This window comes from Lytechinus variegatus, chromosome 16 (genome assembly GCF_018143015.1).
Source record: "Lytechinus variegatus isolate NC3 chromosome 16, Lvar_3.0, whole genome shotgun sequence".
In the NCBI taxonomy this organism is placed as follows: Eukaryota; Metazoa; Echinodermata; class Echinoidea; order Temnopleuroida; family Toxopneustidae; genus Lytechinus; species Lytechinus variegatus.
In genome coordinates, this window is record NC_054755.1 from 19,554,773 (window position 1) to 19,615,720 (window position 60,948).

General features: G+C 36.3%; 2 protein-coding genes across 5 annotated transcripts; both read left to right on the forward strand.

The window, feature by feature from the left end:
* Positions 1-17,817: 17,817 nt before the first annotated feature.
* On the forward strand, positions 17,818-41,890 carry LOC121429566 (beta carbonic anhydrase 1-like). 4 transcript variants are annotated; one of them, XM_041626651.1, is made up of 5 exons: positions 17,818-17,910; positions 30,051-30,209; positions 36,807-37,052; positions 38,478-38,729; positions 40,993-41,890. In XM_041626651.1, exons 2-5 carry the CDS (start codon positions 30,093-30,095, stop codon positions 41,203-41,205), a joined length of 828 nt encoding a protein of 275 aa, XP_041482585.1. In that variant the 5' UTR covers positions 17,818-17,910; positions 30,051-30,092; the 3' UTR covers positions 41,206-41,890. The 4 variants fall into 4 exon arrangements, with proteins under 4 accessions (XP_041482585.1, XP_041482587.1, XP_041482586.1 ...); XM_041626653.1 differs by lacking the exons at positions 17,818-17,910; positions 30,051-30,209 and adding an exon at positions 32,053-32,237; XM_041626652.1 differs by lacking the exons at positions 17,818-17,910; positions 30,051-30,209 and adding an exon at positions 32,208-32,261.
* A 6,025-nt stretch (positions 41,891-47,915) lies between these two features.
* On the forward strand, positions 47,916-55,012 carry LOC121429955 (retinol dehydrogenase 11-like). The gene is made up of 6 exons (XM_041627222.1): positions 47,916-48,024; positions 48,676-48,822; positions 51,156-51,347; positions 52,242-52,520; positions 52,971-53,172; positions 54,829-55,012. The coding sequence occupies exons 1-6, from the start codon at positions 47,988-47,990 to the stop codon at positions 54,926-54,928; spliced, it is 957 nt and encodes a 318-aa protein (XP_041483156.1). The 5' UTR covers positions 47,916-47,987; the 3' UTR covers positions 54,929-55,012.
* Positions 55,013-60,948: the final 5,936 nt, after the last annotated feature.

The following is a 60,948-nucleotide window of genomic DNA, read 5'->3' on the forward strand; positions in this document are numbered from 1 at the left end:
AAACTCTCTTTCTTCTTTATAATGTCTTGGTACTCCCTCACTTATCATATTGCAACATAGTTTGGGGTAACTGCGGTAATACAAAACTTAATTCTATTTTCTTGTTACAAAAAGAGTTCGTATTTGTACAGGATCACAATATCTCGCTAGATCCAGTCCTTCATTTTTTACATTAAGAACTTTGAAAATTCCAGATATAAATACATATCAAGCTGCTATCTTCATGTTCAAATACAAAAAGGGAATACTTCCCCCTTCCTTTCAAAATATGTTCACAATCAACAACACCATCCACTCTTATCCAACACTAAACTCTGACAAATTTCATCTCAGAAATCCAAAACTAATAATGGCACACAAATCAATTAGACATTACGGTGCAGGTTCATGGAATAATTTATCACCTGACACTAAGTTATGCTCTACACTTTATTCATTTAAGGCTGTTTTGAAGAGAAATACATTGTTAAAATATGATACCTAAAATCTCTGTGTGTTACGTACCTACCGATATTGCAACCTCCCCCCCGCACTTGCACTCTCGCACACTTGCACTTTAACTATTATCAACATGATTATAACTTCCTCGTTTTTTTCTTTGCCTATCTACTTTTTTTTTGCAATATTCCTATTATTTTGTGCAATAAAAGATAAGTCTCTTTTATTGCACTGTTTGTCTGATTTTCCGTCCCCTTTCCTTTTGAGGAAATACATTTCAATTAGGTTGTATATATGCATATGTTATTAATTATATCATTTGCTATCATTATTTTGTGCAATAAAAGATAAGTCTCTTTTATTGCACTGTTTGTCTGATTTTCCGTCCCCTTTCCTATTGAGGCCTTTATCAATTTCAAAGCTTAAGATGAAGGTCTCCAACATTTGAAAATGAATTATATATATATATATATATATATATATATATATACATATAATTCCTTTTCTGCTATCTTTTTAACAATAAAAAAATCAGGTATAAATACATTTCAATTAGGTTGTATATATGCATATGTTATTAATTATATCACTTGCATATTATGTTATGCTGAGAAAAAATGATTACATTTGTATATGCTTTTGTTATTGGAACGTGGAGATAATTAAATCAAATGAAATTTATGACTAACACTGTATTTTCCTTCATTTATTGCTATGATAAAGTATATAACTCCTACTGCTGCTGCTGCTGCTACTACTACTACTTCTACTAGGCGCGGATCCAGGAGGGGGCGAAACCGGCCCCGCTCCCCCCCCCCCTATTTTTTGACAACCTGTAGAAAAAAGTGTACTCTTTAACTTGATAGAAACTACGAAAAACAGAAAGAAAAGGTATATAAGAAAGAGGTATTATACCCCGGATGTGTAATTTACAGCCTCGTGACGGCCGGCCCGACCCCGAAAGGAAACAAGAGAAGGGTGAGGGGGATTATAACTTCCTCGTTTTTTTCTTTGCCTATCTACTTTTTTTTGGAATATTCCTATTATTTTGTGCAATAAAAGATAAGTTTCTTTTATTGCACTGTTTGTCTGATTTTCCGTCCCCTTTCCTTTTAAAGAAATACATTTCAATTAGGTTGTATATATGCATATGTTATTAATTATATCATTTGCTATCATTATTTTGTGCAATAAAAGATAAGTCTCTTTTATTGCACTGTTCGTCAGATTTTCCGTCCCCTTTCCTATTGAGGCCTTTATCAATTTCAAAGCTTAAGATGAAGGTCTCCAACATTTGAAAATGAATTATATTGATATATATAAATATATATATATATTAATATATATATATATATATATATATATATATATATATATATATATATATACAAACATATATCTTTTTTAACAATAAAAAAAATCAGGTCTAAATATATTTCAATTAGGTTGTATATATGCATATGTTATTAATTATATCATTTGCTTGTTATGTTATGCTAGGAAAATTAGTACACTTGTATATGTTTTTGTTATTCGAATGTGGAGATAATTAAATCAAATGAAATTTATGACTAACCCTGTATTTTCCTTCATTTATTGCTATGATAAAGTATATAACTACTACTGCTGCTACTACTACTACTACTACCAGGCGCGGATCCAGGAGGATCCCCCTATTTTTTGACAACCTGTAGAAAAAAGTGTACTCTTTAACTTGATAGAAACTACGAAAAACAGAAAGAAAAGGTATATAAGAAAGAGGTATTATACCCCGGATGTGTAATTTACAGCCTCGTGACGGCCGGCCCGACCCCGAAAGGAAACAAGAGAAGGATGAGGGGAAGAATTGGAAAATAGACTTTATATAAAAAATTTCGCTCGCGCTTCGCGCTAGCATTGCCTGTGTAGTGAATCCCATTCAATATAGGATTAAAAGACACTTTATATATCCAGTTCTGAAATCAACTTGCACACAATATTTTAGCTCACACATGAAGCTTTCATTATTTTGTTTGATTTACAAATTGTTATATCAAATGTGCGCTCGCATTGTTTGATTTGTGAAATACCTATCCTCTTTGGAAATTCTTTCCAAAATTTGTCAAAATGCTCCTTTATCATTTCAGTATATCAACAAATTAAGTTTGCATTTAATTGTTTGAGATACACAGCTAGTTTTTTATTTAAATAAAAACGCGCTTAGACTGTCCAGTTTTCAGGTCGGAATATCAAAAATTTTGATCTCTCGCTTCGCACTCTCATTAATTAATTAATACCTATCCTCTTCATCAAGTACTAAAAGCAGTCCTAATTGAGTCCCTTTTCACGTTACTATAATGAAATTTCGGCTCGCGCTTTGCGCTCGTATTGTTTAGTTTGATACTTATCTTTGTTCACGATTATAAAAAATTATCAGAATCTTCAGTTCTCAGGACATATAATATAAAAGAATTTAGCTCGCGCTTCGCGCTCGCATTATATATTAAGACCACATGAGATACCTTATATTGTTTATATATAAAATCTAACATATACTTAAAACTTCAGTCTTTTGTTAGGACTACTCCCTGAAAATATCCCAAAAGTTATATCATAGTGGCCAATCGAGGAAAATGTTGATGGAAATATTTTTCGCCCCCCATTGGCGAAAGCTGGATCCGCCCCTGACTACTACTACTACTACTACTACTACTACTACTACTACTACTACTACTACTACTACTACTACTACTACTACTACTACTACTACTACTTCTTCTACTATACTACTACAGTCTAAAAAAAATATTGGGTAAAAGTGCTCCATGAGGGTAATTATGTGTCCAACCAACATTAGGCGTTTCTTTTGGGCATTTTTATTTATCCAGTGTGATGAAAATTTTGCCCATTCTAAAGTAATTGCTGCTTATTTTTTCAACCTTACCGGACAATATGTACAATTTGTATGGGGCAAAACTTCTATAATTCTGCGAGCGAATAAAACGACAGAGCCAAAATATTGGTATTTGATTTTTTTTAAATCGAAATTTGTAAAAGATTTTGACATAATATTGATCATATCATAATTGCAGATGACACGAATATGTTTTTCTTCACACACTAGCTTGGAAACTTAAGTAGATACAATCAATCATGCATTGCCAAAAATATCTTTGTGGTTTAAATGCAATAAGCTTACACTTACTATGAATGAACAACTTCATATTATATTTAAACAATTCACATGTTGCTGAATTTCCTTTACCTTATGTAGGCCTATCGTATTGCAATATAGTTTGGACATTTTGTGGAAAAAGGGCATTCGAATTTAGACTGATTCGCAATATCTGTCACACATTCTAAACTAAGGACTCTAACAGTATCAAACATTAAATTCACTTCAAATTTTACTGTTTTATGTTCAAGTACGTTAATAACAATGGTCCTACCTTCATTCCACAATTTATTTCTACCAGAAGAACACACCAATTGATTCATACCATACACGTAATTCTTCAATTTTTCAACCCAAATTGCTTAAAGATCTGCAAGACACCATGGTCCCGATTTATGAATCTCTCTACCAGAGTCTATAGAAATGCTCGTCTCTCGATCTACTCATTTATTGAATGGAAACTGATGTTAAATCCATGTTATTAATATTTGAACTAAATTGTCTGTGTCAATGTTTTAGTTTATAACGAAGTCATTCTTCATTCTACTTAATCATCACCATAACTCGATCCACCATCACCATCATAATCTCCTTGGTCTTCATCTTCACTTCATCCTCACCAATGTCACCATCATCACCACCACCACCAACACCATTATCACCATCATCATCATCATCGTCATCATCATCATTATCACCATCATCATTATCATCATCATAATCATCATCATCATCATCATCATCATCATCATCATCATCATCATCATCATCATCATCATCATCATCATTATTATCACCATCATCATTATCATCATCATCACCATCATCATTATCATCATCATCATCACCATCATCACCATCATCATCATCTTCATCATCATCGTCATCACCATCATCATCACCATCATCATCACCACCACCACCATCACTACCACCACCATCATCATCATCATTATCACCATCATCATTATCATCATCATCATTATCACCATCATCATTATCATCATCATCATCATCCTCATCATCTCCATCTTCATTATCAAAATTATGATCTGATATTACCATATTCTGCTGTATTATTGATTTTAAATAATTTAAATCTTGGGTTGTCACATTTCTTTCAAGCAATGGCTGCTTATGATAACAATCCTTCTCCTGCAAATCGTGTTTGTTATGATTTGGTAGTTGATCATATTTGTTTACAATTATATTAACTTGTCCCATTTTCTGTATGTGATACACTCTAAAAAATGAAGTGCTAATTCAGCTCTTAAAGAGCGTGTACAGTGACTGCACTTCGGAGTGCTGATTTGTCTAGTTCAAATTTGAACGAGAAAAATCATATCTATCTAAAAATCTATAAGAGCTGAATTAGCACTTCCTTTTTTTAGAATGTACAGGCAAAAAAAAGTTTTTGATGTATTATATTTGTTGTATGGAAAATGTATTATGATATGAATGCCGAAGAAAACAATAAGATAAAAATCAGATCAAATCAAATATTTCATCCTTTCGCATTTTTTCCTGCTATGCATATGAGTAACATTGTAAGCTACAATGACTTTCAAATCCTATACGCGTTTTTGTTTCGTCAATACTTCTGCATCCGACGCGAGAGGGCAGGGAGAATGACGATATAACAGGCTTTATTTAGTCAGACTCCGTCTCTTGAGTATTCATGAGGAGTTAGGATAATTATATCATAATTTACGACCCATTGAATAGCTTGGTTTTTGTGGCTCAATCAGTAAGCCACTCTTGCACTCGAGTACATGGACGCAGATTCGAGTGTCGCCTTGAACGATTTTAAGTATTTTTCTTTTAAATTAAAAGGTAAGTATTGACTCCGAAAAAGAGTCGAAGATTTGCAATATGATTCAAAGCCTCCAAAAAGCGTTATTCTACCGCCCTCTCGCGTCGGGTGCACAAGTACTGACAAGTACCTATTAATAAGCAGATTAACTCCTTAAAGGGAAATGAAACCTTTGGAACAATTAGGCTTGTATCAAAACAGACAAATCAACGAATAAGAACAAAGAAACTTTGAGAAAAATCGGACAAATAATGAGAAAGTTATGAGCATTTGAATATTGCAATCACTAATGCTATGGATATCCTCCCATCGGCAATGCGACAAGGATGTGTAATGTCACATGTGAACAAATTTCCCTTTGATGGACTATAAAATACCACAAAACTGTTTCTTTTTGCTTTTTCTTATGGTGATACAAAGCCTTTATCCAGGATGTATTCTTTAAAAGTCTGTATTACATGCCCTCCTATAGATAGAACACATGATCTTCTATATGTGATAAAAGAGGCAGTTTAAGCATGGACCTAGGTCCATGGTTTAAGTGAAATATATACTAATTTAGTATATATTTCACTTAAACCAAAGTAAATGGGGAGAGTTGTTCACAAGTGACATCACACATCTTTGTCGCATTGCCAATGCGAGGATCTCCATAGTATCTTTCTTGATAGACCTAATTAATTGAAATTTTTTTATATTCTGGCCCGAAAGTTTGGACATTCTATGCAATATTGGTGGGCCTATCATGCACAGGATGCGTATCTATACAAATCATTTTGCGCAAGCGCAAAGCCCGAGCTTAAAATTTTGATATTCCGACCCAAAACTTGACATATTTTGTAACCATGAACAGGATCACTAGCGTACCTAAGGGGGGGGGGGGAGGGGGCATACTGCCCCCCTGACGAGTCACCACTGATCCCTGACGAGCCACAAGTGGCCCCCTCTTTTGAACTTGAAGACCTTTTTTTGCTTATTTTTCCCTCTAACTAAGCAATTGAAGCGCGAGCTGAAAATCTTTATATTCTGCTTTGAAATTTGGATGTTTTAATACCATGAACAGGATCGTCACCTGACTATACAATCGGATGCGAGCGCGAAAAGCGAGATGATTTTTTAAAAATATATATTCTGACTAAACTTTGGACCTTCTAAGCACTTCTTGTAATCATACATGGACAGGATGGGCTTGTAATTATGCATTTGATGCGAGCGCAAACGCCCAACTCGTGTGCAACATGAATTTGGCGGCCCCGGTCAAACATCAGTTTGGCACCCACTCTGCCCCCCCCCCCCGAAATTAAGGTCATTTTGGTGCTCCTTTATTTCAGGTCATTTGGGCGCCCCAAGTCGAACATCGATTTGACACCCTTTTTTTCAAATCAATTTAGCGCCCCCTGTCAAACATAAATTTTGAGCCCCCGCCCACATGTGAAACATAAATATGGCACCCCAGGTCAAACATGGCGCCCCAAAGGTCGATTATGAATTTAGCGCCTTCCTCCTCAGGGTGCTCCTATGTCGAACTTTAATTCGGCGCCTGAAGGACAGAACTTCAATTCGGCGCCCCTAGGTCGAACATCAATTCTGCGCACCCCTCCCCCCAGGTGAACATCAATTCGGTGCCCCAAGGAACAACATCAATTCGGTGCCCCAAGGAACAACATCAATTCGGCGCTCATATGTCAATCTTCAATTCGGCACCCCTATAGGTAGAACATCAATTTGGTGCCCCCCCCCGGTTAAAAACTGATTCGGCGCCCCCATGTCGAAATTCAATTCGGCGCCCATGAATAAAACTTCAATTCGGTGCCCCAAGGAAGAACATAGATTCGGCGCTCCTATATGTCGATCTTCAATTCGGCACCCCTATAGGTAGAACATCAATTTGGTCCCCCCCCCGGTTGGAAACCGATTCGGCTCCCCTATATATATGTCGACTTCAATTCGGCGACCATGAGTAAAACATCAATTCGGTCCCCCTCCCCTCTTCTTTTTTTCCTTCTATCTTTTCCCCGGGCCCTGGCACTTGATACGTCGATTTATTTAATGAGTAACTTTTCATCTCTGTGAAAAATTTTCTATTCAAACTATATTCCTTTTCCAGGTCTGACATGATATCAATAATTTTCCGCTCGCATGCACTTCACGTTCGCATTCTTCGTTTCGTTAGATAAGCATCAGGGGTGGTATTCTCAGGTCATTTTATCTTTAAAATATTTTATTTTATCTCCTAAAATGAAATTGGTATTCTGAGATGAGATTTTATCTCTCAGATAAAATTTTAGATTTTATCTTGCGTATAAATTTTATCTTGCGTATCTACAGATGATACGCAACAGAACAATGCCTGCGTACACCTACCCATCGCGTATCTGGCCGTTGCAACGCAGATGATGTGCTTGCGCCCATGTTACTTTGAAGAAAAAATAAAATAAACTTAAAAGAGGGTAGAGGCTATTTTATCTCTGCGACGTTTATTTCACCAATATTTCTAGGTGAATTAACACCAAAAGGTGACATAAAAATGAAGAAAAATTATATTTTTATTGAGAATAACACCTTAACGTTGTTCCTGTACAATCAGAGAGTATTTCATAAAACTTTTCTTGACTAATATTGTCTTTGAAATGATGCTTGAAAAGATGCGATAAAGACTTCGAAAAAAGATGAGAGTATTGTCCTTTTTGTTAAAATGAAATCTCGGTAAAGACGCGTAAGCGTATAGTGCAAGCGTATTTGAAGTCAATAAATTGACGCAATCTCACCCCTTTGCCACACCTCCTGGCGGAATGGATTTTAATTGGTTGAGTGATATGAGAGAGCTATAAAAGCGTGTTTCTAATTGGATATTGATTAAAAAATAGGTGTGTCTTACAGAGATAAAATGAAAATAAAATGGTTCTCAGAATACCAATTCGGAGAGATTTTAAGGGTATTTTATCTTACTGATTTTAACAGAGATAAAATATTTTATTTTATCTGAGATAAAATGGATCTCAGAATTTGTTTGTAATAACCCCATACATCCTCCTTGTTAATACAGAGCCAAGGCGGTTTAAGGGATGTAGTGACAACGAAATGCAAATGATTACTTTGATTCTGAATCAGTGGCGTACCGTGGGTCATGGCATTGGGGGGGCACCAGCAAAAATTCTGAGTCATTTAGAGAGCGCGCGAAGCGCGCTCAGTTGCCAGGTATACTGACCTAATAGAGACATTTTAAGGACATGCAGTGTCATTAAACGGATATGTATTTATAATGCGAAGCGCGAGCTAAATTTTTTTTGTTATTCAGACCTAAAAAGGGACAATATAAGCAATTTTTCTATAATCATCATACGTACGTGCCTCGCTAAACAAACAATGCGAGCGCGAAGCGCGAGATGAAATTTTTGTATATATTGACCCAAACAGGAAATATAATTTAGGAATCCATTAAGAGTATACACATCTCAGCATAGTCATCTAATGCTAGTATCCTTTGCTGATTTTGTTATAATTACATCTAAACACAATTAGCACTTTTTGTAGACATGGTAATCATGATTATCATAAGCATCTCACTAATCAAATACTGCGAGCGCGAAGCGCGAGCTGAAAATTTTGGAAATTCAGACCTGAAGAGGGGCATTCTAAGGCTTATTTGCAGGAATTCACTACGACCGTATGTATTTCACTAACTAAATGATGCGAGCGCGAAGCGCGAGCTGAAAATTTTTTATTTGAGATCAGAAAAATTGACATTTTAAGGACTGATTTTAGGAACTAATGCGAACGTTAGCACGGACAGGAAATGTTTTAAGGCATGGTCACACCGCCTGAGCGTTGTTGGAGCGGTCGTGGAGCGGAGAGAAAAAAAAATCATCACCGCTCGCTTCCGTTCACCATTTTCGATTGCGATTGGGGTGTTTTTTATTTCGATTTATGTTTTCGATTTTTTCCCCAATTTTGTGAGCGAAATTCGGCCCTCTTTCCCTACCGCTCCACGATCGCTCCAACAACGCTCGGGCAGTGTGACCATGCCTTTATATCAAGACCTCAAATAGGGCAATCACTCCAAGTAGTCATGAAAAAGAATGTCACTACATGAAATAATAATAACTCGAATTGCGAGGAAATTAATATATTTGGTGTACAGTATATTGATTTGAAAACGGGAGGTTTTAGTACAACAGGTTTATATATCTCGTTAAACAGTCTATGCGAGCACCAGGAACAATGAAGACATAGTCCCTGAGAAAATAATGTTTCATAAAGTTATGAAAAAATGCTTCTTATGTAATATAGCATAATTATTACATAACATTTATAATGAACATAATTTCTTCTTTCTCCACAACGTTTGTCTTCCCTTTTCCCTCTTTTTCTCCTTTTCCTCGTTTTTTTTTTTGGCCAGCCGATGGGGGGGGGGGGGCACGTGCCCCCCATGCCCCCGTAGTTACGCCACTGTTCTGACATGTCTGAGGACTTTATAGCGAATTGTGTTGATATTTCTTCTTTTATCAGAAAATATGGATATGAACAGGGGCCGCGGAACGGTTTTCAAAGTGGGGGGGGGGGCTGACCATGCACAAAATCACAATCATATGGTCATTTTTACGTTTCTGTACGTGGTTTTGGAAAAAAAAGGTGTGTGTGTGGGGGGGGGGTGAAGTCCCCCCGCTTCCACGGCCTCCGATGAATACATCAGAAGTAATATATCTTAAAGATTGTTTTCTCCTGAAATTGGGCATTGGATCGGAAAATAATAGTTTCATAACGTGAAAAGTCCTCAGAATTTTTGACGTTTTTTTACTCAAAATTTTACACACTTCCACATAAAAATAAAGATTATTTGTCGATCACTACGAATTTGTCTACCATGATGTAATCCCGGGGATGTAATGTGTCACGGTTGCGGTCATTTAAAAAAAAACAACAAATGTACACCTTTTTACCAAGGATGCGTATTTCCATTTATGTGAATGCAGGATAAAAGAGCTTTGTTGATTAAATGCCTTGCTCACGGGCATAAGTGCCACGGCCGGGGATCGAACCCCGGACTTTCTGAAACAGTCAGACGCGAGACGAATCGAGCAGCTCTGGAGCAGCCATAGAGATATATACTCTATGGGAGCAGCCTAGCGCAGAGTTATCAATAGACAGAGTGGCGACACGCGCACTGAAAACATGATACGCGCGGTCAAAGGTCAGCCATGGGGGGCTGATTAGTTCCCTCTGCGCACATGCAATTATTTGGCAATCATCGCTATTTTTATTCCCGTTTTTATTATTCCTTTAATTGATTTTCGGCAAACTAGCCTAGGTCCGGAAGAAATAATATTAATCGAGTCTAAAAGTAATTTCTCCTCTTTGATTTAGAGCTTGATGATGGATCCCCTTTAACATTTTTGTTTAATTGTCTGGCAATATTTAATTTTATTAAAGCTCAATTCCGTTTTTTTTATCAAAAATTAATTTGAAGAATTATACAAGTTTGATCCACTCAATTCATGAATAAAAAATGGACAATATTGGAATACAACAAATTAACAAGGTGATGCCGAAGACATAATGGAGTGGCAAAATATATAGGAAAAGCATATATTTTGACGATATATGTATTTTATTTTATATTTTATTTATAAATTCTAACTATATTAAGTGATAATTTAATATAGTTCCCTGAAAAATGTGGGCTATATAATTATTTGCGCTGATTTAGGGGTCGGGCCCATACAGGTGGCAACTCCTAGCTACAATATTTTCACTGACTGTCAATCAATTAGAAATAGGAGCATTGTACTCATATCGAATTTCATGTGTTAAAATGAACTCGAATAATTTCGACAGTATGAATATTAGAATTTAATCAAGATGTCAAAGGCTTTGTAATCGGATCGGCCTGCAAACTTGTCCTTTTTTTATGTCACTTAAAAATTAACCATTTATCTTTCTGTTTTGTATAACGAAAAGGGGAGTCTTAGGGATGAATTATTTCTTAATTTAGTGTTGTTTTCTTTATTATTTTCATTATTATGACTCATTATTATTATTATTATCATTGTCACTATAAATAATTATCATTGAAATCATTATTTTTATTATGATCATCATTATCATCAGGACGGCGAACATACTTTCTCTTTTCTTTTTTAACTAAAAAAGTTGAGGCGGTTTTTGCCCCCCCCCCCCCTCCTGGCGATGCCCTTGATAAGCACTATCATCTTTTTAATAGGGGGGGCAAAGGATCTAAGCGTTATATAAACTTTTTTATCAAACGAAAAATAGGGGGTATAATGAAAGTGCCAATACCCATACAATCGTACAAATTTCCTTCGATTTTCTCTTTTTTGTTTGAACTATTTAAAAAAAAAATGTAGAGGGTGATCGCCTTTCAACCCGTTGCGCCTGATCATCATTATCATAATATCTTGTACATATCTGAAGAAATGTGATTTATAGTTGTTTCCATCTTAACTTTCATCAGCGGCCGCAATGTCATTATTCTAAGTGAAATGATGTAGGCTTATTCTGAAATGATCATCTATTTAAATGCTGATTATTTTCCTCTTATTTTCGGAACTTTTCGATCTTCTTGGTAAAAACAATTTCACTTGATTTTAAATTTGCGGATTGACAATAATTGTCACATTAAAAAAATATTTACCTCCATTTCCCCCTCATTGGTTTAATCTGACAATTATCCTGGCAAATGGTGGAAATTGTCAATAATCTTTTAGTTGTAAATGTACATGTTTATCAGTACTACCCCTCCCTTTATCACTCTCTTTGCCTCTCTCATCTCTGGGTCTCTCTCTCTCCCTCTCAATCTCTCTTTCATTCTCCGATGTATACCTTCTAAACTTTTATAAAGACGCCTGTCATGCATGTTTAAGATGGAGAGCCTATAGCTATAGCAAGATCAAGGACAAATATTGAAAATGAGGGAGAAAACAACCAGACTGCTAAGTGGATCTCATTGGCGGAGCAAAAAAAAGGGGGAGAGAAGAAAAAAGAAGGAAAAGGGAAAAGAGAGGAATGAGGGGGGGGGGGGGGGGGCGAGTGAATAAAATAATGTGAGTGGAAGAGGTAGAAAATACCCCAAAAAGTATCGTTCATATCACATTATATTGCATGTTTGATGTTTGTGATACATATCTTGTTCAATATGCTGATACGGAGCTTAAAATATCAAGTTTTTAAAATTAATATAATACAAAACATATTTCAGCTCAGACATCGAGCTTTCATTATTTTCTTTGATTTAAAATTTGATTTCTGGGAAATCAATGAAAAATTGAAGTCATCTCTTTGATACTTACTCCAAAAATGTATTTAAAACAACAAGAGCTTAAATCATACTGTATAGTTTAATTGATTTACATAAAATTGCATAATTGGTAGGAAAAACTTTACAAACGATTTAAAACGTTTTAAAACAATTTTTTTATAAAAACCGTTTTTTATTACAACCCTTGATGAATTGTTAATAAAATATTAACTCATGCATCCTATTCATAATCACAAAAGTGCTTTATATGTCAAGTTTTCAAGCCTTGACATCAACAAATTTCGCACTCTCATAGGGCTTATTAATCAATAAATAAAAGATAAAATTTTCGAGAATTCTTGATAATTCAATATTTTTTTATAATGGAATATTGACACATTTCATTTGGCGTTTAGGAAGAGGAATAGAAAGATGACCATTTTCATATGATGACAAAATGTCCTTAGAATGTCCCAGTCCTAGGTTAAAATAATTCAAGAAATATCAGCTCTCGCTTCATTTTCGCATCATCTGTTACATGCATTCCATATCCACTTCAGGGGCGGATCCAGCTTTCGACAATAGGGGGGGGCGAAAAATATTTTCAGCAACATTTTTCTCGATTGGCCGCCATAATTCTATTTTTGTTGGTTTTCAGGGGGTAGTCCTAACTAAAGACTGAAGTTTTAAGTATATGTTAGTTTTTATTGTTATAAACAAGATAAGGTATCTCATGTGGTCTTAATATATAATGCGAGCGCGAAGCGCGAGCAAAAAATTCTTTGATATTTTATGTCCTTAGAACTGAAGATTCTGAGCAGTTTTTATAATCATGAACAAAGATAAGTATCCAACTAAACAATGCGAGCGCGAAGCGCGAGCCGAAATTTTATTACAGTAACGTGAAAATTAAGGGACTCAATTAGGACTGTTTTTAGTGATTAATGAAGAGGATACAAGTATCACCAATTAAATAATGAGAGTGATATTCCGACCTGAAAACTGGACGGTCTAAGCGCGTTTTTATTTAAAATTAAAGAACAAGCTTGTGTGTCTCAAACAATTAAATGCAAGTGCAAAGCACGAGCTTAATTTTTTGATATACTGACATGATACAGGAGCATTTTGACAAATTTTGGAAAGAATTTCCAAAGAGGATAGGTATCTCACAAATAAAACAATGCGAGCGCGCAGCGCGAGCTGAAAATTTTGATATAACAATTTGTGTAAATCAAACAAAATAATGAAAGCTTGATGTGTGAGCTAAAATATTGTGTGCAAATTGATTTCAGAACTGGATATATAAAGTGCCATTTAATCCTCTTGAATGGGATTCATTACACAGGCAATGCGAGCGCGATGCGCGAGCGATTTTTTTTTATATAAAGTCTATTTTCCAATTTTTTTCCCTCATCTTTTTCTTGTTTCCTTTCGGGGTCGGGCCGGCTGTTACGAGGCTGTAAATTACACATCATGGGTATAATAGCTCTACTTACCTTTCTTCCTTTATTTCGTAGTTTCTATCAAGATAAAGAGTACACTTTTTTCTGCAGGTTGTCAAAAAATAGGGGGGATCCGCGCCTGCACTTTACAATTTTAATTTTCAGTGCTTGTAATAGAGCTTCAATGAACATTTTTCAGATCAGAATATCAAAATTTTTAATGTAGGAAGATACCTAATTACCCATCTTCATGGTTTACAAAACATGAATAGAGAGTCCCGTTTTTAGGTCTACATGTAAGTCTCAATTTTTTTTTCCGCTCGCATTGTTTAATTATTCTGTTCATGACTACAAAATTAGAATTTCCTTGTTTAGGTCGGAATGTCAAAAATTTTCAGCACGCGCTTCTCGCTTGCATTATTTGATTGATCTAATATGTATCGTCGTCATGGCTAACTGCAAACAGTCCCTAACAGGTCCCTTTTCGATCAGGCCAGAACGAATATTAAAAAATTACTATTTATTCATGAATTATTTAGCTACATACGCATTTTGTTCAGGATCACAAATTACCCAAAAATGTTCATTTTTCAGGAAAATCTATATGAAATTTTTGAAAATTTTAGATCGAGCTTCGTGCTCGCAATAGTTTAAATAGGGCCTTTGTATATTCATGTTGTTTTGTAAGAATGAAGTGACTGTTAGGTCTAACCCTTCAAAGAAACAAACAAAATTAAACTTTGAGCAGTCGATTGGGGAAAATGTTGGTGAAAAAATTCTGCCCCACCCCATTTCCCCTCTTGGCAAAAGCTGGATCCTCTCCTGATAAACTGATACTTTTTTAAAAGAGAAACAATAAGATATCATAGGTGATTTCCATGTAAGAAATATATTTCTCTATGCACGATAAGATGGATTCAAACAATACTTTGTTTTTAATCTTGCGTTATGTCACTCAATCCTTCACATCCAATAAAGCTCATAAAAACTTTTAAATTGCGCATGCATATCCTATATATACATCGAGAATGACAATAAGAATGAAATAAATCTCAATCGGAAAATCATATCTTGGTAAAAAAAATAATGTGAACAATTTTTTTATTTTCCCATTACATAATCACATGCATAGGTAGATGTAATAATATATCTGTAAAGCGCTTAGAAACGTCGTTCCGATGGATTAAGCGCTATATAAAAGCGGATTATTATTATTATTAGATTAAAAAAAACAGACTGTTGAATCAGTTTTAATTAAACTAGCTTTTTTTAATAATGAATTTCAAATGTGAATAACAGACACTTCTTCTCCTTGTTGTTCTTCCTCTGCTTTTATCAGAGATCAGTATGTCGTAATCCATCCATCCATCAGGTACATTGCATTTGAAGGTTACATAATCAAATCATTGAGGACAGAAGATACGTTTCATATGAATCTTATATAAAAATAGCATATATCATGTATATGGAAAAGCATTTTGATATAAGATAAAAAGATAGGTATACATGGAAATATGAATGTACATCCTAGCACAAGGATAATGAGGGATTTTATTGAAAATGTAGTACAATAGTCCCAATGACATGATGCATTTGTAAACAAAAAAGAGGAAATACCCTAACAATACATTTATGAAAATAAAAAAAACAATCATACATAAAAATTATATCAATATATGTTGTTCATTCTTTCCAAATTGCACAATTATAAGGGGGAATGAAAATATATTTTACTTTCAATTTTGCATTATTTCCTGATTGTGTTAACTTTCATTCCCTGATAAACTATTTTTAAAACATTATCAGCTGAGATGTTTATTAGATTATGACTTACCAGAAACCACCTTTGAAATGAGTAAACTCTGTTCAGCTAGTTGTTTCCAAAGTTGATGCTTAAAACTTGTAGTCACTGAGGTCATTATCTTAATTGCATGATCTTTGAAAACACATGCAATTATGATAACAAAATTAGTGATCAAGTACAGTTACCAGCAGGTAATCCATAATGAAGATATGAGGTGCTAAAATGTGGCTACACATTAGACCTGTGCCATTTCCATCATCAATCCATGCAAGCATTGTTGTCACAGTCATATTAAGGTCAAAGCACATGTTAACACATTTTGAATACTACACGGACATACACTAGGAGTAAATAAAATTACAGTACTGTCAGGAGGCCCTGAACTTCTAACTAGATGAACGATCCCCATAAAACATACATAGCTGGGTTACATGTAGCAATAAATATGCAGTCACTGATAAATATATTATTATTATTTCCATTTATGCTCTATATTATACTGTTTTTTCTGTTTTAGGAAGTAAGAATGCCCTATAAAATTGTACTTGGTTTGCATTGCTTTATATTACTTTGTATTATGTTTTGAATGGAAATGAAATAAAAGAATTGAAATTGAAAAAATTGAAAATATATTTGTACATGTATGATGTAGATCTAGCACCATTACTGCTATCGAGGACATAGACCAAAGCACTTTGTGTCATCATTCCTTCTGTTTGTATTAACTAGAATCTAGATTGATTCACCTGCTGTCTTGAGAGGTAGATCTAAGCTCTTTTATTAGATTTTAGCCTCTAAATATCGATTAATTAGAATCAATCTTGGCCTAGACTAGGTCTACATCTACTGAAGATATTCACCAACATTAGACCCTAGTCCAGATTGAGTAAATAGACTTGTGTACTGTCTGCAGTTCAGTTGTTAGATTACAATTTTAATCTAACTTGAGCACTGCATGCAGTGCTCAAGTCTTATTACTAACCTGACTACTTAGGCCTAACGTTAGATCTATGTTTTCTATAAAAAAATCTAATTCTAAAATTGTTAACACATTTGCCTTATAAAATATAACAAAAACAGGGTCTACAGTATAATATAGGGATACTTTCCTCTCTGAAGAGATATTTCCATCTACATATTAGTAGATTTAAGATTAAGACTCACAACTTAGAACTAGGCTAGACTAAAGTCTAAAGTTAAAAAGTGCCTTCACCCTTTGGTGGCGCCATCCCTGCAATTAACCGCCTACGGCCTATAGGGTGGGCTAAGGTTTCCGCCGCCGAAAGCTCCGGCGGCACAGCTCCTTATCTTTGGCTAGGGTCTTATGAAGGGTAGTCCCATATGCTAAATTCTATGAACTGTTTTTGGTAGAAATTAAATGGATTTCCCCCAAAATAACATGAAATAATTTGTTAAAAGATCATTCAACCTTGACAATCACAGTAAAACACTATTTTCAGCACGTTGAGGTAATTTGTGCAAAACATGATTACACAAAAATTGAAAAAATGCAATTTTTCTCTCTAACCAAACACTTTATTCGACATTATTTTGGAAGCCGATTTATGCAAAATAACACGAGATGTATCTCCAAAAAGGCAACTTTATTTCTTAAAATACTCACATTGGCGTCTAGAAAATATATCCACGAGTGGAAAGTGTCGAGGTATTTAATCACTAAATATGAGAAAACGTGTAGTTTATTGATATTTCCGGGGGTATGCACCCAGCAGAAGATCACAAGCGCAGAAAATATGCCAGAGGGAACTAATTGGGGCTCCATGAAATATCGGACCAATCAGAACACACTTCCGGTTTCGCCACTCTGAGCTGTCTATTGATAACTCTGGCCTAGCGGTATTGCTGCCCTCTAGAGCTCTCTACGTTATATTATTTTGTGACCAAAGTGTCTCGCGCGGTGATGAGTCTGACGATTTACTGGCGGAATAAGCCCTAAATCTGTTGCTTGACATTTTTCGACAAATCAGTTTCGGCGGCTAACATGTGAGTATTATATATAGACTCATACTATATATATTTTAGATGTTGGCTATGCCGTTTATCCATGAAATGCTCTCATATACTTGCCTTCTGCTGCGCATCACCATTTTTGATACCCAACGCATTTGTCGGAAAATTGCCGCCAGAGCTTACGGGTAAAGAGGTCCTGAGTGAACCGTTGAACTGTTGAATGGGCCACCACCACCAGGCTCGGCCTTGCAGACCGAATCCAGCTGCAATTATCTTGTCTTTCCGTTGATGCCCCAAAAGTTAGAAAAAAGTTGACTTGACCTTGTCTGCTCTATCATGTTATGTCTTGTTGAAACATTCATTCAATTTCAACATTCAACAAATTATTTCAAACAAAGTCAAAGTTGCGCTAAATAAATGTCACAAAACTTTATTAAGCTCATGATTGGATCAAAACAATGTTGAATTAGATCTACGCTATTTTTAGAGCTAGAATTATCAGAAAATACTATTTCATTGCTGAAATGTAATGAAGCCATTCACGGATTTGTAAGTAGGAAGTGGCTTTGTGATTATGATTATGGAGTGTACGGTACATGTACAGTATCGCCCAAAATAAAGTTGACACCCTTAACGCACGTAACGCCGCACCGGCCCGCACTGCGTTTATTTTTTCATTAACGTTCACGCGCGTTATTGCCAGCGCGGAAGGATATCAAACAAAAACAAAAAAAAAGTACCTCGTAGACTTACGTCGCATTATTATTGCGATAACGAACGCGATAATAGCGCAATAATCATGAAGATTGTCATAATAAGATGAATCGGCGCGCCGATGTTTTACTAAAACCTCGTGTAAATATTTTGAAATTTACCACCCTCTTGGAGATCGAAATCCAGGAAATCCAAGGGTGTCGATTTGGGTTGATTAACGGTGCGCTAGTTGACAAGTCAACAAACTGAAGAAGTCTCGGAGGAGGTGACTTGGTTTGACCAGACCTCGGAGATGCCAGAACACTCGTCGTCTCGTGCCATCATGAGAATGCTAGATCCGTTCTGATTTGGAGTTCAGTTGTTTTCCCCATGATTCATTAATATACTCGTTTTAACTAGTGTCAGTTTTTAAGAATTCTCATTTGTCTTATCATGTTTCACTTTCTTTAAATGCGTGTAGTTTGTTTTCAACCTAAAAGACATTTTGTCCAAGAGCAAAAATAAATAAAAATAACATGATAAAAAAGGTTTTCAACCCAAAATTATGACATTTCGTCTAAGAAAAATTTTGACAAGCTGAAGCAGAAATAAAAAAAAAAATGAAATGTTCACTTTCAAAAGAGGCATTTTTGTTTTCACGGCATTTTTACATTACAAATTTTAATTGTGCTTCTCGAAAGTGGGGGGGCAAGGGTTGTCTGTGCCCCCTCCCCGGGATCCGCCAGTGCTAGTGGATACAAGATAATACGCGGGAGTTGTACCTCTGTGTTGTGATGTTATGTGATGTTGTAAGAGATTGGCAAAGCGAGGGGGAGACACGCATAAAAAGATAACAAATACACAGAAAGTAATACGACTTGAGAAACCACAAGAGCCAATTAAATAGCGAGATGCATAAAGATAGTCCTTTAATTTGTCCCCAGATCAGGATGAAAAAAAAATCAGCTCCCGCTTTGCGCTCGTTTAACTTATTGGAAAAGATTTCAATGTATCAGATCAGATCTATCATTTTCAGCTCGAGCTGAACTATGTCATCTTCATGAGTCACACTGTATATAACTTCAGCTAACACTTTGCGCTATATATTTTTTTTTGCTGAGATACAAACCGTGATACACAATCATCTTCGGCACAAACATTGCTCATTACAATGTTTAATTTCCAGGGCAAACGACATGTTATTTCCCCAATATTTTAGCTCACTCTTATTTGTGTGATATAATTTGTTAGTTAATTTCTTTGAGCTCTCTGACAGTTACTAAGCTTTATTCTTACATACAAAAAAGGTAAGGTTAGGGGAAGATGGGGCAAAGGACCCCAGGCTTTCGGGCAAAGGAATTTTGAAATTTGCATAATTTGATAATTTTGAAGCAGACGTTCGACATGGCGGCATAGTATCAACCATGAACTTGTAACATGTAAGAATAAAGCAATTAAAGTAACTATCTCGGCTACATCTTGAACTGTTCAAAGGAACCACAAAAAATCAGCTTTTACCTGCAGTTCAGCAGTTCAGGGAAATGGATGAAAATACCCCCCCCCCCTTATTGGCGGAAGCTGCATCCGCGGCCCCTGTTTCTGTCAAGTCTTCAAGATCCATTTGATGGTGTAGTACTATCGTAGCCGGGATTTATTGGGGGGGGGGGCGATGATTGCACGCGAAGTGTATAACACTTGCAGTCTTGCAGAGCGCGCAAATTTTAAATAATTTTTCTTCCCGCTCGAAGCGTGGATGTTAAATTGCATTAAAAAAAAATAACAAATGCCTACTTTGGTATAATCAGATTTGATAGAAAAAAAGATTCAGCAGCATTAAAAACAGAGTAGAAGACAAGTATGCTATGCAGTAAGGGAGAAGTAATCCTACCCGCGGATGACATAGATGCTCTGAAATTTCGAAGAGCAAAATTTCCAGGTCATATCATGGTAACACCAACAGGATTTGTTAATAATTGTGCTCTGGCATTATTAGCTCATTGCGTGATATTTAAACACAAAAGGAGGGGGAACATCACGGTGACTTCTCTTTTCATATCCTTTTCGCCGTTGTCAGAATGTTTTCTATTTCTATAGAGAGTAACAAAAGGTAAATCAAGTATCTTAACTCTTTAGCATCTCAAAACAATTTTGAAACATGTCCTGATCATTCGTTAATTAAATCTGAGATGTTTGTGACTTCTATTTCATTTCCTTTTGCCGTTGTCGGAATGTTTCTTTTATATTTCTTAGAGAGTTCATAACAAAAAGTATATAAAATATATGTTAACTCCTTAGCATCTCAAAGCAATTTTGAAACATATCCTGGTCATTCGTTCATTAATCTGAGATGTTCGTGAATAAAATCGTGAATTCTCTTTTATTTTGTTTCCTATTTGCCGTTCTCGGAATAGTGCTTCATTAATCTTTCTTTGAGAGTTCATATCGGAAGGTATTATTTTAACTCTTTAGCATCTCAAAACAATTTTGAAACATGTCCTGATCATTCGTTCATTAATCTGAGATGTTTATGACTTCTATTTTATATCCTTTTGCCGTTGTCGGAATAATGTTTCATATATATATTTCTTAGTGGGTGTTGCAAGAAAATATTTGCGATTCAATTGCAAATATTCTGTTACAATTTCACAACTGATTTTTACAACGTTAGCTGAGCAAACCAGATTAATACCTTGGTCACATTTACTCTACGACGGCGAGTTGAAAACAGCCGTTTTAACATTTTTTTTTTGGTACTAGCTATACATACATGACACAGGTGGCTTGAATAAAAATGAATAAAACGGCTGTTTTCGACTCGCCGTACGGCCGCCGTAGATCAAATGTGACCGTGGTATTAACTTCGTGTTTCAAGGCACAGATTAACAATCAATTACTAATTTGCAATTAATTACAAGACATAATAGTGATTGATTTAGGGACCAAGAATAGACTTGCAATTGATCGCAAGTTTCTTGCAACACACCAATAAAAAGCTCATAAAGAAAGGTATATAAAATATATTTTAACTCCTTGCACCTCAAATCAAATTTGAAACATGTCCTGATCATTCGTTCCTTAATCTAAGATGTTTGTGACTTCTCTTTTATTTTACTTTCTTTTCGCCGAGAGGTGTTGAGGAGTTAAAATATATTTTATACACCTTTCGTTATAAACTCTCTAGGAAATATAGAAGCATTCATATTCCGTCAACTGCGAAAAGGAAATACAATAAAAGAGAAGTCACAAACATCTCAGATTAATGAACGAATGATCAGGACATGTTTCAAAATTGTTTTGAGGTGCTAATTAAGGAGTTGAAGTAAATTTTATATACCTTGATCCTTAAAAACTAAGAAATATAGTCGCTGCATACTTGTAACTCATATTTGAGTGATTTCATGCAAGGGTCTAGAGTGGGCCATAATCGGGCCATAACATGCCTGCACGTCTATCATGTACTGTGTTATAGAAGTGTTGGTGTATTGTTGAAGTTTAATAATGACCCTACATGTATATAGCTAGCTACTTCGACCCGTTGAACCTGACTGGGATCAATATTCGTCAATTACGCCATCTAGCACGTTTTGAGAACAATGGACGAAGGTGTGAAAATCACAAAGCATCCAACAATAGGAAGAATCCTTTTCAAGAAGTTATGCTAAGATCTCTTGTGTAGCGGTTTGAATGTGAATTAACCCTGGACGCCTGAATGGTCTAAAGAAATTACGCCTATTTTGTCTTCAAGACAAAAAAGATAAATCAATGAAATAATGTGTGTGTTTTACTTTTTACAAACGTGTATCAATTAATCGAACATCTTATTTGCTGTATTGATGAAGAGTACCAGGTCGATAACATGATTTATTGATGACACCATGTGAGTTCTCAAATAATGGTACAAGATTTTAGAAAAAAAGTTTTGGGTGTCGTCTCGTTTATATCAAATCTCAGCAAATATTGAAAAGTTTCTGAAATGTCATTACTTTGAAAGTATGCACTTCATTAAACGTGCATATCAGGATGGTCTCCCATTCTGATGGGAATACATTTTGCCTTGTCATGGGGAAAGTCCCCATGTAAGGAGACAAAGGAGCTGCACTCCTTCCCTATCATTTCAGCGGAAAGGAAGTGATTACTCAGAGAATTCGGAGATGGAGGGGAGAAAGAGTAAGGTAAGGATCTGTCTATTCAAAAAACAAATGGAAGAAACATAAATAGAACGGGGGGGGGGGGGGGGGGCGGCGGAAGGAGAGGTTTGCCAAATAACAAATTATGAAAACATTCAGGTCACTGTATCAAAAGCAAGTTCAAGTTCAACTATTCAAAATTTAAAAAAATATATATCACATTATAGTAAAAATATAGGCCTACATGCGATGCAAGTGACTACAGTAATAGTATGATTTTTTTGTAAATGAAAAATATGCATGTCCTCTTCCTCCTCTCCTTTTTTTCTCTCACGTCATTATCCTGATCACTTCAATCTATCATAATTATGATTTATCATTAATCTTTAATTTATTTTGAACACTATCATGTTAAGGATTGGTATGTGATAATTTATTAATAAAACATAACTTGAAAAAACTATATAGCATAGACAAATATTGGTTAAAGCTCCCCCCCCCGTGGTGCAAATCTAGCTGGTCGAACAGTTGGGTAATAACAACGTATATTGGTATATTCCATATTTATTATTATTCTAAGGTTGCGTATATAGAACATGGTTTAATCCTGACAAAATGGCTTTTATTATATTTCATTTTACTTTATTTTCACCATTCGTTGTGCCCAATTTCGGCTCCAACTGCTCTCTTCCTTTCTATTCGTTTCAACGTTTCCTCTGCCTCTACATCAGGGGGGGGGGGGGGGGTACTTAGATTTGGACGGGTGTGCGGCTGAAGGTTCAAAACCAATAACCATTATGGGTCATTTTGGCTAAAAGGCACCCATTATTAGGATTTATTAAAATTTGACCCCCCCGCAAAAAAAAAAATGGAGAATATGGACCCACGTTTAATTCCAGTATCTAAAAATTAGGGCCATGTTTAGGGATTTTTCAGCATAAAATGTAAAATCAAACCCCATGTTTAGGGATTACTTTAAAAAAAAAAGCGACCCATTCCAGCGGCACATATGCCTTATTTCGTGAGTACCCCCCCCCCCCGGTGGTCTGAATGTATTCAAAATTTTCTGAACGCTAAAATATGACTTTATTGCTCATAATTAATTACCTCGTAATTTTTTCTATTTATGCCTCGACTGCACTGATTTTTGCTTTTTGCAATTTGCAGATACCATATTAAGACTCGTGAAACGAAAATTAAACGGCACGCACAAAATTTACAATTTGAAGCCAACACCGAGCTCTATCTAATGAAATTAGATCTAACTGTTGTCTTGTGGACGGAGAAAGGTCATTTGTTCGCGATTTGGTATATTTTTCCTTATCCTGGGGCTGGCTTCAAATTGTAAATTTTGTGCGTGCCGTGGAATTGTTTTATCACAACTTGACCAAGTCCGGACGGCTGCACACGCGTTGATCCTGTTGACTGTATCCACCGTCTTTTGACTTGTTAGCTCCATGGGCATGGTACAACTACAAAGTACAAGAACAAGTCCTGCATTTGCCTGGTCTTTGGCAGAGCCTCTCTTTTTCGAGGCTCAGGTTGTGGAGTAGGGATTTTCGTTTATTTGATTCTCTGGTTATTTTATTGTTATTCTTTTACTGGCATTTGATCTATTCATTACTTTCTAATACTGCCTGGCCAGGGTTAAACTTTGGGGAAATTGCAGAATTTTCTGTTTTTAGGGGGGGGGGGTCGAGTACAAAATTGAAAATCAAATTCTTCGCAAATGTGGATGCATACGTTATACCGGATGTGGTTTATGAAAATATATAGCCTTTAGGTCAATCGATATCTATTAGCATGATTAGGTAAATAAGAGTAGGTCTTATCATCATGTCGGCATCATGTTAAAGGTGTGCTAGCTCGGAAGGACAAGTGGAAAAAGTATATAGATCAACCAGTTGCCTAATTGTGAATGTGAAAACAGATCCCTTTTTAACCTTTTTTCAATCCTAAAATTCAATTTTTCTTTAAAATTTTGACAAATGTAGCTTACCAAAAACCTAATACAAGTTTTAAAATCATATTTCTTGGGGGAAATCCATGCAGTGCGTTTCCTTCCCCTTAAAAATTCCAAACTTAGGCAATTAACTCTTAAGTCACCATGTAATCAAATTTTTGCCCACGTAATGGCAACCATACGATAAAAAGACCAAAGGATAAAAATTTGTCCATTGACATCGTTTGCTATTATTATGTTACCTGGTTATTGTTCATTCGTTCACTGTTTGAGGTTCATGGGTGGAATCTCGAACCAATTGAAGAGTTGCAGCTCTGTAATTACTGATAGCTTGAAGTAGAAGTTCGCCTTGGTGAGAAACACGCGGTGAAACTGTTCAGTATAGGACCTACCTTTAATTTTTAAATGGAATCTCAACAAAAAACAACTGCATACATGCCCCCTCCCCACTGCCATGTCATCACCATCGCAATAATCATCATTGACATATAATCATCAAACTTTTAGGATTATTATCATAATCATTCTCGGCACCTTCATTATCATCACAACATCATAAAACATTAATTAATCATCAGAGGGGCCGAAGCAGGGGATATATCCTATTTTTATAGGGTGCATCAATAATTGTCCACCGCAAAATATCCTCTGATCCGCCGCCCACGATCACTGTTTGCTATTCTCGGGATTATTTCACATTGGCGGCGGGAGCAAAAACATTTAGGGGAGGTCCTAAATTTTTTGACACACAAAAAAGGTCATCAACCTAAATTTTAGGGGGAACAAAAACATTAAACATCTCAAGGGAGGGGGGGGGGGTCCACGTGAATTTAGAGTGGACGCAGGAAACAAAATTGACAAGCAAAAAAAAGTTATCAACAATAAAATTTAGGGGGGCACGCCCCCCGTCCTCTGCTTCCGCCGCCTATGTTATTTCATAATTCTAATGATCAATTATTAACATCATTGTTACCATCCCATCATCATTATCTCAACATAATTATCATCACCATTCTTGTCATTGCCACATCATTAGGATCACAATCACCGTCATTACCTTTCTTATCGATAATGATCATCACGATCATAAAAACCAGCACTGTCATCACATGTTACTCAGAAAACTGATTTAAAGACTTCCCAATTCGACGAATTATTCTCTTAATTGTTTCAAATGTAAAGCTCAAGTTATACCTCTTTAATAGAGAGGTACAATCAGTTGCATCGTACTGATAACTGCAAATAATAATAATTGCAATTATAGGGCTCGGGTCTCATTCGAAAAAAAACCCCCGCTATAGTGGTAAAATTAATAATAACATCGATGAGTATGATAATCATAATAGTAGTAGTAATAATGATGATGCAAAAAGCTATGTGACTCTAAATACGGCCCTTGAGATTTGGTTCAGCCAGCAAAGAGTCAGCATCAGGCAGATGAAGGGGATTTTCAAAGACGTATACTCGGACCCTAGCTAGAGCTGGAGAAGGAAGAAAGAATAAAAGGGATAATTATTGGTTGGGTCTGAGCATGTAATAGGTCCATGGTCTGAGGGACGATTGTGAGTAATCTTTTCATCATTACAATGTTAACAAGTGCTTTGCTTGGGACAGCTGCACTGGCAAACAAACTCGTAGTCAGCGTCTATCAACCCATTTCATTTCGCACGCGCGTACGGCGGAGAACTGAGGCTATAGTAACCAAGATCGTTTGCTAGTAGTCTGGACGGGCATGTAATGCGCGGCCGAGTAGATTCTAGGACTAGATTCGTATTCTAAAGCAGAGCGATTCTGCTGATCTCTACATGTGAGTTGTTTTCCAAGCCAATCAGTTATCGAAAATGTAATTGAAAGAAACAATCTATGCCCACAATCTTTGCGAATGGTATCGAAAAAGGCTCGCTGATTTGGAGTCCTAATCATATCGCGATAAATTATCGCAGCTCGAGAAAGTAGTTCGCGGCCGTGGCCGTGCGCCGAATCACCGGCCAGAACACGGCGATATCTGCCACAGACTAGCTTAACGTTCACGCACGTTAATATTGCGATAGTCAGACCCACATCGATTAGCGCGTTTCACGTGCGATATCTGTCAAGTTTATTTTGGGCGCTACTGTACTGTACTATCATGCAGCATGAATTCAGGAAAACTGCGAATATGTTTTGAAGCCGCCAAGCGCGAAAAATAAATCCTGCAAAAATAAATTTAAAGGTGTTTACAGTAAAATATTAGATCTAACATATGGGCACTCCAGTTTTCAGTCTATGTAAGGTAAGATATTTATTTTTCTTTCTCTCTGGTCTGCACTTAAGCAAACTAACTATATGGATTAGCTGGATTACCAAGAATTATATAGGTCTACTCGCCTTAATCCTGGGTCAGTCCTTACTTGAATACTCAGGTTAACTGTCTGTATAGGTTAGCTGTAACAGAACTTGGAGTACTTGGAGTATAAAAATAAACTTGGTCTCTTCAGGTCGTCGTGTGAACCTGACTGAATCAGCGGTGCGAGAGTAGTGAACTGGACGAGTGTTGAACGTTAGAATCGCGTCTCGTAGATTGTTACGGGTCGAGATCTGTGCGTGTGGAGGGTTTCTGGGGGGCATGGTCGCATGCACGGTCACGCATAGCTCTATAGCGAAATGTATATTAGGGCACTAGAGTGAGAGGTGTAATGGCGCACTTCACACGGCGACCAGGTTACCCATAGCACATACATTTTGGCGTACATGTACAAGTGTGATTTCACATTCTTCATCATGAACCATTGTTACAGTAGAAAAGGAAACACATTGAAATAACGAATTATATATTGAACGAAAGACAAGGAGAACCCCTGAAAAAAGCAGGGCTCGTAAGGCAAGGGTCTCCTTTGTTTCAAGTACATGACTAAATAGTATTCAGTGTATATATCTTTAAAATAAAAAAAAAATAACTAAAAAAAAATAAACAAACCAAACAGTGACAAAAAAAACACCAAAAAGAATAGAATACAATAGAATATTAAGTCTAATAAACTTACGATATAATTAAGTGATATACATGTATATTATGGAAGAATAAATAAGTTTGGATAACATGACTAAAATAAACGAAGAAGGTAAGAATCATTGATAATAGTATTAAAGTAAAGATCAAACAAGACAGAGGTAAAAGTAACACAAGAAAAGAAAACAAAAGGGAAAAAGATGGGCTGACCCTCTGCAAAAAAAAAAAGTCAGACAAGATACAAGATAAATAGATATTGATATATATCCTAACATTCTCTAGTCTACCATGTATGCACTTTTTATAGGCTCCAAAAGTAAAATAAAACAGTATATAAAAGCAGAAATTAACCTACATTGTAGAGCTACTTACAAATAATAATTGAGAAGATAACCTCTAAGTACACGGTGAAAATTATAAATGCTTACCTATTTTTTTCATTTGAATTGAGAGAGTTCCAAAACATGGGAACAGTACTTACATGTACAACTGTCCTTAAAGCAAAGCTTGCATGTAACTTGGGTTAAGTGGAATGCAGATCTAAGCATTTCGTGTATAATGGTTATGTATTTCACTATTTTTCATGAACATTGTAACAAGAGCTGGTGGCATGTTGCCTGCATTGTATGCACACATTAGATTTAGAGTACCAAGTTGAAAATCATAGATATATCTTGTAATTTTAGAATTCTATGCTCATAAAAAAGTGGGTGTAGCTGTGGCAGAGCCACAAGAGCTATAAATGAATACTAGGCACAGGTCTCAACTGAAGTTGTCTAGCGTTTAATTGTTTGCTTCCATGTCGTTCAACTCCGTGAAAACTGCATGACAAAGATATAAATTGCAAGAATAATAAGCACATGCAAATAAATCTAGTCTCAAACTGTGCTATCATGCTTCAAAACAGTTACCCAAATAAGCGATATCTACTATATGATGAATCGATCACAACCCTATAATCTTGGCTAATTAAACCCAACACACTGCATGCTTGGAAATAACCATATACTCATTTGTCATGCAAGTCATAAACCTCATGCGTTAAAGAAGAATCATATTAGAGCAATACATGTACCTTAAGGGTGATACAATAAGAAAATGATAACACATTGTCCCACCTATGCCCTTTCATGTAAGTCTGAGTTCCAATCACTGTGAGGTCATCTTTGGATTTGTCTAAATTGTCTTGAATCTACTCATTCTTCAAAATCCTTTCATATCTGTGGTCAGTAATAAACCTATCATTCTCACATAATTGTACGTCTCACATCATTGCTTGGAATACAAGTGCATTTTATCTTGTACATTTCATAACACAACTAGATGCATGACATTTCTACTCGTACATTACACTGTGTATTTGCGTACGTGTCATCTACAAATAGTGCAATCATTTGGTTTATATATCCTTCTTAATCTTTATAATCCTTTACACAACACTTATTTTATTGAAAGCAATTGTTAAATCATATATTATACTGACCTCTGTGCCCTTTCGTTGGCTCAAATCCCTTTATATCAGCGATTTCATCAAATTTAAGGCAATCAACAATTCAATCTTTCCGGTTTCAACGTATCGTTAATTATCTGCCGCATGAGGGCGACAAATCATTTAACAAGTCGAGGTCATCAACAGTGGGGTAGTATGTGAGCGATAGTTAAAATTACAAATAATTCTTAAAAACTCTTTTCTGAATCAAGTACACCCTTTCAAGATTGGTTTTAACTTAACTCTTTGCACGCTGAATTGATTTTTTTGTGATTATAATAACAATTGTTTCCATGTTATTTTCTTTAATTCAAGGTTTCCATTTTGCACTATTGATATTTATTGTTATTATTTAGATGTTGTCCAAGAACTATTGCCTAATTTTATTAGGTTATCTAATATGAAGGTAGGGGAGAAGACTAATTATTACGATAGATGAGTTTAATTGTAAGAATGTGCAAGATTGCAACATCAGCGCGGAAAGGGTTAAGAGAATTACCCCATGCAAGAACACTGTAATTGAGATACGGGAGAATTAGTGTTGAATACATCATACAAAGAATTAGTGAGTGGAGCCAAACGTAGTTCAACGGAACAGCCATTGTACAGAGACTGAAGCTTTTGAATGAGGACTGACTATTCTAAAATTCACAATCATATGGTAATTATTAGGTTTTTGTACACGGCTTTGGAAAAAAAAGTGGGAGCTCTTGATCTGGGCATTTGTCACAGAGAGCAGATGCTTGTTACTTGATGCCTTCTTCCCCAAAATGTTGTGCAAAGTCATCTGCCAATTACTCAGACAACCACATTACATGGTTCCAATTTTATGGCAAGCAAACAGCCCAACATTTGCACAATTGATAATTATAAAAGTTATGAGTTATATATATTTTTTCATATAACTGACAGATATTTTTGAGCCCCAAGACGCCCCAAGGAGGACGATAAACAATGCACATTGGACGCTTTCGACTCATGGGGAGGGTGCTTGTGCAAGTTTCCAAGAGATTTTCAAGCCAACAGAGTGTACCATCACAGTCGCGCCCATTCCAAGTGGGGCAAAAACCTGTAAGTTCAACATTAAATGCATTTAAATGGGAATAATTAAACCTTCGGAACGAGGGACCTTGTGTGGAAACAAATCAGACAAATAATGAGCATTCGATCACTAATTCTATGGAGATCCTCCTATTGGCAATGTGAGAAAGATGTGTGATGTCACACGTGAACAACTTTCCCTTTGATGGGCTATAAAATACCCCCAAAAGGTCTCTTTTTGCTCTTTGTTATGGTGACACAAACTCTTTATCAATAATGTATTCTTTCAAAATCTGTATTACATGCCCTTCTATAAAAAGAACACATGATCTACTGATAGATGTGATAAAAGAGGGTGTTTAAGGGAAATACATGTATATACTTAGTAATGGGAGAGTTGCTCACAAGTGACATCGCACATCTTTGTCTCATTGCCAATGGGAGGATCTCCATAGCATTAGTGATCGCAATAATCAAATGCTTGTAACTTTATCATTATTTGTCTAATTTTTCTCCAACTTTCATTTATCTGTTTTTTATTTTTTATTTTTTTGATTTTCACTCAAGCTTTCTTGTTCCAAAGTTTTCATTTTCCTTTAATGTCAATATTAAAACCTGCCTGTCTTTATCTTTGATAAATTCCCTGAATGAATTAATTACTGTTCCTCTTAAAGGTCAAGTCCACCCCAGAGAAATCTATTTAGAGAAAAATCAAACTAGCATAATGCTGAAAATTCCATGAAAATCGGATGTAAAATAAAGAGTAAAAGTTTGTAAAAGTTGCGCTCATTTTTCAGTAAACAGTGATATGCACAACTCAGTGACATGTCGATGATGTCCATCACTCACTATTTCTTTTGTTTTTTATTGTTTGAATTATACAGTATTTCATTTTTTACATATTTGACAATAAGGACCAACTTGACCGAACCATATGATATTAAGCAATGCTATTTCCATATGTTCAGGGAGGAATTAATCATTGTTTCCCTTGAAATTCGGAAAATCAGAATATTTCATATATATCATATAATAAAATACAATAGAAATAGTGAGTGGGTGACGTCATTGTTCTCATTTGCATACCGACCAGGATGTGCATATGACTGTTATGTGAAATTAAGCGAAATTTTAAAATGTCCTAACTTTCTTTTAATATTTTACATCTGATTTTGATGAAATTTTCAGTGTTATGCTTGTTGGATTTTCTCCTTTCATTCAAATCAACTTTTTGTTGGGGTGGACTTGTCCTTTAAAGGGGGATCGGCTGTATTCATGAGGAATTTGGCACCACAGGGATATATCACACATGACAGAACTCTAGTTATACATGTAACTAGCAGATGTTATGCAATGCCACTGGTGGAAGATGCCCCTTGGTAAAAGCAGGGTGCTACATAAGCACTTGCCTGATTGCCCGGGGCAAGTGAAAGTTAGAGTCGGGCAAATGTTTTGAAGTAAAGACCAAAACTACTTGCCCGGATTGGGCAAGCAAAATTCTCACAGTAGAATGACCGAACACCAATTTTCGATAAACCGACAAGATAATAAAGTAAACAATGAGGTTTAATAGACTGAATTCTGGAAGCAAAAGATTGATTTTTGGAGAGCCGAAACACCTGCGAAAAAGTCAACCTACGGTATACTTCCTGGGTCAAACTGCGCACTGTTCATCTTGATGTTGTGATTATTGGAAACGTGTGGGGGAGTTAAGGATTGTATTTTTTGTGGGCCGGAACCAGGATATTTGCTGGTACATGTATTAGTAACACGTTAAATGTTTTAATAATGTAATCGCTGGGTGAATGAATGTACTGGCAGTTATTAAGGAGTGTGTAATGCACTATGCAATGTGATGTTGAATTGAGCAGAGTACTTGATGTACCATGCACTAAATGTTCATATAGTCGACATTCATTAGTGTAGTAGAAGTAGCAGTAAGAGGGTTGCATAGGAAGTCGTCTTGCCCCATCAATATTTGCATAAAAAACGTTTACAATTTGATTTTGAAGTGTTATTATTAAAAGCAGTTTCAGATGCAAGATGAATTTTAGAAAGGTAAGTTCTGAGTGTCAAATAATGGTGAGTGCAACACCCAGGTGGTCACTTTGTGTATTTACCCGGGGGGAGTGTATTTTTTGATGGGGATGTGCCTCTTGAAACTCTGAAAGGGGGGCCAAAGAACTGACTAAAAAGGTAAAGTACATGTACGGAGTCTTGGGAACTGAATACATATTACACGGTGTGAAAAACAGTCTACGAAATGGGATCGCGGCAATGTACATGTAGGTACTGTGCATTATACAGTACAAGTAGCGCTGTGAATGCGCTAGCCAATTAGCCATGCATGGAGAGGCTACTAGTTGTTATGTAGGGATTTGCGAAACCCATGTACGTGCATTTCTCACATGTGGTGCTTACGCTCGACAATTTTGGCAGGGCTGCGGAACTGAGATGTCTCGTGACGGGGGTCTTGCGAGCGGGGCTGGGCGGCTTCTGAACTGAACGTTTGTCATTTGGAGTATCTAGACCAACTGAAAATAAGGTCTGAAAAAGGGCACGTCCCTGTACCACCAATATACATGTATGTGAGTGCCACCGCCCCCCCCCCCCCCGGGTATTTACCAAAGTTTTGTGGTTCAGTATGAATACAAATACAACCCAGGTGGTTCACAGATGATGACAGGTGTTTGCTCTCTGTGCTGTCAATTAAAGGGGAAGTTCACCCTGACAAAAAGTTTATTGTAAAAATAGCAGAAAAAATAATAAAAAATATTGCCGAAGGTTTGAGAAAAATTCATCAAATAATTAAAAAGTTATTAGAATTTCAATTATTTGATTTGTGACGTCATATGCGAGCAGCATTTCTACATAGCGAATGGTAAAAAATCAATGAAATGTCATTTTCTCAGAAAATTGAAAATGGTTTTCACTGTACCTTTTTTTTATATCAATAGACCAATCATTTCACACCCGATCATGAATAGAAAACAAAATTAAGTCATCAGGAACCATACAAAATTTGAAATTCATGCATTTTATATTACATAACACATGGGGCAGCTGCTCGTTTATGACGTCACAAATCCAAAACTTTGAACTCTAATAACTTTCTTACTCTTTAACGGATTTTCCTCAAACCTTCACCAATATTTTTTACTATTTTTTCTGCTATTTTTACAACAAAGTTTTCTTCAGGATGAACTTCCCCTTTAAAGATCAAGAGAAATAGAGAGTGGAAAGGGCATGAATACAATGTATACATTTAGAGTAAATCCAACATACATTATGAACCGTAATTCAAAATATTGTACCCTGTTTGTGTTACCAAAAAATGCATATTATTTTGAAGGGGTATTCAACCCAACAAAACTTCATTTGAAAAAATTAATGGAATTCAAGTTTTATTCATGAAGGAAGCATGACATCATATTAGGTAAATCTTATCAAAACAATAAATGCAGTGACATTTACAATGTAGAAATGTACATACAGTGTATGTACAAATGGGATCAAGAATAAGATCAAATTATTTGTGAACCTTTGTTACAATCTGTTATGATTTACAAAGCAGAATAAATATCAGAAGAGATACTTCATTTAGTAGGAAAACGATTGGTGTAGAAATGAAGTGCTGTGCAATAAAGATAATTACAGAGAATGTATTGCTTTTGAAAATGAAGGTGAGGGACTTAATATTAAAAGATGTAAGACATAAATTAGAATTATCTTAATCATTCAAGAAGAAAGGTAGCATAATTACTAATTTTTAATTTTTGATATGAAGGAGAGCAAACTGGAGTTTTAATTGAAAGAAGAATAGAAAAGAGAATAAAAAGCTGTGAGCACCTGAGTAGATAGCCTAGCTTTATACATGTAGCTGATGTAATAATAATAGCAGGACCCCATGGCAGAACAGTTTTTGGAACTGAAGTGGCTACCCTGGGTAAATATACATGTACAGTTGCTATTATTATTATTATAATAAAATCATTAAATAAGATCACAAAATCACAAAGAAAAGAATCGATTTGAGAGTCAGAATGTTATGGAAAGAAGTGGCTGTGAGCACTTGTATAGTACTGAGCAATATACAGTATACATTATTTATAAGGAAAACCAATCCACATGTGCTTTGTTCATTATTAGGAAAATGCTTTTAAGTCAAATTAAGTGTGCTTTATGCATGCATAGTTAGAGAAAACAAATGCATGTAACTTGTGAATTTTCATACCTAAATTCTGTGAACTTTGATAATCACGTGCGAATCACGTTAAACTGTTTGTTTTGAAACAACATAGAACCCTGGGAGTTGAACCTCTGTTGATAAAAACAGGAAGACCTCAATGGTCCTACAGACCTTATGGACATTGTTTATCAATTACTATTAAATCTGTTGGACATCTGTTTGTCATGTACTGTAAACCTCATGTTTCTTCCTATTTGAAAGAAAGGGAAAAACAAAACAAACCATTCCCTACACAATATATTTTCCTTTTTATTTTGCTCACAAATCCTATTTTTTCCTGAATTTTACTGTTTTGAAGAATGAGACAACTCTGTTTGATAAATTTGCTCAGGGTTGAATGGCACTGAACGTTCAAAATTGTCTTTAGGCTACTGAGCATTATACAGTATACATTATTTATAAGGAAAACCAATCCACATGTGCTGTGTTCATTATTAGGAAAATGATTTCAAGTCAAATTACATATAAGTGTGTTTTATGCATGTAAAGTTAGAGAAAACAGATGCATGTAACTTAGGAATTTTCATAACTAAATTCTGTGAACTTTGGTAATCACGTGTGAATCACGTTTTTAAACTGTTTGTTATGAAATAATGTTGAACCCTGGGAGTTGAACCTCTATTGACAAAAACAGGAAGACCTCAATGGTCCTACACACCTTTATGAACATCATCTATCAATTACCAAATCTGTTGGACATCTGTTTGTCATGTACTGTAAACCTCATGTTTCTTCCTATTTGAAAAAAAAGGAAAAACAAAACAAACCATTCCCTACACATACATTCTATTTTTTGTTTTGCTCACACAGTCACAAATCCTTTTTTTCCCTTGAATTTTACTTCATGTATTTCGAAGAAGGGGACGACTCTGGTTGATGAATTTGAATTAGGGTTGAATAACCCTGAAGTCCAAAATTGTCTTTATTTTTTCAGTGATAATAAATGATGGTTTTGTTATAAATGTGAGTGTTGGTTATGATTTTGTGAACGTTCTCTTATCCTCGTTTTCACTCGACTTTTTTTTGGGCAACTTCTGTTGGTTTATTACTAGCTTTAGTATCACCATCGGTAAATTGCCAATTCGTCTACTGCCAACTCGTCCACTCACCACGTAGATTAGTCATCCGTCCATCAACATTTCATCTAACAACCATTTGGTCTAATCATCACTTTGTTTAATTGCCATTTCGTCTATGACCGTTCCGTCTCATGACCAGTTGGTCTAATGTCTATTTTATTTTCATCCATTTTGCACACTTTAACACTTACTCCAATGGTATATGGACTAAATGGCTATTGGACCAACTGGTTATTAGATGGAATTGCATTAGACTAATGAAAGAAGACCTGGGGTCCGTTGCAGAAAGAGTTGCGTTTAAACGCAAGTCAAAAAATCAATCGCAAGTCCCAAATGCGCGCTGTTGATTGGTTGAAAATCATGTTGCGCATGATTTTTAGAGTTGCGATTGATTGCAACTCTTTCTGCAACGGGCCCCATGTGGAGAGTGGACAAACTGATGATAGACCAAATGATAGTAGACGAGTTGGCAATTGGACCAACTGGAATTAGACGAATGAGGATTAGACCTCACCATCATTCTGTACAATGAACCAGTTTGCTAAAATTTGGTTGCCTTGCAGAAAACGCAGAGGGCGGCAGGGCGCAAATTGCTCGTGGTGTGTGCGAAGTGAGAACTCAGAGCGCGATCATGAATGCAACTTTGCTGCATAGTATTTTCAGTGATGTCATCACTTCAAGGCTGGCTCTTGTCATGGCCCGGATCTGGCAGACTCCATTTTACTCCAGCTAAGCTAAAGCATGGTAAAGATTTGGAAAAGAGTAATAGAGTCCCCACTTATTGAGGAAATCATTGCTTTCTACTTCTTCAGAGATGATTCCAGATTATTGATGTCTGTATTAATTGTAACCTCTATGGGATGCTGAATTATTCTTTTTTAGTAATTAAAATAATTGTGATTCCCTAAAATCAATCATTGTCTCCAAATTTTGTAATTATTGGTATTTCGATTAACTTCTATTTAATAATTTTACAGCTCCAATAGAAATCAACTATTCTGTTTTCACATTACATCTCGTCCCTCCAGCCTATTTATTTTGGGAAAAACAGAACTTGCCCAAGCCTACATGTATACAATTATCAAAGCCATGATAAACATATAAAGATAACCATAGGATGGTTTATTCATCATTGGATGAATGTGACAGAGGCTAGGAACAGTCTGGCCCTCCAGCATCCAGGACCAATTCTAAGATGACTGGCTATCTTTATACCTAATTACCATTAATGATGTTGATAAAGAACTCTGTGTTCTAAATTGATAATCAATGGTTGTTTTATTTCTTTTTCTTTATCAGCCGCTAGCTGTACTGGTTACCTGTATGGACGGGCGTCTCCTCCCGTCCCGAATCTTCAAGGCCGAGTGTGGCGAGCTCCTCATCATTCGCAACCCTGGTAACTTTGTTCCCCACTCCTGTAAATGTGAGTCTTCAGCCGAGTCAACAGCTCCTGCCTTTCCCAGTGGTGAGATGGCTGGACTTCAACTGGCCATCCAGAAGATGGCTATACCCGATGTAATCGTCTGTGGCCATACAGACTGTAGGGTAAGTGGCTTTTAATAGACAAAGACACAACAATCGGAAGACGTGACACATGATGAAACGCCAACAGCGTTTGGTAACTTGTACAGTATATTCAGTCATATGGATTTGTGTATAAAACATATGGGGAGAAAGAAGAGGGGGTGGGGGGAGAGGCGAAGGAGATGTTTAAAAATGCCAGCAAAATGTGAAACAATCTTAGAGAAAGGAGATGTGAAATTATGCCCTTATACTGCCCCTATTCCCCTCCCTCATCCATTCTATCATTCCCCAGGCAATTACAATGTATGTTTTATGTATGAACCCACGCTGATATGAAAAGTTTACTATCCAATTCAATTCAATTCAAGGTTTATTAAAAACATGAGTCGCAGCCAAATGGCTGAATTGTTCATGTATACAAAGTAAAAACAAAAGGCTCATTACATATTTCAAACATTAAAAAACAGTAACCTAATCCTTCCCATTGTACAAAAAGAGCTTTTCAAACCAAAAATTGCAAAAGTATGCAGTCATCCCCTCGCAGTGTCTTTGCTACAGCCCTCTCAATCCTCAATGTCAGTATTTTTAATGCAAGACTATTTTTTACAGTACATAGTAAGTCACGTGTCTGTAATAGGGCTGTTATCGGTAAGAAAATTGTCTGTCGACATATCGCTAAAATATCTTACTGATATTGATAACTACATGTATCGACAAAAGAACATAATTGATGCGCATTTTCGATGCATTATAGTGATGTCACATACATGTACTTGCGTTGGTCAAAATTTGTATCTGTCACTGCACCAAGAGCGCTTTTAAGTCTGCGTTCATTGGTTATAAATATAAATGATTACTAATACCCCTAATATTCATAATAAATGTGGATGATGATAAAAGGTCTGTATACTGTTATAACAACCCCCACCCCCATCTTGCAAGAGAGGTGTATGAATGCTACAATATACATGTAGTCTCTAGTCATGCAGCTAAACCCTGACTGAATCAGTATACCAGTTGTTGTTTATACTGTATCTTGTTTTATATCTTGTCTCCAATAAGACTCATTCAGGATTATTATTGTCAATACTTCAACAAAAAATACCTCCCTAATTTTGTGTACACTTGCATTTCATTTAAATGTCTGTTTATAAACGGTGTGTTGGCTCAGTTGGTAGAGCGTCTTTTTTCTCACAACCGGGAGGTTGGAGTTTCAAACCCTCGCTGCGTCAGACTAAAAAAAGTTAAAAGATGGGAGTTGCTGCTAACCTGTTTGGCGTTCAACGATTAAAGGGATAGAGGCTCGTCGATCTGGCGCTGCACACCTGCTGCCGGGCCCAAGATCTATTGGGCAAAGCAAATTTTCAGAGTATTTCATGTCTATTTCGAATAATAAAATATGGATTTTCATCATTTCTTTCCATTTTTGAATAATCCACACCACAGGCAGGAGAAGCACTTCGGAACCTTCCTGTCTCCAGGCCCACGGGTCATGCCGGCTCTGGATCCCAACACTCGCTGGATCTCACAAACAACTGGCTCCATTCCTATGGATCCCCGGCCCTGGAGAAGTATGAGCAGCACATGGAGAAGCCAGGAGAAGAGGTGGAGTTCGAGGGAGGTGGGAGAAAAGGAGCAAAGTTTTCTGCCATCATAGACGATGAGAACAAGCTGAGTAAAACAGACAAACTAGCGCAGGTGAGTTATTAGTCTCTCAATAGATGAACCGTTGCCTTCTGGAACTGCTTGGTCCCTGTAAAAAGGGAATTGGGAAAAATGGAATAAAGGCTTCAAACATATGTGTATACACATAAGCCCTTAGAGATTTATTATTGCCCCTGTTTGGATTTATCAGCCAATCCTGCAACAGCATATGCGCATCCTCAACTCCCTGGGGATTATTCCAGCCAGTTGCCATGGAGGTGTGTTAGTCAATGGGTATTGACATTTTTGTGGGTGTGGTTTTGTCAACTTTAATTAGGCCTCATCCTTTATAGAGTGCAGAACCTTTGTGTGTATTAATTTATGACAGGTTTTTTTTTTCTTACTGGTCTAGACTTGTCCAATAGAGATATTTCAATGGTCTTTCAGAGATCTTTTATGCAACAAGTGATCTTTCAGATTCTTTCCATGGACTTTGCCTGGTCTTTCAATGATCTGTGGTTGATCTTTCAATGATCTGTCGTACAGTAATCTCTGCAAAAATCTTGAGAGACTGTCAAAAGATCATGGAAAGACTAATAAGAACTTTGAAAGTTCATTGAAAGACCACTGAAAGATCATCAAAAGACAGTTTTCCTGTAAGCCCGCTGAAAGACCGTTTTGAACCGTTTCAAAAAGTTTAGGGACTCACGAGGACCACGAAGATCAATGAAAGATCGATCAAGAATCGTGAAAGATCTCAGAGATCTTTGAAAGTTCGTTGAAAGACCCTTAAAAGATCAAGCAAGTTTCATGGTCTTACAGCAGTCTTTCACAGGTCTTGCTCTCTGTGAAATGGGGGTTTAACCCTATATAGCCCGGGCTATTTTGAAATTGCATAGCCCGGGGGGGGGGGGGGCCTATTAGGCCCCCCCCCCTCAAATCTCGGCCGTTTATCGACCGATTGCGACCAAATTTGGTGTGTGGGTGTCTCATTATGTATTTTACAAGAATGCGTTGTCAAATTTGTGATATTTATTATCATTTTTTATTTATCTAATTAATTATGCAAATATTCAAATTTTTTCAAGGAATTTTTTATTTTTTTGTAGTTTTCCCCCCATTTTTTGAGAAAATGCAATGGAATCAAGCATGTTAGTAGCCAGTCATGTAATCTAAAAGACAGCTCACTCAACTGTATTGAAATTGTATAATTATTAGATTATAATAGTAATTAATTATGCGCATATGCTAATTTTTCGCGATAATATTCTTGTTTCCTTCCGTGTTTCCAAATTCTTATGTATTTCTTTGTTTTTAATTTATTATGTATTTCTTTGTTCTGAAATCTCTATTTTTTTATTGTTTTTTTTTTATCTAGAATAGTTGATGATAGCCCGAAAGGAAGTTATGTGAGGAAAAAACAGAAAAAACATTCATCTGACAACATTTCTTGTAAAACCCATACATTGGACACACAAAAGTCAATGGAAATTGCCATTTTCGGTGACATTGGTCACGAATATATGCTATATCTCCACAAGTACACCCCCGATATTTGCAAACAGGGTCTCAAAATGTGCGGGAGACTTGAAAGAAAAAAGTCATGAAATTTCAGCGGATTATTTTTTTGCATTTAGAAATTATCGCGAAAAATGTCGAGGGGGGGGCCTTTTAGGCCCCCTGGGCTATATGGGGTTAAGGCTTGGGTTGTAATATGTAACACTTAGAAATACTGTATTTATTTTTATTCATAGTTTTCATACATATTTGTGACTCTCCACATCAAAAGCCAAAATCAACAATAATTTGTCAAGCAAGGATATCTGTAATAATCCAAATTAGTAATTTGGTCTCCAAATATTAAAAGTAAAAGAATAGCTTATTTGGAACTTATTGGAAGGGTACATTAATTAATTGATTAATTCCTCCTTTTCAAACAACTGAAACTTAAAGTTGTGAAGGTAAACTCCTTTTCTGTGGTTTGAGATCAAATGTATGTGAAAGTATTATAGGAATTTAGGAAGTGGGATACTTACAAACCCTTATCAGGAGGGGAAAACATTCTGAATACTAAAAAGAAGATGTATTAAAATATTGCTGATTGATCCCTACCAGCTCCGGAAACAATTTCTTGTCAAACGTTTTCCAACAATTGAAAAAAAAGGCCATCAAAATTTGTGATGCAGGGGCGGCACTCTGCCTCCCTTGCCCCTAGCCTTCCCCTTTCATGGAACGCTACTATACGCTAGTGAACGGTATCGTTCAAACATATATTTTTGCCTCTATTCATCTGAATTTCTTTCCTTTCTTCCTCCAGATCAACGTTCTTCAGCAGCTTGAACATCTCCAGTCGTACGACTTCATCAGTAAACGGACAGAAACGGACCAAATTCGGCTCCATGCAACCTTCTACGACACCTTCACAGGCAACATGTTTGTATTCAACAAGGTGCAGAGCCGCTTCAATATACTTCCTACAAATGACATCACTAGCCTGTCACATTACATATTTCAGCTTAGGAGCAGTTAACATCCCTAAATGTGAATATATTTCATATAGGCTTGGGTTTACTATTTTTGTGTGAATAGTGGTTTATGTGTACTATAAGAGTTAGTATTTATGGTTGATACTATTTTCGTATATCGTTGACTGTTTGAAATGGGCTGGAAGTAATTTTGGAAATGTAGGTTGGTTATTTAATCATTTTCATCATCGTCGTCATCATTATCATTGTCATCATCATCATCGTCATCCTCAACATCATCATCATCTCCATTGTCATTATTATTGCAATTGTCATTACTTGAAATGAAATGATAACTTGATAGCTTTGATACTACATGTAAGGTCCTAAGTCATAAAACAACACTAATGAATTCCCATATATTCTAAGGCCTATTTGTATGATGCTGTTAGAATGATGCCAGTCCATGCCAGTATGTATCCTATGAATGTGCTCATGTGTTTGTGTGTGTTTGATATGAAGAATGAATATAATATTTTTGCCACAAGAATCTATTCAAATCTGTCACTGTGATATTTTTATACCTATATAGTGCACCAGTGTGGACCGTGTGCTAAATTTGCATCACGGGAATGTCAAGGGCGAGGTGCATATATACATATCGTCGCACGCATCACGAACCGTCCTCTCTGCACACTTCAATGCGAAAGTTAGTTTTGCAGAAAACGCATTTAAAGAAAAGCTTTTTTAAAACCAGCAATAAGTGCACCTACACGGAGAGCAAATTATTTACCGGTGTCTTCGTTTGAAAGTTCAGGTTCCAAAGTTCCATCCCTTATCTTTATATTTTCTTGAAGTGAATTATTTACGCTACAGTGGGCATCGTAACAGAGCAGACTGTTCGTGGTGAAATCGCGAGGCGCGATAGCGCACTGTATATATTCCAGAGAGGACGGTTTGTGGTGCGTACGACGATATATATATATATATACTGTATATCATGCTTCAATGGCTTGTTGAACTTGAAACTCAGATTTCCTTGTGTGAGGTTTCATGAAGCTTTTTGAACATGGTACAGATTTTCAAAGAATAATATGGATAAAGAGTTTGTATCACCATAAGAAAGAGCAAAAAGAGAAATTTGGGGGCATAGTCCATCAAAGGGAAAGATATTCATAAGAGACATCACACTTCTTTGTCGCATTGCCAATAGGAGGATCTCCATAGCCTTAGTGATCATAATATTCAAATGCTCATGATTTTCTCATTACTTGTCTGATTTTTCTCAAACTTTCTTTGATCTTATTCTTTGATTTTTCTGTTTCCACACAAGCCCACTTTTTCCAAAGGTTTCATTCCCCTTTAAGATATGAAATCAGGAGTTGTGCAGAACATACCGGCCAAGTGTACCTATAAATGGAAATATTTTGAGTGCACATATATAAGGATGCATTTGGCAGTAATATGCACATGCTATATAACCATGTTGGTATTATAATTATTATTTTTATTTTTGGAAAAGAAGAATTACACTTTAACATGTTCCTATTTTTGTGACAATTTTTCTTTAGTATTGAATATGAAATTTAAGAATATTCCTATTTTTGGAAACTTCTTTAGTAATTTCTTCCAATATCTTGGTTGTCATGGTTGCCAGGTCGTAGAGCTTGTGCACTCTTTAAATCTACTATATTATTTAATTTTCCTATTGTTGTAAGCTATTGTGATGTACATGTGGTACATTACACCAGCAGACAGGATGGTATCTATAGAATTCATTATCTTTATGAAAATGGATAGCATTTAAAAATGACGCTTATACTACAATGAGTGCATTCAACTATCTACAGTCAGCCAGTGTTAAGGCCACCGCACACCTTACGACCTGAATGGTCTGCGACTGGCTTGCGACTGAGTGAGGGGAGATGTGACGTCACAGCGCTTGCCAGCTCGAGAGTCGCAGACCGGTCAGAGTCGCAAGGAAATTCGTAAGGATTTGACATGTCGAATCCTTATGACTGGATCGCAAGCTCAATCCATCATCCAGCCAATCAGACGGCAGAGTTGCATGACGCGTACAACGTGCGTGCGCAGTAGTAAGAGCAATTTTCTCAGTTGCTACGGCAAAAAGCAAAAAGCAGACGGCATGGAAATGGATTGCAAAGTGTGCGGTGTCGAGGCTTATGACTACCTTGTGATTCATCTCCCCTCACTCAGTCACAAGCCAGTCATAGGTCAGTCGGGTCGTCAGGTGTGCGGTGGCCCTTATATTAATTCATCCATTCCTTGATGTAATTTTTGTTGAAAATAGACAGAATCATACGATACATTTATATGTACAAGCATATAATAAGAACATGAATGAATGTAAAATGGATTGGGGAATCTCAAAAGAAAAGCAGGAGAGTAATATTACATGAGAGGCTGACAAAACTTGGTTTGTGTAAAGTATGTAATGAAAGTTATAAGGAGTAAATTAGTTCACAAATATGATGAAATTATACAAAACAATTTTTACATGTGTAGAGTGATAAAATTTATTTACTTGGGTAAACAAAACAAGACTACGGATAAACAGAGGGTAAGCTTGTGACTAACTGAAATGTTTTCCCCTTAAAGGTAAATGCTAGTTTTGGTAACGATATAAAAATGAGTTCGTACAGAATCTAATGAAATGACCACCAAAGTGTCTGTTTGTATAAATAAAAGGCATGTGCCAAAGGATTCTGGAAGAAATTGTGTAAGTGCTGAGAAATCAGCAAATAAGCACAGGATTCGGGTAGGGCGTCGGGCCCGATGCTCTAAGCAAAAAAATATACATTGTCCCACGTGCGCTTATCTGTGTTGGGGATTTTCGTTGTGAACATTTTTCAGCGTAGATTTCAAGATTTCACAAAGTTCAGTTAATGTAACTGTACCAGATCTAGATCCTCGATGATATACTGACAATTAAGCCTTGTTTTACAGACTTTCTCATGAAATCAGTGTTTACTGCAACTACTGGAATTTCTCTTTAATATAGGCTTGACTTCACAGGTTAGACTGTATGCAGAATGATAGATTTGTATGATAACTTGCTCTTCTTAATTACAGGGTATATGACATAAAGTACAATTTGTGATGTCTATAAGCATGATAAGTATTTTCTATAATACCAATTACAAGTATAATGTGACACGCACAATGTTTTGCTGAATAGTAGGAGTTTGATTGTACTATTTTACCTTTAGTATATTTTGTACCTCAAAAACTATTATTATATCTGTACTGTACATCTACAGTAATGTTGCTTCCAAGATTTGGAAGATTAACACATTATTTTTTCTCCATGCATGTGTGACCTTCCAAATTGATGATTATATGCATTGTATTACTGGTATTTATTCGGCATTTCAAAATGCATGAATTATAGTACAATACAAATTACATAAACAATAGGATATACATGACTGATGTTTCAGTTAAGGTAGTTGATGGTTAAGTCATGAAATATATGATGAATTATAATTGTATTGAATATGTCAATGTTAAACCTTGCATTTTATTGGCGATTGATTATTAAAGTATATAGAAGCATTTGCTATGTACAGTATCGCACAGTAAAGCCATAAAATTTTTGGGGAAAAAATGTTCAATCTATTTACATGTATTTTTTAACCTTGATAAATGTTAATAAAGGGAAAGTTCACACTGATGAAGAGTTTATTGTAAAAATCCCCAAAAAAGTAAAGAAAAATATTGGTGAATATTTGACAAAAATCCAACAAAGATGAAGAAAGTTATAAGAATTCTAAATCTTTGATTTGTGACATCATAGACTATCAGCTACCCTGTATGTTTTGGAAGACATAAAATGCTTAAATTTCAATCTATAATGGTTCACAATGACATATTTTTTTCTTTTGCAGCGAGTGTAACTGTAAAATGATTTGTCCATTGATTTATGGAAGATACAATAAAAAGTATGTGCAATTTTTTTAAGCAATATTTTTTTTACACAATATGGGGAAGCTCCTCACACATGACACCACAATTCAAAGCATTAAATTCTGATAACTTTTTTTTTACTTTAATGGGTTTTCCTCAAACCTTCAAAAATATTATTTTACAGTAAACTTTTTGTCAGTGTGAACTTCCATTCATGTAGCATGATGGAGTCCATCAATGTTTGAGAATTAACTATTGTCTTCTTGACTTCTATTTCTTGGTTTCTTTCACAAAGAAAGAATCAATTGTGGACATAGTCTTTATCAAACCAATGCTTATATGGTCCAAACTGATTTAATGTTTTAGGGTATCCATTCTTTTTTCCTACAAATGCTGCACCATCATATAGACCTGGCTGACATTTTTGAAATGTTTATCTTTATATTTTAACAAGATTTTTCTTTGAATCACAAGACTTTCTCCTAAGGAGATAAAAAACCTTGATTCGATCATCTGTTTAATGTTGCCGTTAATTTGCTTTCAAGCTTTTACTTAACCATTGACAAATGCCAATTTGACTGCTAGAATTTTTTTGTGTGTTATCAATTGCCAATTTGTCTGTATTTTATATTTTGTCTTGGTAAAAATAACAGCCTATGTTGTGAAGGTATATGATATTCCAATCAACTGCTGAACATTGTAGCATGTTTAAATGCCTTCAGAAGAGCTGCAGTGGGTATCCTTGTTAAAATTTAAATCAACGTTTATTGGGTGTTACAGAATAATTTTTTCTGTTGTCAAGAGTGTGATGTTAAGTGTGTATTTTCACAGCAATACTAATTTAGTCATATCAGGTTTACTATGTACTGAAACACAGGTGCAAGTGAAGAAACAATGATGTGTATAACACAGATGATATTTTATCAGTCGCCAATGTATTATCGCACAAAATTATATATACATGTATTATCATTGGATATATCGATGTCATTTGATTCAATAAATTTGTGGTCATTTCTGATAATTGTACTTGCCAGAATGTAAATGCTGTCTGTTGTCTTTTGATTAGAAACCAAATTTGATTGATGAAAGTTGTTGGTGATGCGTGAAATTGAGTGGGTTTTGCTAATCCCTGTATTTGAATTGATTTACAGCAGTTGTTCAAATACTGACAGATGGAAAGGAACAACTGAAGAAAGAGTGAAATCTTGATAGGCTTAGAGAGAGGTTGATTGGGAGGGGGCGAGAGGTGGATCTAGTTTTCAGAAGGGGGGGTATTTATGTAGAGAGAGATTGGGAAGGGGCGAGAGGTAGATCTATAGGATTTTCCAAAAGGAGGGCATTTATGTTCAGAAAGATTTCAACAATTAAAAAAAAAAAGGTTTTCAGTAGGAGTTGGGGCTAGATGAGCTTCTAACAGGATCTGCTACTGGAGAGAGGGGAGGAGGGTATGGGAGGGAGGGAGAGAGAAGCAGAGAGATTAGGAGGGAGGAGAGAGGGGGACGTATTGGGAGAGAGGCTGGGAATGAGAGGGAGAGAGAGATTAGGAGGAAAGAGAGATAGAGGAGAGAGGGGGGGGGGGGGAGTAATTATAGGGAGTGAGGGAGGGGAGGCAGAGAGATTAGGATGGATGAAGGGGGGGGGGTATGGGAGGGAGGGAGAGAGGGGAGCTATTTGGAGGGAGGAGGAGAGGGAGAGATTAGGAGAAAGCCATGGAGGAGTCCGAGGAGATTGAGAGGGGTTGTATTAGGAGGGAGAGAGGGGAGGCAGAGAGATTGAGTAATTTAAATCATATTTCAGTAAAATAATATTGAACATTTATTTTTGTTTTCCCCATGTAAAAGTTGGCAATGTGTCTGCTCATAATATTCAACCTGATCATGTAATTACAAAAGCATATTTTCCATTTTTTTTTTGTAACTGGAGACTGTGGTTAGGAGAATCTTTTTTGTTTGTTTTGTCTACAACCTGCAAGAAAATCCAGTGAAACATATGCCTGACATTTTTTTTTAATCCCTGCGGCATGCATCAAACGTGGCTATAGATAAAAAGGAAATTAGTAAGCTGGTACTCCATCCTTTTTTTAAACATCCCATGGTAACGCTAGAAATACATTTTTTGATCGAGTAGGAAGGAGGAGGAGGGCAGGGTCCGTGAGCGAAGCACAGTCCTTCCACTTTTCAAAACGGAATTTACCGTTGAGAGTTCCTGGAAATTTACAAAATATCCTGGAATTTTCCAAATGTTCTCCAGTCTTTCATAAGTTGTAATTTTCTTCTATCCACACACTCACACATACAAATAATTAAAGAGGGCCCAGTGCGGTGCCGCAATTGAGCCAAAAATTTTGAGGGGGCCAAAGATGACGCAATGGGCAAAGTTTATAAAGTGTTGCGAGGGAGTAAAAATATGACATTCTAATTAGAAGATCCAATTTCGTGATAGATTTTGACATAGTAGTCAGAAAATTGTATCATTCCCGAAAATCATAACTTCCTGGAAAACAGGGGCAGATCCAGGATTTTCCAACGGGAGGGGGGACAAATTGTACGGAGGAAAATTTTGACAACCCCCCCCCCAAAAAAAAAAGGTTTTCAACCACAAATTAAGGATATTTCGTACCCAAACAAAATTTGACAATCTTACATTACAAATTTTAATTTTTCTTCTCATAGGGGGGGGGGGGGGGACACGTGCCCCCTGTGCCCCCCCCCTGGATCCGCGCCTGCTGGAAAACTTCCTGGAATGATATAGCAAAAGTTCCAGTTGCGACAGAACCGTAACGTTCGTAACGTGTGCAAAATGTTTATCGGCAGGGGGAAATCCCCAAACACCTTGTTGTCTGTAGCTGTGTCTGTGGTACGTGAATGTGAGGCTGTGTGACAATACTTTCAATCTTGCTCCGGAATCTTAATTGATCATGGAATTATTTACCGTCCTTACTGTTGCTGTTGTCGGTAAGCCATTTAAGCCACGAAAATTTTACATATTTTTTTTTATTTTTTACTTGGTCTTGGGTATTTTTTTACCTTTGGTATCATTGAAGTAATTGCAGACTTACTCGCCGACCGGGGGATTTAGCTCCTATGCAATCTCAGTTACTTGATCATGGAAGTTTGTCAATGTTATAGTTATTTGTGCATATAAGAATCGCACGTGCTGGTAATGATAAAGTGCTCTTGTATGTTCAACTCAATTTTTATTTTGGAGTAACTTTACAATCCAATAACCGATTCGATTATGAGAGCATGGATACTAACTGTAGTGTAACAGGGCATCACACACACGATACATCACATGACATTGGATTCTTGAGTTATTAATATTATGGAATAAAAATGCTTTAAATAGAATTTGTTTTAGTGACCTAGTTTATTCTTTTGTCAAACCGGTATATATTGAAGAGCTCCAGAAAGTCCCCATTCACTTCAATGTAAAAGCCTTTCAATTATTGCAAATTCAGGCAGTGTGTAGGTAGGTTAAGATGATATAACCCTACCACAAACTAAACAAACTAATTACTTTTGCCTGCCCTTCACTTCTACATTAATCATTCCAAACCACTTTAGTCTGTTTTAAAAAAATTATATTTCATGTTCTTTTTTAAGTTGCTGTTGTAGCATGGAAACCTCTTAGAAAGTGGTTAAAAGGAGGTCGTTGCCATAGCAATGCTCGTATGGACGGCAAGACGGTCATCATTACAGGATGCAATACAGGAATTGGCAAGGAAACTGCTAAGGATCTAGCAAAGCGAGGTAATGTCAATTTTTATTTTCATATGTCAATTGGTATTGGAGCACAAGTGAACAAGCTTAAAGGTCAAGTCCACCCCAGAAAATGTTGATTCATATAAAAAGAGAAAAATCAAACAAGTATAATGCTGAAAATTTGATCAAAATTGGATGTAAAATAAAATTTTGACATTTCAAAGTTTCACTTATTTTTTACAAAACAGTTAAATGCACAACTCAGTGACATGCAAATGAGGGAGTCGATTATGTCCATCACTCACTATTTCTTTTGTTTTTTATTGTTTGAATTATACAATATTTCAATTTTTGTCTCGCCCACCAGAGGTGAAGGCGAGACTTAGTGATCCAAATGTCGTCCGTCGTTAGTCCGTAGTCCGTCCGTCACAAACCTGTAATGACACATAACTCCACAACCGTAAGTCGCTTTTCAACAAAACTTGGATGGTAGATGGACTTGGGGGACTTGCATGTGATGCTGCAGTCTGAGGTCACATGATAAGGTCAAAGGTCATTTTCAGGTCAACGTTAAAGTTTACATGCAAGACTCTCTTATGACACCTAACTCCACAACTGTAGGTCAATTTTCAACCAAACTTGGATGGTAGATGGACTTTGGGGACCTGCATGTTATGCTGAAGTCGGAGGTCACATGGTAAGGTCAAAGGTCATTTTCAGGTCAACATTAAAGTTTACATGCAAGACTCTCTTATGACACCTACATGTCACTCCGCAACTGTAAGTTGTATTTCAATCAAACATGGATGGTGGATTGGCTTGGGGGACCTGCATGTAATGCTGCAGTCAGAGGTCACATGGTAAGGTCAAAGGTCATTTTCAGGTCAACCTTAAAGTTTACGTGCAAGACTCTTTTATGACACCTAACTCCGCAACCAGAAGTCACTTTTCAACCAAACTTGGATGGTAGATGGACTTGGGAGACCTGCATGTCATACTGCAGTCGGAGGTCACATAGTAAGGTCAAAAGTCATTTTGAGGTCAACGTTAAAGTTTATGTGCAAGGTTCTTATGACAAGTGTCATTCCATCCCAGTCATTTCACAATGAAGTTTCAATCTTGCGTGCCCTCACAAATCTCGATATTTCTGGTTATTTTCATAAGTGGGCGAGACACAAAATTGCTTTTGCCTTGTTACCAATTTGACATCAAGGACCAACTTAACTGAACCATAAAATATTGTAACAATGATAATGACACATGTTTAGGGAGGAATAAAACTTTGTTTCACAGGACAATTCTGAGGAGAAAATATGTCATATTTCATACAATAAAATACAAAAGAAATAGTGAGTGATGTCATCAGTCCCCGTATTTGCATACCGACCGAAATGTGCATATAACTGTTTTGTGAAATTAAGCAAAATTTTAAAATGTCATAACTCTTATTTTACACCCGATTTTCAGTGCTTTGCTTCTTGGATTTTTCTCTTTTTATTCAAATCAAATTTTTGTTGGAGTGGACTTGTCCTTTAAATGCAAGTTATCTTTGTAATATTCACAAAAGCTGAAGCATTGTTTTAGACCAAGTCCCTGTCTTAAAAGACTTGATATAGTAGCAAATGCTCAATTTCTGTAACAAATTTTCTATCAACCAGTCAGATTGAGGGGTTTCAGTAGCTTATAACTCATGTTGCAAATTTGCTATTATAAAAAGTTTTATGAAATGGGTCCCAGATAATACAAGACGAGTTATATACTGTACATGTACCTCTTCAAAGTTTAATTTCCCCATGAAGGTAGAAAGTTAATTTCTGTATTAAAAGGTTGAAGAGATTTCTGTGGAGCTGTTCTGGCTCAGTAGATAAGTTTCTGGACTTCAAACCTTAAGGTTCTGGTTCAAATCCCACTGCCACTCTCTCATTCTTTGGCGAGTGTTTTATCTACATTTTTTGTCACTCTTCACCCAGGTGTAATAACAAGTACCTGGTAGAAAGGAATTCCTTGAATACTTGAGGTCTGTGTTTATGTCTTATAAATGCCATCATGGTTTATTTAAAGTGATTGTAACTTACATTGTTACTGTGCACACATACTTCATGTGTAGTTGTGTAGTTGTGTACCAGTACTGCACTTTGGTTTGATCAGTGCACTATCAATATTAAGGACTGAAAATTTAGGTGCATTAGGAAAACTTATATTTTGAAATTTATTGATCTAAATACTACATAATTATGATTGAGACTTGAGATTTGCCATTCACAGGTTTTTTTTTGAGTTGAATATATCATAATGAGCCTTCATGAAATTCTTTAAAATCTTCACACATACTGCTCTGTAACAACCGTTTTGCTTCTATTGTTTTCTATTCTTTGCGCCAGGAGCCCGTGTGATAATGGCCTGCAGAAACATGGAGAAGGCTAAGGCAGCGCAATTGGATATCATCAGAGAATCTGGAAGCTCCAATGTAGTGGTCAAGAGACTGGACCTTGCCTCGATGAAGTCTATCAGAGAGTTTTCAGACGAGATTAAGAGAGAGGAGAAATCACTGCATGTGCTTCTTAACAATGCTGGTAAGGAAGCTTTGTCAAAAGTCTGAAACTCTGTTTAGAAGGAATCCTACTATGAAGGTACAGAGCTTTGTCAAAAGTCTGTAACTATGTCTGTTTAGCAGGAATTCTACTATGAAGGTACAGAGCTTTATCAGTCTGTAACTGTGTCTGTTTAGCAGAAATATTGCTATGAAGGAACAGAGCTTTGTCAAAAGTCTGTAACTATGTCTGTGTAGCAGGAATTCTGCTAAGAAGATACAGAGCTTGTCAAAAGTCTGGAACTGTGTCTGTTTAGCAGGAATGCTACTATGAAGGTACAGAGCTTTGTCAAAATTCTATGACTGTGTCTGTTTAGCAGGAATCCTACTTTGTCAAAAGTCTGTAACTATGTCCTTTAGTAGGAATCCTACTATGAAGGTACAGAGCTTTGTCAAAAGTCTGTAACTATGTCTGTGTAGCAGGAATTCTGCTAAGAAGATACAGAGCTTGTCAAAAGTCTGGAACTGTGTCTGTTTAGCAGGAATGCTACTATGAAGGTACAGAGCTTTGTCAAAAGTCTATGACTGTGTCTGTTTAGCAGGAATCCTACTTTGTCAAAAGTCTGTAACTGTGTCCTTTTAGTAGAGATCCTACTATGAAGGTACAGAGCTTTGTCAAAAGTCTATGACTATGTCTGTTTAGCAGGAATCTTACTTTGTCAAAAGTCTGTAACTGTGTCCTTTTAGTAGAGATCCTACTGTGAAGGAACAGGGCTTTGTCAAAAGTCTGTAACTGTATCTGTTTGGCAGGAATCATACTATGAAGGAACAAAGCTTTATAAAAAAATGTGTTACTGTGTCTTTTAGCAGGAATCGTACTATGAAGGTACAGAGCTTTGTCAATGTCTCTTTTTCTCTCTCTTACCCTCATACCCAGCTGTTGCACTGTGTCCTCCATCGAAGACTGAAGATGGTTTTGAGATGCAGTTTGGCACCAATCACTTGGGCCATTTCCTCCTGACGCTTCTCCTCCTAGACCTACTCAAGACATCAGCTCCAAGTCGCATCGTCAACGTGTCCTCCTTGGCCCATGAGGGAGGAAAGATTAATTTTGACGATATCATGTTAACCAAAAACTACAATAACTTTGGTGCCTATAGTCAGAGCAAGCTTGCCAATATCCTCTTTACCTCAGAGCTTGCAAGACGTCTGAAAGGTAAGAATTTTTTTTGTGATGTCATATGCAAGCAGATCCCACATATGTTGTTTAATATAAATACCAAAAATTATTCATGATGAATAAAAGTATGTTTCTTATGGAAGAGGTATGTAAAGACTTGTCTCTTGGAACATTGAGAACACAGATGTAATGACAAAAAAATACATTTAATTGAAGCTTTAATACCAGATGACATATGGAGTGTGGAGTAGGGGGGGGGGAGCTGCTTGTTTGTGATGCCACAAAAAAAAAAACACATGATAAAAGTAATCTTTGACAGATTTTTGCTAAATTTTCACCAATGTGTCTCAATTAATTTTCTGCTTTCATTCAAATTGATTTTACATCATGCCGTGAACTTCCCTCTTCACAATTTATCAACCAAAATGTAACAGTTCTAAAGCAGCACAACCACTTTGGTACCAAATCTGAATTCCTTTTCTACAGGGACTGGTGTGACATGTTATAGCCTGCATCCCGGAGCTGTTGAAACAGATCTACTGCGTCACAGAGACACCTATAACGCAGTTTGGACCATCATGCTCTTCTTCATTGAACCATTCTTCAAAACAGCTGAAGAGGGCGCTCAAACTAGTATCTACTGCTGCGTTGATGAGAAGGCAGGTCAAGAGACTGGATTGTATTATAGGTAAAAAACAAACTATATTTAATAACTATTTCATTTCTCTCTCTCCATGTAAAACAAAAAGATTTCAGAACAGTATGTACTCTTCCAAGTCTGACAAGATTATTATTAAATAAGTTTGCAATTTGTGTGATGAATGTGCAAAAATTACATTATCTATCATATTTTAATCCATTTTTAACTCCATTTTTAACTGCATGTATGTAACTAATTTTAATTTGTATATCATTGTTGATATTTTAATCATTTTTATTATTTTTATATATTGGCATTGTGTATACATAATTCAGTCTGGACTGCCAATCATGGTTTTTTTTTGCAATAAACCTGAATTGAATTGAATCTTTGCCTCCAGTAGGAATTTATTAATACCTATTGATAATATTCTCCCAGTCTATTTGGGAATTCACCTAACTTAGTTTTTAACTATTATAACTATTGGTCTATACTATGGACCACAGTCTTCCAAAATATTCCTATTATTGGTTAGAAAATCCAACAAATGAAAATAGGGAAAGCTTTCCAATAAATATTATTTTTAAGTGAATCTACTTGTAGCATTCCATCACATTCTCTGAAATTTGGATTGATAAAGAGGAGAGATCTGCTGATGACTGATGAAGTGTTTCTTGAAATGACTTGTCAGATTTTTTATCTGACAGTTATTATAGGAACTGTGCTTTTCAACCGATCAAAATCGAGGAAAGATTTCATATTTGACAACTTGCCAGAAAAAAATTGATGAAAACCTCCCCGGATGTTGGGAAAAGCACCAGATATGGGGGAGGGGGTGGGGCACTAACACAGAGCTACCAGAGAGGTACCTGTGACGACCCGTCGTCCTGGAAATTTATTGGTTCTTGGTTTGGTAGAGATTGAAGGGGGTTATTCTTGTTATATATGTATTTATTTTTGGTTTGTGTTCCAATGTGTAGTACCTTATCCCATGTGCTTATCAGCATGTATATCATAGATGTTCATATTATTATTATTCTGTAATGCTTTCAGTCTGTCTATTTTTGTCAGTACTTTCAAGTGAAAATTTATATCAGTCGTTGTGACATAAATCCTTGTCTTATCCCCCATATTATTCCTAGCTATTTGATCATTCAGAATTCTAATTTTAGGGTTGTATCTGGCACTATTGCTTTTGTTGTAGTTTTATTTTATGGTGCTCTCAATCTGCACTACTAAAAGTTTTAGAATTATTTCACTTCATTCTGTTTTCATTGCTTCATTAGTAGATTTATCAGTAGACTTTATGGCCTGTATTCTGAACTTGGGTTTAAATCAAACCCTGGTTTAAAGTTGTGGTTTAACTATGGAGAGCCAGTCGGGGCACAATTCCCTAACAGAACACATCCAATTTATTAACTTACATGACACCCATACTGTCTTGGAATTATAACTGAAGTATTTCAAAGTATTTTCTTTATTATGAAAGCAAAACAAAACAAAATAGTAAACATATAATAAATATACAACATGAACAGAATGTTAGAATTTTGGCTCCCCGTGATTCTAGCACAGACTTAGACTATATATCTAACCCGACTTCAGAATACGGGCCTATGTGTTTAAGAAATGTATACTTTTTTTCTTCATCTATTTGTTCCATAATTCATACCTTTCTCATAACATGTATTTGTTTTAATACAGTGATTGTACTGTGAAGCAACTAAAAAGTCATGCTAGAGATGATAAGGCTGCCAGGAAGCTTTGGGATCTCAGCCTCAAGCTGGTTGGACTGGAAGAGTGAGCTGCTTTGTGATCTTGTCCCAGATCAGGGCCCCGTCTTACAAAGAGTTACGATTTACGATTGATCCAATCAATCACAACTCTATGGAAATCAATCAGTGTCATATTTTTTTCTACAGTAAATTGGCACAATGGTCTTTGTAAACAAATAGAAGCACAGTGAATTTTCAAGAAAATAATGAACGCATGAATATACATGTACATCATAGAAAATATTTTGAACAAACATGCATTATACATGTTGATGTTGCTGGCCGTCCATAGTTGCGATTGATCGGATCAATCGTAACTCTTTGTAAGATGGGGCCCTGTTTTATTCTAATTTTTTTTTTTTTATTGTCAATATTGGGGTAATATACGGTATTCTGCACAAGTACCCCTTTTACCTCATTAATACTGAATTGTGAAATTACTGGTATCATAGTGGTATGATAATTATGATGATGGTGGTGGCTTTGATGGTCATGCTACATGTATGATCGTGAATAATTTTGGGGATTTTGGTGCTTATTTGGTCATCACATCTGTGCCTCTAAAGTACTGAAATATAATATGAATACTGAAATATGATATAAATACTGAAATATGATATAAATACTGAAATACCGGTGATGATATTAGCACATTACTGCTGGTCTGCAAGCACAGACTCTTGTTTGACATTTTAACCAATAATTATGTCTAGAGTGAAGAATTAACTTGAAACACTTTGGCCCGTATTCTGAAGTCAGGTTTATCTTAGACCATGGTCTAACTCTGTGCTAGAATTATGGGAAGCCAAAAGTATCAAAATTTTTATTACGTTGTATATTTCTTTTGTTTACTGTGCTCTTTCCTGATTCATCGATGGTGAAGAAAATCCTCTATTTGTACTTCCTAGACAATTATGAATGATTTGAGAGCCAAATGAGCTTAAATATGAAATATCTACAATTAGTGATTTATGTAACAATTGGCTATCCATACTTAAACCGCAACTTTAAACTTGAGTTTAAGTTAAACCCGACTTCAGAATACGGGCCTTTGTCTGCTTCATAAACCAGCCACAGTACATTGGGAATCTAGTCTCACTACTTCAGACTTTTCATTATGCACTATGCAAATTGCATAACCATGGCATGGGTCTGTACATGCAGACTACTTGTTCATTTCTGCTATTGCATCTTTCTTGTCTGTTTCCTGAAATAACCTAACTATTCCATTTATAGCTGAAGTTTGTTGATCTTTTCTATTAGACATACTGTATCAACCATCTAATTTATGGCATCAGGTAAAAATGGGAGGGGTAAAAAAGTTTATGATATAATTATATATAATTGTCTGGAATTATGTGTACTCTTGTACTGAAGCTTATATAACTTTTGAAATAAAGCCAAATGTAGCAATCTGTCATGGCAAAATTTTGAGGTAAGGTTGAGCGTTGGAGCAGAGCAACTGCCTAATTCTTTTGTGTGTTCAGGATGGAAAACTTGGATTATTTCAGAATTTTTTTGTTAAAGATGAATGCACCATCTGCCATTTTTAAACCAAATCTAATTTGATGTGTATTTCAGTTTATACCCTTTCTGAATTTATGGATGTATCACTACTTATCTGCTGAAATATTTAGATGTATACATGCTGTATTTATAATTGAAGTTTGTCTGGGTACAAGAAGAAGGGTTTCTTGCCATCCTCCTTGAGCTGCTGGAACTTTCCCTGTTTCTTCTTTCGGAGTTGTTGCATTTGTTTAGAAAGATTCTCGGCTACAAAAACTCTGACTTCCTGGTTGTTGACCTGATACTTTGTGACTCTCAGCTTCTCTATGCACTTCTTACGAATTCTCTCCTTCGCAGTGAAGGTTACAAACGCCATATGGATCCTTCTGGGAACAGGTTTCTCTCCTGAGCTGGCAGAAAGTTGGGTTGGTGTTCGGTGACATCTCTCTATTTGTCATGTGTCATCCTCGGCACCAACAAAATGCAGAAAATCAATGACTGTCTTGCGACAGTCTTCCTTCTCTGGAACTGGAGCTTCAGGTAACCCAGAGATTACCATGTTGCTTCTATGACTTCTGTTTTAGAGATCTTCTAACTTCTCAACCAGTAGCTCTTTCTCTTCTTTCAGGTGTTTGATCTCGTCTTGGACATTACGAACATCAAAATCCACACTTTTGAGCTTTTCTTCATGATCATCAACTTTCAACGAAAGGTCACGTCAGTCTGCTCGCCCACTGTAGCCCGGCGCATATCAGATCGGCTCGGAACCCTTCTGACAAAGCTCTTGCCGAATCATTTTTCCATTTACTACCAAACTTTGCATGCTTCATCTTACAGCCCTCGACAGAACGGGCCTTGTCCAATGAGCACTTTGATGACATGTGCCCTAGCTGAAGACAGTTGAAACAAAACTTCTGGTCACAAGCATATTGAAATAATTGTTCAGGATTCATAGTCTTAAACTTGTGAGCAGCTGAACAATCCATGATTATCACCACAGATCATACACTCTGATGAGTTGAGAGAAGTTGAGAAGAGAGATTTCTAAGGTTGCTGGTGATGAAAAGATGAGGAAGAAGTTTTTTCTTTGGTTTTGAAGATACGACCTTCCTTTGATCCTTGAAGCAATGTTCCATAGGTAGGACCACTCATCTCATCAGCAGCATTCTTCACATATACAGTGACAAAATAGGTTGTCTTCCTGCTGTGCCACTAATATGTTTCACTTCTCTCACCCACCTAGTCCTTGAGGCATAGGGAAGCCTCTCAATTACCCTCTGCAGCTCTCTCTTAGATCTCATCTCTTGAATGATTCCCAATGCCCTCAGTATCTTGGTGCATGACTGCAATTTATCAGCGTACTCTCTAAGCTTCATGCAGTTACTCTTAATAACTGGGCCTTCTGTCATTCGATCGCCTCAGCCAGGCTTCTATCTTGAAACTGTCTCCTAACCACTCATCCAAGATTTCTATGGCTCTTACACATCTCTGGTCTGGCATCATCATCATTCAGCATTGTTTGTCTTTGCTGCTCCTTCAAAACTATGATATAGTTTCAGAAGCTAACTGCTGCTGAACAACAAGGTATCACCTATGGTACAGTCAAATGATTGTACACTCATAATATTTCAGCGAATCACCATCAAACTTCATTAATTCAGCATTTGGTGAGTTGACAGATGCTAGAAGCTGCTGTTGGCTTGCTTGACCCATCTGCAAATGTTGTGATATCTCCATGTCGAGCTGATTCTCTGATTGAGATGTCTCCTTGGTTGTAGAAGCTGCCATTCCAACAGGACCATCCGTCATCTTAGGAGACTGTTCAAGTTTACAAGGTAGCGTGCTTTCATCTCTGCAGACATCCTTGGAGACATCACTCTTGGCCTGGGTGGCTTTACATTTGTCTGATTCACCAGACTGAGCTAGTCATCCTCGAACTAACTGTAAACTTGTCCTGCAACCCCCTTTCCTCTGCTTAAGCTTAAGCTCTTCAAGTTCCAAATCTTGTCGAAGTGCAAGAGCCACCATTTTAGCCAAAAGGGCTGCCTTCTTACAATTGCAATTAAATGAGTTATATAGATAATGTGGGGTTGAAAATGATACAGTATATGGGGAAATAAAATGTTCAACTGAAGATGGGAATAACAGAAGCTCAATCACACATCAAACAGAAGCAAACGGAGAGGAGAAGAGGGAACTTAACTCTAAAGACACAGGAACAAAATAGAACTTAACTTGATGAAGTCTGGTAGTGCACTGTTTTATTTGATGGGCTAATTTGCCTCAGCTAAACTCATAATGGCAATACAAAATGAGCATATATTTAAATTACACAAAATCAACCAATGAAAATTAAGAGAATGGAGAAGCCAACTGAAAGTGGAAAAAGTAATTCATAAAAATAACCAATAAGAGAGAGAGGATGGAGATGAAAAAGATCGTTGGGATGATTACATCATAAGAATGTTGAACAAAAGAATTAGATGTGGGAATGTAATAAATGAACACATCTGAATAGGAAAGGAATGACAGGAGAAGTAGGTTGAAAGTTACATGTAAATGGTGACAACAGAAGCATCAAGAATGTAAACAAAGCTGAACTAAATACCAAAGCTTGAACTGTAACTAACTAAACTATTAAAGGAAACAAAATGTCAAAATAACAGTCCTACAATAACTTAACTTCAAGATTAAATGCTTGTGCACTCACATCATTGGGCTTGTACGCAATTTTAGACAAAAATTAATGGCATTGTGGGGCAACAAAACAACTCCAAACTCGGACATTTTAGCAGCACGCTTTGACAACGCCCTCCAACTGGCCAAACTTACATTTTGCTTCGAATATTTCTGACGTCAGTCTCGACAATTCACACCCGACAATAAAAATAATGGACAGTTGTGGTTTTGTCATTAGAATGGGGGAATGGCTACAATGATCCACATCACACTTATGTTCAGGGATTTGATCACACTACTTGGAACTGCTTCAAATCTACCTCATTCTGTACGTTTTTGTTGATGAATGTCTTTTATGTCTTAATTGTACATCGATTTGTAATACATGCATTATATTTGTTTTTTATGTAAGGTTTTACTGAGAGAATAAAACAATTTATATGTATTAAATACATAGGCATATGAATTTATAGTACAATAAAAATGGTGTTAAAGGGTCCCTTTGTATATTGAAGTACAGTATCTGTACTACACTGTAGGGTCTCATATATGTGTCATGAGATAATTATGTGAAGTGTGACACACACAGGGTATGTGAAATATTGAATTTACAGGTATATCAATAAAGGTTTGAAGTAATCAAATTGTAAACCAGTGCTTTGTCAAGTTGTTATATTTTTTCTTTTCTGCGTGAGTATTATCCGTCATATAAAATCAAGTGCCCTGGGGCCGTTTCATAAAGCTGTTTGTAAGTTAAGAGGGACTTGAAGAACGACTGGCGATTCCTTCTTGTGATAAATGATATGTTCAGTGGTGATTATTATAGTGTGTAAGAAATGTTCACCAGTCGTTCTTAAAGTCCACTCTCAACTTTATACGAACTGCTTTATGAAGCATCCAACCGGGGGGGGGGGTTTCATAAAACTGATTGTAAGTAAGGAGCGGCTTTAAGAATGACGTGTACTTTTCTTACGCGCTAAACCATCGCCAATTTATTGTACGATTTACTTCAAGAAAGGATCACCAGTCCTTCTTAAAGCTGCTCTTAATACCTCGGTCACATTTGCTCTATGGCGGCCATACGGCGAGTTACAAACTACCGTTTTATTCAAACCACCTATAATTATGGTTTGAGTGTCTTGGTGGTAATTCATGAAGCGCAACCAACAGGAATTACAATGTGTGATAAACACGAGGAACCTGCTTCTGCTGATCATTGCATTACCACCATCTCACAAAGAGTTGCGATTGATCCAGTCAACCTCAAATACTTGGAAATCCACCATTGTCATAACTTTTTCTTCAGGAAATTGCAAAATGTCCATTGTAAACAAGAAGCACAATGAATTTTCAAGAAGACTATGTAGTAGTACACATTATCTAGAAAATATTTCAACAAGCATGCACTTTAGATGTTGACATTGCTGGCTTTCCATAGTTGTGGTTGATTGGATCAATCACAACTCTTTGATGTAAGATGGGGCCTCAGATGCCTGCATTTCCACCGATTAAATCACCAATATTATAAACGTGTGCATTATTTGTTTGAATAACTATGAATAAAGGACATTCATAAAAGAAGTTAAACCTTGTGTAATAACTCCATCTGGTCACAACAGTCGAGTTTAAGTAATCTTTCTTTGCGATGAATTGTTTGCACATACCGGTATTTGTGGTATTGAGCCCAGTTGTTATTTATCAAGGATGTCATGTGAAAGAGAAAAAAAGGGCAAAATGTGTGGAAAGAAAAGAGAGAGAGAGGGGAGGGGGGGGGGGTGGAGAGAAGGGGTGGTTATTGCAACATCATTACATTTGATAAAATAATTTCATTATGAAAGTTGAAATCAATCCATAATCAGAACCA

Bases quoted from the DNA above. Each gene is read 5' to 3' on its own strand.
- LOC121429955 (XM_041627222.1), top strand. From the start codon at position 47,988: ATGGAATTATTTACCGTCCTTACTGTTGCTGTTGTCG. The intron at 52,521-52,970 runs GTAAGAATTTTT...CCTTTTCTACAG, and splicing joins GCTTGCAAGACGTCTGAAAG to GGACTGGTGTGACATGTTAT. The intron at 53,173-54,828 runs GTAAAAAACAAA...GTTTTAATACAG, and splicing joins GAGACTGGATTGTATTATAG to TGATTGTACTGTGAAGCAAC.
- LOC121429566 (XM_041626651.1), top strand. From the start codon at position 30,093: ATGCACATTGGACGCTTTCGACTCATGGGGAGGGTGCTTGTGCAAGTT. The intron at 30,210-36,806 runs GTAAGTTCAACA...TTTCTTTATCAG, and splicing joins TCCAAGTGGGGCAAAAACCT to CCGCTAGCTGTACTGGTTAC. The intron at 38,730-40,992 runs GTGAGTTATTAG...TTCTTCCTCCAG, and splicing joins AAACAGACAAACTAGCGCAG to ATCAACGTTCTTCAGCAGCT.